Genomic DNA, 72,089 nt, shown 5'->3' with positions numbered 1-72,089 from the left:
CCACCCAGAAGCGTAGTTACAAGATCCCTGCCTGTTTTTTTTAATTTCTTATATCTCCAAGCAGAAAGCAAAATATTGTTCTCTGTCAGCTAAATGGATCTCAGCTCACTGCTAAACAACAGGATTTTGCCATTTCATATCTTTTGCTCTTAGGTAACAGAAAATCCCATTAACTCAGTATGTTATTTCAAATAAGTTCATCATCTCATCTTCCTTCTTCAATGAGGCCGGAATAAAAGCTTCCTGACCAAGCTAGGGGATTGCTTGAGGAAGAATAAGTTGCTTGTTCTGAACTCAAACTCAATATCCTTGACAACAATGCATTTCTCCTGATTCAACAAGCACACAACAGAAGGATGGAATAGAGATCCAGTGCCAAATCCCATTATCCAAGGCTGGAACTCTGTGACCTTGAAGGAGTCAAAGTCTGGAAAATAGGCCTCTTGTCAGTCAACAGGAGTGCTGATTTTCCACCACCTTATCAGGTATTTAGGAGCTGAGGGCACAGGAAACAACAGTCAATAATTTAATAGCCATCAGCACCCTAATTAACTACTAAAAGATATACATAATCAGGCACCATATAAATACAACAAATAGAACAGCCCAGTGCACATATTCTGGAGAGACAGAAGTTCCCTGTTGATGGTTTCCAGCACAAGCCCAAAAGCTTGGGAAAATAAATCTTTGGTCCCAAGTGACCAACTCAGATTGGATCCTGCAACATTATCATGGGACACATATATTTGCCTTCATTCAGGAGACAAATAAACTGTTGTTCCCCAGGACACTTCCTCACAGGCCATATTACTTCAGACTAACATGATAGACCAGACTAAAAAAACAATGCCATATGGGTCAGAACTATTTTCATTCTCTCAAAGGTGCTTTTTTCAAAAGATAACTGGACTTCCTTGGTTTTTGCTTGAAGATGTTTTGCTTCTCATCCAAGAAGCTTCTTCAGTTCTGAATGAATGGTGGAGAATGGAAGGATTTATATTCCTTGCAGTCATCTGGTCATTGGTATTCTTTCTGAGAGTCCCTGAGGCCACTTGGAAGTGTATCTGTGCCCTCAGGGTCACCTGCATAGTGCAAATGGATGTGGAACCTTTTTGGAACTGCTGAAACTATTGTGTTGTACACAGGAGATAAGTGGTGTTGCATCCCTCCCCCACTGTTGAGAAAGGGCTGTTCAGTCTTAATGTAGGTTGCCTTTTTGACCCATCTTTCAAACCAGTGGTCCTCTCAGGGCTTATCTGAGACATTTAAATAATACAGGTTATTTTCTTGGCCAAGGGCCAAGTCCCTCTTATCTAACCATTGCCTTAATAGCAGCTCTTCCTCCTGTCCTTCAAGGCCATTCCCTAAAGCCTCTGCAGTTACAATTAAGCATATGAATCAATGGACACATGAACTGCACTACTTACTGCCTTCATTCTTAGTCTTGTCTGTATAATTTTCTTGACTAGTGACTGGAAGAATATTTTCTTCCTAGAAAGGCAACACATTTTCTTTTCCTTCATTGCTGATAAAGTCTGTCGGCACTCATGTCTTCTCTTTTCACAGCAGGAACCCGTAATGCAAGAAGTTGGAGCCCTGTTCAATTCAGTCTTCCTGCAAGTCTGCATCATGATCTGGAGATTAGCCCTTTAATAAAAGAAAGCTGGGCACCTGCTCCTCCACAGGAGCTACTTAGCTCCCTCTCTAATTTCTCTTAAAATAATTTCTGAAATATAAAGAACTGAACTGAAACATACAGACACACACACACACACACACGGACAGACACACAAACATCTTTTTTCTCTTCAGGTGCTGAAAATGTAGGTAAGTATTTGAAAAGCTTCATATTTCTCTCTGACAGACAAAATTAAGGCAATAAACACAGAATTTGTGGATTTAGTAAACTAAAATGTTCAGTAAAATTAACAGAACCATGGTACTGCAGGACTGTGCATTTCTCTGTAGATCCTGTATATTGAGTTGCATACCTGATTTTCAGGACAGTAGGAAGCACGTAAGGAAGAAACATGTTAGACAAATATTGGGAAAACCAGTCACAAAAGATAGTCAGGTCATAAATTTGTAGCTTCTCCTAAGGAAGGCATGAATATGCCCCACTAACTTTTTTAATGCAATGTATTCATAACACTTCTTTTGTCTCTCCCTCAGTCCAGTAATAAGGCAGATGAAGATCATTTTTTTTACTGATTCAGTATTTAAGTAGAATCTTCCCTCTTCTTATGACACAGTTTTTGCTATGGGTGTAATCTAGCATGCCTCATTGCCAATGTGGTTGCTGACGAGTGGGACTGGAATCTGCCGAGTTGCTATTGGCAACATTAAGATGCCAAGGGCATATTCCCTCCAAATTACTTTTGACTTGAATTGCAGGAGAGATTGGGCATTTGGCTTCTTGAGAGAATGTTAGATCTGTGCTATGAAGAAGGATACCTTAAGCTAGTAAAGAGAGTTGATGGTATTGTCAATTGGGTGCGCTACATGTTTTTTTGCTGTTGTCTCTATCAACAAAGAGTTCCATGTGGCCATAATTCTTTTTTTTTATTTATGGAGGAATAAGTGCCATTCTGTTTACTCCATTCTATATTCTTGTCACCCACAGGTTATTTCTAGGTACTACTACTTATGAGGACACAAGGAGACTCACTGCCAGTTCTGCCATTCCCATGTGGCATTAGTCAAAGATAAATCTTGTTTGTTACCAGTTTCGCCCTCCTCTTTCACGCCATTTTCTTCCTCTGATCCCATGACCAGTCTGACTAAGTTTATCATCCAGGCATTTCCTATATTTAATCACAGCCACCCCACATTATTGTGAGTTGTTGCTATCTACCAACATTTGGTGAGGGTGGAAATCAAGCTGGTGGAGTCCATTCGCTTGTTTGGCTTTAAACACCTAAGGACAGTACCAATCTCTGATTTTGTGTCCATGACAAAATAAGGCTTGGTTCATTCCATTACATAACTTTATAAATTTCTGTCAGTTCAAGAACTAGAGGTAGTCCTCGACTTACAATCACAACTGAGCGCAAAATTTCCATTGCTAAGCAAGACAGTTGTTAAGTGAGTTTTGCCCCATTTTATGACCTTTTTTGCTACCATTGTTAAGTGAATTACTGCAGTTGTTAAGTGAATCTTGCAGCAGATCTGCCTTCCCACATTGACTTTACTTGTTGAAGCGAGCTGAGAAGGTTACAAAGGGTGAATACATAACCCTGGGACAGTGCAACTGTCATAAATACATGCCAGTGGCCAAGTGCCCCAATTTTGATCATGTGACCATGGAGATGCTGCAATGATTTTAAGTGTGAAAACCACTGTGCTCTTTTCAGTGCCGTTGTAACTTCAAACAGCCACTAAATGAATGGTTGTAAGTTGTGGGCTACCTGCAGTGGAAATCACTTTAACCCAGCCTTTTAACACTGGTGGCTCAGTGGGTTAGGATGCTGAGCTTGTCGATCAGAAGGTCGGCAGTTTGGCGGGTCGAATCCCGAGTGACGCGTAACAGAGTGAGCGCCTGTTACTCGTCCCAGCTTCTGCCAACCTAGCAGTTCGAAAGCACGTAAAAATGCAAGTAGAAAAATAGGGACCACTACGGTGGGAAGGTAACAGCGTTCCGTGCGCCTTTGGCGTCTAGTCATGCCGGCCACATGACCACAGAGATGTCCTCGGACAAGCGCTGGCTCTTCGGCTTTGAAACGGAGATGAGCACCGGCCCCTAGAGTCGGAAATGACTAGCACGCATGTGCGGGGGAACCTTTACCTTCACCTTTATAGATCAGTACTCAAACTGGTATGTTATCATATTTGTTAAAAGTAAATGAATTCATACAAAGCATATGAGGAATGTTCCTGCCATACCTTTGAGGTCTGAAGTGGATGTGAAACCTAGAATATTCTCATTTTTGGTGAAAAGGGCTTAAGAGGTTTTTTCATAGGGCAGCAAGTGAAAGGGAAGAAAAAAGAGGTTATGATCTTCATCGTGTTTTGTAGTAAAGACGAATTTCTGGGTTTTAACAGCCACTGAAAAAGTGCTGGGGAGCAGAATGTTCTCTTTTGATCCATTTTTTCAGTCTAACAGAAAACTTTGGACAGATCAGTACATGTCCAGTAATATTGAAAGATTAACCTACTAGAGACTTGACTTAGTCAAGGATATTAATGGATAATGTTCTGATCTCAGTTTGTGAGTCACTGATGTTTCTGCAATCTGAGCTCAGTGTGCTCCAATAAAGCATAACTGTGAAGGGTAAGTTATTTCCAGACCCTCAGATAAGTCATAGTCATATACTCAGTTTATCTATAGATGTGCTCTCTAAAAGGAAACTACTCTGCTTCTTCTGTTTCCTTATAGCATCCCAGTCTCTGTACATATAAATTATAACTTTACTTCGTCATCATTTACTGACAGCTTGATTAAGTATGAATCAAAGTACAAAATATGGTCCTGAGGCTGTCAACAAGAGAGCATGACTGCATCTGACAATTTGCACAAGTCAAAGTTTACTGTACTATGCCAATATCCAAGGTTTAGGTATACTTTATTACTAATCTTGTATAGATATGGTTCTTGAGAACCCCCAAAAAGTTATTAATCTGGATAGTGACAATCAATCAATCAACAGTGCTATGAATTACTGCGCTACCCTTTTAATATATCTAATATAATAGACAGTAAAGGCTACTAAAAGAAAGAGAAGTCTTAAGTACATATACATCAAAGCAAGCTTGTCAGAATAAAAATATCTTGACCCTAGAATATCAATTACGGAGCTTGGTTAAATTCCACTGGGAAACCACAAAACAGGTAACATTCCAATATTTTGCCCTGCCATTAAGCACTTTATTGCTAACAAATGAGGATCTCAAATTGAACCAGAAGAAAACCAATACAAATGAACAGGATCCAAGAACAAACACTGAGAAACATTTTAGCATTTTCATTTTGCAATAACTCCCGTATTTGGACATTGGGCAGTCTTAATAAACAACATATACAGAGATGTAATTTGGAAGTGATCATAGCAGATATAATAATGGCCAAATCTTCCTTCTACAGAAAGACATACGACTAGATTACACTCAAAGCTGCAGAATAGCATTTGTTCACATCTGTGGGGTGACCAAGTAGCAAATAAAATAGAATAGAGCCCTCACAACAGATCAGAACAAAATATGTCATGCTTTTATCTTGGACCAAGGGGAGTAAACTATAGTAATCCCTTTATCATGCAACACAATTTCAATATCAAGGTGATCAAAAAATACATTGTATAGGGGACCCTGAGTGCCTAGGACAGTAGTGTCCCTTTGATTCCAATATTTCCCCCCCCCCAATGAATGGATGTTGTGTACAGAGAAGAAGGAGCCCTCTGCCTAAGGCAGGGGTAGGCAACCTCGGCTCTTTTATGACTCATGGACTTCAACTCCCAGAATTCCTGAGTCAGCTGGAGTTGAAGTCCATGAGTCATAAAAGAGCTGAAGTTGCCTACCCCTGGCCTAAGGAATAAGATTGGGAGGTGGTGGAAAAAGAAGGGGGATTGGGGATCCATAGCCACTACGATAGCCATGGATTTGATCCAGATCATCAAGAGCCTGACATATAATAGTGGTCCACGCTTTGAATCTAGTTTTCTTGCTGAGGCAGTAGAAGAGAAGGAAACTTGTCTAGCTCTGGGTTTCTGTTATATGTATGGCTTGCAAATGAAAAAGAGAATATGTTAAACAGGGATTTAAAAATGTAATGCCTTATTTTATAGGCAGTTAATTTTGATGAATGCTTATGAATTCAATCCATACATGTCTGGCATTGCTCTGCCCTTTTTTAGGACCATGGCTGTAGATTGTAGATTGTCTCCATCCATCTCTAGGTCTATATCTATTCATTTGTCTGAAATGATATAGGGTTTCCTGCCTGAGCAGGGGGTTGGACTAGATGACCTCCAAGGTCCCTTCCAACTTTATTATTATTATTATTATTATTATTATTATTATTATTATTATTATTATTATTATTATTATTATTATTATTATTATCATTATCATTATTATCATTATTATTAATAATAATAATAATTTATTTATTTATTTATTTCATTGCACACCCATACATACAGAAGCACATTTGTGTGCGATTAGTGGGTAATCTTTCAAGTAAATACAACATTGCTTTCACCGATCATGTCTATGATCCATGAAAATATATGCAATTTTAAATTAGTCTTTGAAGTATCACAAGCCTATTTGTTGCTTTTGTTGTGAATGACTAACACATTAACTCTGCTGAAATCTTGTAAAGAGCCATCTGCTACTAGAAGAATAAGTTCTTTGCTCTTCCTATTGTCAAAAGAAGGAGGGAAAATGAGAAAAAAAGCCTTAAGGAACTCTAAGGAAGCCATTCTTTTCAAATTGATCCTCCAAGTTTTACATAGGTTGGGACAGCTTTTGTATTCTATAATGGTTATGATTAACCTATGAAGATCTCAGAGTATGAAGAACTTGATTGAAGATGTTTTTCTTTTTTCACCTCCTAATGTGATCTGCTTATTATAAGCATTCTTCATGACTGGACAAAATAACTTGTGTTTAATGGTTTATGTTGTGTAGTGAGTTCATTGCGCAGGAATGAAGACGAGGCGAGTGAGTTCAGCAATGATCATATTTATTTGCTTGCAGGATCTTCACGATGCATTGTTTTGGTGGGCCGGATCATTCGGACGGCTCCCCCGGCAGCTTCGTCTGCCATGACTTCACTGGGTGAACGACAGGTTTGCTCTAGTGAAAAGTTTTTGCTGCAGCTCTCGATTGCGTAGGCCGCAGGTCTCGAAGTCGCTCTTCAACGTGTGAAAATTGACACAGGCGTGCGGCCTGCCTCAAGGCTGCGATGTACTCCGACGCAGTCTCACCCGGCTACTGTATTCATTGTTCGAAGGTGTAGCACCATGCAATCACCAACATATTCGGTTGGAAGTGTTCTCCGAGCTTCTTCTTTAGCTCAGCATAGGAGAGTGACTCTAGTGGTGTTGGCGTGAACAGGTTTTCAGCCAGATCGAATGTTAATGGGCCACACAACAGAGCAGCATGGCGGCCTTCAGTCCATCCTCTGTAACCTGGTTTGCCCGAAGGTAGTTTTCGACCTGGGACAGGTACGAGGGCCATCCTTCTGGTCGCTTGATGTTGAACACTCCCAGCCTTCCGACCTTGGGCATTCTTCTGGTCTTCGCGGCTGGTTTCTGCGTCTTCTGATCCTGCTCCTCCATTGCCCAGGGACTGATCCACTGAGCGTGTGGTCGCTAGTGTGTCTGGCTAGCTGACCTTAGGGGGGGGAATGCTTTTCCCGCCAGGCATGCGCTGCCTCTCCCCTAGTGACTTCCAGCTCCTTCGGAGAAGAAGGATCCCACCTTCGTCACCAGTGTTGTGTAGTGAGTTCGTTGCACAGGAATGAAGACGAGGCTAGTGAGTTCAGCAATGATCTTATTTATTTGCTTGCAGGATCTGAACTAGAGAACTGGGCTGCAGCTTGCAGCAATTTATAGCCTGGCCCCTAGGCGGCAGCCAATAGGTTTAAAGCAGCCTATTGCCACCTAGGGACAACCTATAGCAGCACTGGAGACAGGGTGTCTGAGATGCTGGGAGCTGTTAGCTAGCTCCAGCTACCATGTGGTGTTACAATTAAGCCCAATACATTACAGTTTAATCTGTGGATAAAACTGCAGATTACTAGGATAATCTGTAAATCATTCATCCAGCATGATAAGAAACAGAAGGCCATGATTTCACTTGGCTGATGTACCGTACCATTTTCTTTGAGAACAGAGTTGAAAACGATTCACTGGAGGGAAACAATAGCATTTTCCTCTTTCTTCATTTGACTACAATTGCTATTCAATATCAGACAATTCATTTCCCTGCTCCCATTTTCCCCTCTGAACTTTCAGTGACAAAGACAGAAAGTACTACAGCATGATGAAGATCTGAACACTTAGCCAATAGCTGTTAAAAATTACCCTGTAAGTGCTATGTTGGTTGATCTCCTGCACATTGATTCAGAAGTAAAAACCATTGTTCAGCTTGTCAGTCTGCAGGATTCTGGCATAGCACAAATTCCAGCATAACAAAGCCCACATTCTGATTCAAGTATGCATCTTTTAGATAATGGAAAAATGGATGCTGGGAATAGATAATGGAAAAATGGATGCTTGGTTACCATTGCTGGGTAACCAAGCTGCATTGGTTACCAGTTGCCTTCCGGGTGAGATTCAAGGTACTAGTAATGGTATTCAAAGCCCTACATGGCAGGGGTCCGGAGTACCTGAGGGAACACCTGCTGCCGGCATCGACTGCCCTCCGCCCTGTGCGTTCCCACAGAGAGGGCCTCCTCAGGGTGCCACCGGTCAGAGAATGTCGATTGGTGGCCCCCAGGGGGAGATCCTTCTCTGTGGGCGCCCCGGAGCTATGGAACCAGCTACCGGTTGAGCTCCGGACGGCGCCCGACCTTTGCTCCTTTCGCCGCGAGCTAAAAACATACTTTTTTGAACAAGCTGGCCTGGCCTGATGAGGGGATTGGGGGGGGGGGTTGCTACTGTTTTTATTAGGTTTTAATGATGTATTTTAGTATGTGGGCATTTATTTAATCTTGTTTTAACTTTTGTAATTTGTATTTTTATTCTTGCCCTGTTCACTGCCCTGAGTTCTTCGGGAGAAGGGCGGTATAGAAATAGTATTAAATAAAATAAATAGATAAATAAATAAATAAATAAATAAATAAATAAATAAATAAATAAATAAATAAACATGAGTCCAATCATTGGAGTTCTTGCAGCCTCTATCCATCTTTCACCTGAAAGGCACAACCAGAAACCCTAAAGTTGTATGCTGTGTGCAGTGCCTTAAAATCTTGAGTGTCATGCCAATACTATCCATTAGGCCAATGTTTCTCAACCCTGGCAATTTAAAGATGTGTGGACTTCATTTCCCAGAATTTCCCAGGTAATGCATTAAATGTATACATCCTAAAATTAAATATATATTTTATTTACTACTGCATTATACAGAGAGAGAGAGAGAGAGAGAGGGAGAGAGAGGGAGAGAGAGGGAGAGAGAGGGAGAGAGGGAGCAGGCCCAGGTAATAAAACCCTAAGCATCCAGATTACTACTGCAATGTAATTTTGTATACAATGTGATTGTATGCAAAAATAAATGTGCCAAGGACCTACAAGGGCCTTTATGGAGCCCTGCTGGATACTAACTTCAGAATTCCTCCAAAAAGTACTGGCAAATTGATGTTTTTAATGTAGTTATAAGAAAGAAATTATTAAACATATAGGAGAGGAATGGATGTGTTCATTGTATTTAATCAATACATAATCAAAGCTAATGTAAATCAATTTGTCTTTCTTTCCTTGAATATTTTCGAGAAGTGACTTCCTCCCCAATCCCAGTATATTATTTTAGACCAAGTTTACTTCATAGTTAAAAGCAGGTAACACACTCTTACTGTATAGCAGGGGAAATATACTGCATTTAATAGGCATTATACTCAGATTTTAGACCAGGAACCCTTGATATAGGATATGATAAGGTGAGAGTATTTGAAATGGCACTGAATATAGGAATGCATTTTGAGTACATCAATGTATTGCATAAACTACCTGCTTGGGATAATGGAGAAACAGATTGGTTCTGGGGAAAATCGAGTAATGTTGCGAAGCAATATGATGCAGCAGGAAATAATTTTGCTAGATAGTATGAATGGCTGGCTAGAAGAAATTAAGAGAGAACAGAAAAAGTGACTGGGCAATTCAGAGATGGAAGAATGAATGAGAACTGTGCCTGTTTGGTGAGTATCTATTTAGAAAAAAAGGTCTGTTCAAATATGTTTATACATTATTCATATGCACATGTGGCAAAGGAATGGATGTAAATCTAAAAGCGCACTTGATTTTCTTTAATGAAAAGTTGAGATAACTGACATAAAGCATGCACGAGATAGAGAGAGGTTTTTAATGTAAGACGAGCCATTATCTGGTAGTATCAAGAGTGGGTCTTGGAAAAAAAAGGACATGAACAAAAGTCTGCTGGGGTGGGGGGAGTGAAAGAAATGAAAGCAGAAAAATTGTAGGAAGAGAGACTATGAGTTAAGTGTGAAAAGTAATAGAAGGAGGACTACTGCCAACAGCATGAGTGGCAAGTAAACATAAAGAAAAGTGCAAACTGCTGGAAATAGTATCTATTAATATTGCAGAATGATAGAGAAGTGTTTGATGGAATGTTGATTGCAAAAGATAAAAGGACAAAATCTGAAGCCACCACTCCCCCCAATCTGAGCTATCATCTATGGAGTGCTCCCGCTCCTGTTTTCCCCAATCCCCATCCATTATTTGGCCAGGGTGTAGCAGTATAGCAGAACAGTTAGTATATTTGTGTGTGTGTGTGTGTGTGTGTGTGTGTGTGTGTGTGTGAGAGAGAGAGAGAGAGAGAGAGAGAGAGAGAGAGAGAGAGAGAAATGCTTAATCAACTATAATTAAGATTTTGTACATTTACAGAGACTCTCTGTGTTCCATGGAGTATTTTATTACTGCATCAGATCCTTGAAATTGTGCAAGTGTATCAACTAATAAGTTCCTTCCCTTCCCACCCTGCAAGCAAGCCTCAACCGTTCTTATCTAACTGGGTTAGGTAGCTTATAAAAGGTGCGACTGCACATATGTCTCAACAAGGTTGAAAGAGAAAAAGAATGTGTGAACTCTAAACAGAGGAATTTGTGAAAATAGTCATTGATCCAAAGTCAACTATTTGGAGTTTCCTTGGCTGAAGATGGACTTCACTCCTAATACTTTTATCTGCTACACCAGGCTGGCTGGTGCTCTACATAAGAAATACTCCGTAGAGTCAAGCTTGAGATTCTGTTTGAGTCTAGTGTGCGTTCGAGGTCTTCCTTGTGCCCTTTCCTCAAACTGGACGCCTTCAGCAGATCATTCACACCCTAGACACTCCACAACGGGGTTGTTGCAACTTATATACTTGATCTTAGACAAAAACAATACCCACTTTACTTAGAGCTGCCTTTGAAGATTGTCCAGAAGTTTTACACCTGGCCCAAAATACAGGGGCAGGGATGGTAATGATCATTTTATTTTCGCTTATGTGTCGCTCTGTGAGTGCATTGGTTACAACTCAGATCTCAGATGCAATTTAAGGTGCTGGTTCTCACCTAAAAAGCAATTTTGAGGTTATAACTCTGGGTATGTCTGAGTATTCATGTTTTGTATTATGTAGTCTTTTAAATTTCTTAAACTCCCTCCCCCCAAATCTTTTTGGAGTCAGACAGCCTCAAAATCTAATAAATAAATAGACCATTATGTTGACATAGCCATATAGACCTACAGTATATCATATGCCAGCAAGGCCACTTCCTCTCTGTTATTTCCTCTCTGGAACTTAAAATTAATATTTCCTAACAATAATACAAGAAAGTGTGTGTGGGGGAAAAAATTGCATCGCATTGTATTTGAGAATCCTGATAATTTGCTTCTTCACAGTTCATATGATTAATCAGAGCTCCCTCCTGGAAGCCTGATTGTTATACTTCAAACTTCTTTGAAAAAAAAAAAGATTCTCAGGAAATAAATGTATAAACAACATTTTCCCCATAGTGTGTATTCAGTCTAATTGTTAAGGATGCTTCACTGGCAATCAGAAAAGACGGACAATAGATTTTCAAAATAACCAGCTCCAGATGATAGAGTAAATACCAAAGGTGGCAAATAGAGGCATTACGTTTATTGAAGGAATTGGATGAAACTTTTGGAAAATGGTATCGCATCAATCTTCTTTTTTCTTCAGTCCCAATTTGCAGTACTTCAAGTTGTATTATTTGTACACAGTTATCAGTTCTGCCCTGGAAAATGCTAATGCTTTACTTAAACCACTAATACATGGAAGCTGATGTTTAAAAAAAATTACATGTGGCTTAATTTGCTTTGTCCAAATATTTAAGAAGATTGTACATGTTGTCTTCCTAGTAGTTAATATGACCTACAAATGGGTCTGTTGTCCAGGATCCCACCCTCCATTCTGAAATCAGTGCTGATATATTAAATCTTGCAACTAACTCTTCAGCTTCCAAATAAATATGTAAATGATTTTAACTCAAATGAAATGAGCTGCCTTCATCATAAGCCATAGTGGATTTATTTTAGATTTCAAGTGTCACACCTTTACCTATATTTAGAACATTACTCTATGGGTTACAACATAGTCATAATCTCACTACATGCTTTAAAATGCAATGTTTTCTCACATACATCTAACGTCTGGTTCTTGAGCCTAGTTGTGAATCCTCTCCTCTACTGTCATCACAAAATGAAGTGAGATCTTCTATCATTCTTATCATTATAATATAGTATATATAATATACTATTTTTTTTAGTAAAATACTAACAATTTTGGCAGGGATGTTCCATTCTCTCTCAGTGCAGAGAAAACAAGGCTGATTGGAATATGTAAATGTGAAGTGAAGATACACAATGAAATGAATCTCTCCCCCCCTCCCCCGCTCAGTCAATTCTTCTCTGTGTAAGCTAGTACATTAGGAAGAAAGTTCTATTAGTAATTCTCACTGCCATTCTGTTGTGCACTTTTTTCCTCATTATAATTGCTTCCTCAAGTGGATTGGCCTGATTTCATGGAGAATCTTCATACCAATAACTCTGAGGGATGCACAATGGAGGCAATCTTCAGGCAAATTGTCTGGGATAATTTCATTATACCATTTAGTCACTGGGTGGCACAGGGCAGTCATGTCTCACTGGAGTCTGAAGTTTCCAGTTACTATTCTACATTTTGGAGAAAATAAAATTCTTGCCTAGCTGATGTCTTCTTTACAGTATAGTTTTTGTCACTGCGATCCATGTGGTATGCAGCTTATAAATGCTTTTGTTTTGACTTGGATTTGTCCCAATGAAAGCTTCTCAGAGGCTGGGAGGGTCTCTGACTTGAACTTAGCCAACGGTACCCAATATTTGACACAGCATAGCCAGATAAGCATCTGAATTGCATTCTAGAATGAAACCACCTAAAGTAATATATTGTTTATAACCATTGTCAACGGGAAAACACAGTCCCTTTTTTGACTACACTTTTAATCTACCCATACACCTCTGTTTCCTGTCTTTCACACAACTTAATTGACACATTGCCTTACATTTGTCAGGCTTGGTGCTCGGTGACTGTTGGCTGTTGAGATACCAATTCCTGCCCTTGGAAACTCCCATGAGGTATGTGTATGAGACACGGAGCACAAGAGCACAGCATTAAGTAAAACCTACATTATAGTAGGTCAAGGAAGAGCCATTTATTTATTTATTTATTTCTATTTATATACCGCCCTTTTCCTGAGGGACTCAGGGCGGTTTACAGGGCAAATTAAAACAGTACAATATATACAGGTTAAAATAAAATTAAATTAAATAGCCCCAAAATAATTAAAATTAAAACCTTAACCCAAAACCCTAAGTCCATGCCAGCAAGCTCAAATAGCCAAGTTTTTAGGTCCCGGCGAAACAAGCGAAGGTTGGGGGCCATCCGGAGTTCCACAGGCAGCTGATTCCAAAGGGCAGGCGTGCCCACTGAGAACGCTCTCCCCCTGGGGGCCGCCAGCTGGCACTCCTTGACTGGCGGCACCCTGAGGAGGCCCTCCCTGTGGGAGCGCACAGGACGATGGGAAGTTGATGCTGGCAGCAGGTGCTCCCGAAGATAGTCTGGACCCATGCCATTTAGGGCTCTATAGGTCATCACCAGCACCTTGAATCTCACCTGGAGGGTAACTGGAAGCCAATGCAGCTCGTGGAGAAGAGGTGTTACATGGGAGTATCGGGAAACCCCCATCACAACTCGCGTGGCCGCATTCTGCACCAGCTGAAGCCTCCGAGTGGTCCTCACGGGCAGCCCCATGTAGAGAGCATTGCAGTAGTCTATCTGGGAGGTCACAAGCGCATGAGTGACTGTACATAGGGCGTCTCAGTCCAGATAGGGCCACAACTGGCGCACCAGGCGAACCTGGGCAAAAGTCCCCCTGGCCATGGCTCCTATATAATCTTCTAAACTGAGCCGTGAGTCCAGGAGGACACCCATGTTGCGGGCCCTATCTACGGGGGGTAACACCTCACCCCCCATAATTAACAATGGAATAGACTGGTTAATCCGAGATGCTGGTATGCACAGCCACTCAGTCTTGGCGGGATTAAGTCGAAGCCTGTTTCTCCCCATCCAGACCCGAACCGCCTCCAGGCAACGGGACATCACGTCGAGGGCATCACTGGGTTGGTTCATAGTGGAGAGAAAAAGCTGGGTATCATCAGCGTACTGATGATACCCCACCCCAAAACCATGAATGATCTCACCCAGCAGCTTTATATAGATGTTGAACAAGAGGGGAGAGAGGACCAACCCCTGAGGAACTCCACAAACGAGAGGCCTCGGGACCGACCTCTGCCCTCCTGCTAACACCGATGGCAAGTGGCCCAGGAGGTAGGAGGAGAACCACTGTAGAACAGTGCCCCCCACTCCCAACCCCCTGAGACGCTGCAGCAAGATACCATGGTTGATGGTATCGAAAGCCGCTGAGAGGTCTAATAGGACTAGGACAGAGGAACAACCCCTGTCACGAGCCAAGCAGAGATCATTCACCAGCATGACCAATGTCGTCTCTGTGCTGTACCCGGGCCTGAAGCCCGATTGGTATGGGTCCAGATAGTCAGTTTCCTCCAGGAACAGAGGGAGCTGAGGTGCCAGCACGCTCTCAACAACCTTCACTACAAAGCGAAGGTTGGAGACAGGACGATAATTGTTCAAAACAGCTGGATCCAGGACAGGCTTCTTGAGGAGGGGCCTCACCACCATCTCCTTCAAGGTGGCAGGGAAGCTACCCTCCCTCAAGGAAGCAGTTATTACTGCATGGATCCAGCCTCGTGTCTCCTCCTGAGCCGCATAAACCAGCCAGGAGGGGCACGGGTCCAACAAACACGTGGTGGAACTCAGCCTTCCCATGATCCTGTCCACCTCTTCTGGAGTCACAGGATTGAATTCATCCCAGATAATATTTCCAAGACCGCTCATCTCCCCCCGTCTGACTCTGCCCAGTTGGAGTCCAGACCGGCCCGAATCTGAGCGATTTTATCCGTCAGATGCTGACTAAACCCCTCGGCCTGCCCCTGCAAGGGCTCCTCCCTCACCTCCTGATTAAGCAGGGAGTGAGTGACCCTAAACAGGGCGGCCGGGCAATTATCTGCGGAAGCGATGAGGGCAGCGAAGTAGTTAGACTTCGCCGCCTCCATCGCGATGAGATAAGACCTCGTTGAGCTTCTTAACCGCAATCGATCAGATTCGGACTGGCTGGATCTCCAACAGCTCTCCAGACCCCGTCTCCGGCGCTTCATCTCCCATAGCTAAAACCATGGAGCCCAACGGGATCTGTGCCAGGTCAGGGGTCACAAGGGTACAACATGGTTGAGCGCCTCGGTGGTCGCCCTTTCCCAGGCATCCACCAAGGCGTTGGCCGGGCTGTGAGTGAGGGAGATAGGTATAGACCCAAGCGCCATCTGGAACCATTCCGGATCCATTAAGCACCTGGGGCGGAACCACCTGGTCAGCTCCGCAGCCCAGCAGCGAGGGGTGGCAAAGCAGAAGACCAACCGCAGGAGATAATGATCAGTCCATGACAGGGGGACAATAGTTGCCGAACCCCCTCCCAGATCATCAAACCACTGTCCAGTTAAGAAGACATGGTCGAGTGTGTGACCCCCTCCATGAGTCGGACCCTGAATTACTTGGGTCAGGTCCATGGCCGTCATGGAGGCCATGAACTCCCGAGCAAACTCTGACAACCCCCCCCAGGGAAGGCAGGTTAAAGTCCCCCAGAACTATAAGTCTGGGAAACTCAACCGCCAACCCTGAGAGGGCATCGAGAAGCTCGGGCAGGGCCGTTGCCACACAGCTGGGAGCCTGGTACATTAGCAACAGGCCCAACTGAGCCCCAGGGCCTCACCTCAGGAGGAGTGACTCACACCCGACTATCTGTACGACAGTGGCCTCCCGCGGACATAAGGTCTCCCGTATGGCTATGGCTCCTGCCCTTTGGATATTGTGCACCCCAAAGTGACTTTTGGCTTTCTGAAAGGGCTTGAAAAATTGGCTTTGCCAACTGGTCAGGAGCCCAAATGGGGGTGCATCATTTTAGAGGTGGTTAACAGACTAGATAAGACCCCCCTCCATGTGCATCTTGCTCCATTCCTCCTCATCTTTGTCAGCTTTAAACTAATGTAAAGTTATTCTTTATTCTTTTAATGTTTTTAATGTTTTTAATGATTATAAGCCACCTAAAGTCACCTCCAGTGTTGAATAAGTTGAATAAATAAATAAAATTATATTTATACCATGTTCCTACCAGAGCACAGCCCAAACGTATCAATTAAAGATTAGCCACGGTTAAAATCCCATCAAAAGAAAAAAAATATAAAACCAATATATACTCTAATATATTCAGAGTCACAAAAATGATAATGCACAATTATAAAGTGAGCCATTTGACTTTCCTAAAAAGTTTTACCACAAAACAATCCTATCATCTAACTTTAATAACTGCCATTTTCAACATCCTCTACAATATAAAATATGCATGATGCCGTAGCTGTAATTTTATTGTATGAAAACAGTGTAAATTAAAACTTGAAATATTAGTAGCAAAACCTCATTTTTCTTCATGAGCAAACTGCAAGCATAAATTATTTTTGTTATGTTCAAACAAGCAGAAGATTACTTTCAGAGGCTTAAAAGGAATTGTGTTCCTTAACTTTGCGTTTCTCTTTAATGTTTAAAATTCTTGCCTCTTTTATAGCCATCCTAATCATCAATGGACTATTAAGATGGATGGCAGTTATGTTTCAAAGTACTTGTGTCGTACATTACTACCTGGGGAAAGATTGGCTTTTGAGACTTTCATTATGCCATTAGGAACCTATTTCCATCAGTGTAAAAAACCTTACAAGGAATCTAGGTTCCATCATCCCTGGAAGCCACTGAAAAAGCTGTTTGCTTGATGAAATATCCAGGCACAGGATGCTTTCCCAGTCAATTATGAGCTATTTGAAGTTTCCTTATTACAGTATATCTTTTTATCAACAAAAGTGCATATAGTCAAGGCTATGGTCTTCCCAGTTGCAATGTATGGCTATGCAAGTTGGACCATAAGAAAGGCTGAGCGCCAAAGAATTGAGGCCTTTGAACTATGGTGCTGGAGAAGACTCCTGCGAGTCCCTTGGACTGCAAGGTGATCAAACCGGTCAGTCCTAGAGGAGATCAACCCTGACTGCTCTTTAGAAGGCCAGATCCTGAAGTTGAAACTCAAATACTTTGGCCACCTAATGAGAAGGAAGGACTCACTGGAGAAGAGTCTAATGCTGGGAAAGGTTGAGGGCAAGAGAAGAGGATGACAGAGAATGAGGTGGCTGGATGGAGTCACTGAAGCAGTAGGCGTGAGCCTAAATAGACTCCAGAAGATGGTAGAGGACAGGAAGGCCTGGAGGAACGTTGTCCATGGGGTTGTTATAGGTCAGACACGACTTCACAAGTAACAACAACAACAATGATCCATATCACTGCCTTTCATGTAATGACTTAAATTTGAACAGGACACCAATAGAAGTTAGGCCCAAGATCTATGCCAGAAGATTGATATGAATGGTCTGCCTCACCTAGATTCATGTATTTAAACTGTAGATGGTGTGCTTAATACCTGTTGAAGTCATCTGATGTAAATCAGGCACGCCCTTGTTGTGACAAATGAAAGTGGCCCACAGATAAAAGTTATGGCACAGATTTCCAATGGTATGTGCAATGCTTCCATATATCTCTGGAACGTTTTAGTGTTGCCTTGTTTTCTGATTGAACTACTTTATGCCTGACCTATTTCTTAAAACAAAAACAAAAACAATCAGGTTTTTCAGAGGAATGTTTGAGACCTATTTCAGAGGTCACTAAGTGATCCTTTGGAACACAACCAGGCCACATTAAGATAATCAGAGCTCATTGCACCAAGTAAGCAAGTCTTGTGTTCACTCAAGCAGTATCTTTGCTCTTTTCAGTCTAAAATCTTTAAATTCTCCATGTCATGTGAAGGAGAAAATTATGGTTATCAGCCAACAACAAATGTGAATATTGTAATCCAGGTTTGGAAGCCAGCTTAATATTGGAGTTTGTCCAGTGCTGTCAGTTCTGCCCTATGCTCTCCCCTATCAAGTTCCAGATTTAATCACAGTTTGAAAAGAAATGAAGGGACTAAATTCACAAGTAAAAGGTTTTATTAAATCAGCTGAACTCAGGATTAAAGCAGCTTAGTTACATGCAGATTTATTTCTTTCATTAAATGTCTCTCCCTGTATCTGGGGAAAAGAGGAGCAATATAATACACAATGGAATAGTGTGATACAACAGTTATATTTTTCTACTTGTTAGCCTACATTTGAAATTCCATTGCAGAATATGGAAGACAATGTGGAATGGAAAGGAATTATGCCTGCCACTTTTTTCCCCCTCTAACTGATGGATGGATTGATTGAATCATTCATCTTTCATTCTGCTTTTATATTAGTGAATCCATAAATATTCAAAGAGATTTACAATATTTGTGATTGTCTTCCACAAAGTCACCTTTCCTACTTGTGAAGGGCCATTGCAGTATAATCACATCATTTGCATCTAGCCACTACCTTGCAACAAAAAGCAGAAAGACATCTATTGGAAGTAAAAGGGAATTCACCTTTGGAGAACAGGTGGCTGTTTTGTCTTTTTAATCTCTCATTTTAAAGAACACTTTAACAGAAGCAAAGGCAAATATCTTGCAGTTTTGCAGGAGAGGAAAAAGCACGGAAGGTTTCCAATGGTAACAGAAAGATACATTATACAGTATTGTAAAGGGGGAAAATGCAAAATGGGAAGAAAGATTTATGGGCACGTGTGGGTGGGTTTTCAAGATAAGGAAACGACCTTTTCAAACTGGGAGTCAGCTATACTTCTGATTGAAGCCTCTACCACACCAGCATCTCTTTATCTGTTCTCAATGCAGCCTCCCCCCTCTAACTATCTGTACTAACTAATTGGAGAGATATGCTTTTAATTCCAGCATAACAAAAACAGTATTTTTTTTAAAAAAAAGCTTTAGAACAATTCCATGAGCCTCGAAATCCCCTCAGCTCCAGACTCAAATGTCAGCAAAAAAGAAAAGAAGGTGAATCATATTGTTGGAAGAAAAGTCTTCATTATGGTTCATCCAAGCTGGAAATAAACATGGCAACTGCTTTGGGAAGAAGGTTGCAGTTTATTGAAGAGGAGAACCAGACAGGAAGATGGCTGGCAAAAAAGAAGGGCTGACCACATGTAAAGAGTAGGTTTTTAATACCCTCTGGATCCTTCTGTTTAGAGTTGCTTCCTGTTCCTATCTGAGACTATTTCCTGTGTCATGAACTTTTGACCTGAGTCTGAGTTGCCCTTCTGGCATTCTGATGGTGATGGGTTAATCCTATTATGTCCAAAGATCATGTCCTGCTTCCCTGGGGCTGGGGTATGTAGATTTTAGGTGTCTTTGTCTTCTTAATGGTCTAGCTCCAACCTTCCTGATGGTTTACATTTCCATATCTATAGAACTGGTTTTTCTGCTTGCAGGGAAGAAACCTGAGACTATTAAGACATCTGGGCATGCTTTCCTGGTTCTTCAATATCTTTTTAGGAAATATATTTTCTGCCCTTTTAATATTTCCTTCTCTGGGGAGCTGACTTCCCACAATCTTATTTATTAGCAACCCAGTGAGACAGAGATTTCTAGATTAGCAGCACAACAAGCAGTTATGTCTAGTTTGCTGGTTGTCCACATTCATTTTAAACTTAGGTTGCTAAATTGTCTAAGACAGGAGTCTTCAAATTTGGCCCTTTTATGACTTGTGGACTTCAACTCCCAGAATTCCTCAGCCAGACGTGATCTAAGAGGAAGGGAATGATCTGGATTGCAAAAAGGGAAAGTCATCTGTTATCCTTCTCAGCATTATATGATTGTCAATAGTAACTGTAACAATCCATGGTTACAGACAATTAACCAGCATACTGCTTGGGAAATGTCTAATATGTCTTTGAAACCATTATTTATGCTGCAGTGATATTTCCCCTTTTAAGTGGCTTTTAATGCCGACTGCACTTATAAGTCTCCTATTCTGTACCTTAATCATTCATGGGGCACAGAAGCCAGGAGAGAGCTAATGGCACCTTTGGCTTAAAGTGTCATCCATTAACAATGCAATCAATTAATGAATTTTATTATTCTAGAATCAGGTCATGAAGAATAGGTATTAATCAAACACTGCAGTAGAGAGATATAATGTCTTTGCATCATAATCAGAGTGGATAAAGAGATATAAAGAGAGCCATCTTTAATTCAAGTCAAATCCACGCCAGGGGAACGCAAGAGTTTTGCCCCCACATTGACCCTTGGCCCAGCTTCCTGATCCATCTACAGAATTTTTATTTTTCTTTCTAGAGTAATGTAATTCAGTAAGAGGGGGAAAAAAGACAGATGTTCCCAGTTTCTAACTTAATTTCTGTTCAAATAATCCAGAATGAATATTTCACATTGCCCCTTTCCCTTTTACTAACAGGACAAAGCCAGTCGCTAAACATTAAATAGAGGGGAGCAGAATTCCATTTAAAAATCCCACCTCCTCCCCATTCTTACTGTTTGCAAGAGAGCTTTTCTCTTCCACTTTCTCCTTCTAGTAGTTACTCAATCATAAACATTGGTCAAATGATCATGCAACATTGTTTGACCTATAATTGGTCAACATTACTCTCGTAACCATGCCTCCTCTCAGAGCAGGCAACAAATACTTGACCATAACCCTTTCTTGCTATCAAGTTAGCTGAACCCCAAGATGCAGCACAATTTGCTAAAGAAAAATGGTCATCTCTCCTGGCCATGTGGTATTATAATCTGAGAGGTTCACCTGCAAATGCCTACAAATGACATTGACCGTCTCAGTCCAAGGATTATTATGAGGGTAAAAAAGAGGGAAACTCAGGTATCATATAATCTACCTTGAGCTCTTTGCAGAAAAGGTGGGATAGAAATGTGATAATGATGATGACAGCGAAGAATGTTCTGCACAAAATATTAGCTATTTCACAGGAAAAAGAGCTGTTTGTACCCTGCGGGGAGACAAAGCTAGAGACTTTTGGCAACTGAGAATCTGAATCTCCTTTTGCCAACTTCCTGCAGGCACCGGCAAAACCGGTTCAAACAATTCTATTACCTGTACAGAGGGTTTTTTGATGACAGAGAAACTCTTCACCTGTAGCCTATCTTCTATGCACCTAAAAAGCATATAAAAAATGCAGCACAGTAACCTTCATTTTGTTGCTTGTTTAAAAAGAAGTCCTACTCCTATATACCTGCTAATGCGCTGCTTTCAAGGCCCTGAAAAGGTATGACACGGCATTTAAATCCTGACTGAAACTTCTTTCACCTTCAAGACTGTTCCTTCTTGAAAAGATGTCTAGCAGCAGCGCTTTGAAGGAGGTTTTCTGTGCTTTCCTTGATAGAGCCTAAATCCAGGAGATAAATGTTTCATTCGGGAGATTGACAGATTTCTTATCAGCCTTTGGCCATGTACTCTCCATTTCCTCCAGTTATGTTCAGTCAAAATGCATTCTGTCTAAGATTAAGGAGTTTCAGTGAAATAGCTGTCCTCCCCTTTTTATACTGAAGAATAAATGTAACAAAATCTGACGGGAATATAAAGGTAAAGTTGGCTTGGGCATTGAAAGGCCAGTTATTTTTTTATTATTATTTCAGAAAAAAATGTATTTCTGAAGTGATTAGAACCCAATACCAATATATTTATTTTTACCTGTAGCACTTCAAAAACAATGGATGAAGACTTTTTTTCCATACTTGATCCATGCTTTTCAAGATTCTGTGGTAGCTGGGGAAAATGCAGTCAACATCTATTGTTCTTGTACTTTCTGGAGCTATTAATTGTCTTTTCATCATATTATAGCTTAGCCTAATTGTGTACACTCAAAAAGAGCTTACAATTATAGGACAAGCTTGAGATCCTTGCTGTGATTAACAGTTTTTCCATTGCCACCCTTCCTCGGTCTCAAATAGCTAATTCTTCAATTCAGAGTTAAGGAATTTCTCTGCTTTTCATGGATATTTGAAATGCTCGACAAGCAGAAAGACTATGCCTTGTACCTTGTTTACCATCTGTGTGAAACTAAACTTTGATACAAATTTTAAAAAATCTGTCAACTATATATGGAAAATTAGGGCTTTTAGTTCTAAAACAGAAGTGGATTACTAGATGGTGTTTAACACAATCACTATATCAATTTATTCTATTTTCACCTCCTCCCCCATGGGCACCTCTATTATTTCATATAATGTTTTCTGAGGTTTTCGCGGGTGTTTGTATGTAGATCTTTGGTCATTCGGGTTTTTCCCCACGTAGAATTGGAGGTATCAGGGCAACGTTTCGAGGAAATCTCATCCGTCATCCTCAGGCTTCAGCTTCGTTCTTCTGGGAGAAGTGTGTGGTAGTGACTGTTTTTTCTATATATATGAAATAGTGGGTGTCAGTTTGCTTATTGTGTGGTTTGGAGGGGTTTAAAGTGGCTAATGTTGCAGCTGTAGTTAGGTTTCTGTTTTGTGGTTGTGTGTCGTTATCGTTGTGGGTTTGGATTTGCTTTTTGAATGGTTGAACATTTTAACAACAGAATAATCAGAGAAGCCATCGAGATAGAAAAACGCCCCCACAGCATGAACAAACGAGATGATACCTCTCACCTACCAGCCATTTGGAAACCCACCTTGATTGACAGACAAGTCCCAACCACCAAGAATGATACCAGACCCAAACTCATGATAACATCACATGACATCACCACCACACAACCATTCAAAAAGCAAATCCGAACCCACAATGATAACGACACACAACCACAAAACAGAAACCTAACTACAGCTGCAACATTAGCCACTTTAAACCCCTCCAAACCACACAATAAGCAAACTGACACCCACTATAAAAACATGGCACCACCACAAACACAGAGCCGAACAAAAGCAGCACAACTCACGAGTTCAGGTCTAAGGCTGGCAGCTGAGACCAGCCCATCCACTCAAAACACATCCCCACCCAAACAGAACACAGCCCCCATTCAAAACACACCACCACCCAATCAGAACACAGCTAAGCCCCCACCCAATCAGAGCACTCCTCCACCCCATCAGAACACAGCCAAGCCTCCACCCCACAGAACACACCCCCTCTGGCAGTTTAAAAAAGAAGAAAAAACAGCCACTATCACACACTTCTCCCAGAAGAATGAAGCTGAAGTCACCAGCCTGAGGATGATGGATGAGATTTCATCGAAACGTTGCCCTGATACCCCGAATGACCAAAGATGAAAATCTCAGAAAACACACACACACACACACATATCTATATCTATATCTATATCTATATCTATATCTATATCTATATCTATATCTAGATCTAGATCTAGATCTAGATCTAGATCTATATCTATATCTAGATCTAGATCTAGATCTAGATCTAGATCTAGATATAGATATAGATATAGATATATATAGATATAGATATATATAAAATGCTTGTTAACTATTTAGATTACCTTGCTAGGCCCCAAACATGGGACAAATCTTTATTTCCTGTTTCGGCCTAACTGAAGGCCATCCACAGGCAGTAGTCACAACAGTGACAGCTCATATTTGTGTAAATTTTAGATTGCTAACAAATATATATATGAACATATATATATGAACTGATGTTTTATGCTTCAAATTTGTTTAGGTAAGAGTTGGTTTCTGTTTTACTGCAAGAACTTACAACATAAAAGCAAGGTCAGAAGGTGGGCAATTTGGACCTTATAACATGGAGCAGAGAGGGTTTAATCCTTTGCTTCATATTATTTTCCCCAATGAAATCTCTTTTGGAAAATAGGCATTAACTATGAAAGGAAGCCTATACTGAAATATTTTATCCCAAGGTGCATATTTAAGGGAAATAATTTTCAAGCAGAGGGCGCCTGCATCATGGAAATTAGGAAGTACTGTATATCCATGTATGACATTATATTGTTCCTTCATGGACAGCATAACAACATTCATGTCATGCAACCACTGTAGCATATTTCCATTATTTAACATGCTACTCATAGGAGAGGCTGTCTACATTCCCTCTTTCGGTTTCCACTGAAGGCTTTATTATCACGGAATTTCTCAGTCCCTCTCCAATTAATCATCTTCTTACCTTGAAAGGTGATTTCAAGCTGTTATTTGCCCTCTCTCAGTTCTCAACATTTTTTGTAGTCCCTTCTTCATCCTTGATCACCTTTTAATTTGAAAATGATACATAAAAAGTACCCTCCTATTTGGTGGAAGTCTGAAAAGAGGAGGAGGATGGGCGGGGGGGAAGAAGGGAGGAGGAAATGCTACTTTAACAAATCCAGTCCTAGAATTATTCTACCCAAAAATAAGACTGGGTCTTGCTCCAAAAGACTCGTTAGGGCTTATTTTCCGGTGAGGTCTTATTTTCAGGAAAATACGATGATAAATGCATCTGTCTGGCTGATGATCTTAACTGGAGCTTATTTTTGGGTAGGGCTTATTTTACAAGCATCCTGAAAAATCATAGTAGGACTTATTTTCCGCTTAGGTCTTATTTTCTGGGAAACAGAGTAGCACTTATTGTAGCAACAATTTTCCTCCAGGCCTGTGAAGAGGCACTGCGCTTTGATGTATGAAAAGTTTGTTTTTTTATTGTTGCCTCAAGGATGGGTTTCTCATATGCAAACATACAAACCAAAGGGTGAAGAGTGATGCTGAGTGACTTAGCATGTTCCACACTTCCAAGGGCATGGGAGGGGGGGGAAGAAATAAAAATTGTTAATACAATCATCACAACCGCATGATCAAAGGCCCATGCGACACAACAGCTGTAAAGAAAAAGAGTTGGCACTTTGGTGATGCAGTCATAGCCACCATTTTGACCTTCCTCCTTCAGATACCCCTGAATACCTGCCTACAAATCATGAAGTTAGTAAAAAGAAAATAAAGGTTTAAGCTCGGTTGTCCCTGGGGACAAGAATAAAAGCTTGAAGGTTATTAAAACAGCGACTTTTGAGACTTGGAGGCTGCCGGCTTGAGTTTTGATTTTATACTTTAATACATTACATGAGACTGGAGAAGTTCTTTCCAGCTGAAGAACTCCGGCAGAAAGAGCAGCAGTGGGTCACTTACTTGGGTATTTCCTCTGGCACACTGCCATTCCACATCATGTCTCTGGGACTATTTATAGAGCCTTCCACATTTATGTCAGAGGAGCTTTTCACAGAAGCAGCTATTGCCAAGTTAAGTGCATTCCAAATTCTAGTCAATAGGCAACTATCTGGCAAAAAGCTGAAGGCAAGAATATTGTGGTGGGAGATCAGGAAGGGGACTTACCTCTGCCCAAAGCACATAACACCACTAGCACATTCCAGCTTTGTTGTCTAGAAAACTCGCACCATGAGAGCGAGAGAATATTTTAAAATGCTCTCAGGCTTCCAAATAAATAAATAAATAGAAAGATTGATCAGTACTGGGGTTGATTTATCACATTTCTGTTCTATCAGTCATCTGCCACCAGCTGGTTTGCAAAATCACACATTTAAAATCAGTTGGAGCAATTGAGAGACATCCATGTTATTATTGCTTTTAATTCAATAAAGGGGGTAATGTTAAAACTTTAGAGGTAGTTACAACAGCTGGTTAAACTGCAATTCCACACACTCCCGCTCAATCTTCCTCTTCTAAATAAACATTTCACATTTCAAATACTATAATATGCATTTTCCTGCATGTTCCTTCAGGGCAATAAAAATATAGTAACTCATGGGGTGGCAAACTCTGGTTCACACAGTGAACAAATTGAGATCTCCTACTGGTGTGCTGATTTTCTTAATATGTAATAAAAAATTTAACAGTTAAAATTCCTATATAATAAATTCTGATTACACAAGCACAGTAATTTCAGATATAAAGTGGAACACGGCAGTCTTTATGCTAACAGAACTAAAAAAATAATTTAAGTGGGGTACAAGGGAAGAGACTCAGTAAACATCGTCTAGTACAGGGGTGTCAAACTTGCAACCTCATGTGATGTGTTGTGATGTATCGCAGTTATTTTTTCCATACCAGCAATGAAGTGGGGGTAGTTTCACCATGACGCATCTGGCCTATGGGCCGGCAGTTTGACACTCCTGGTCTAATAGTTAGAGGAAATGTCACTTTTAAATCAGCAGAAGATAAATGTTGCATTTATTTGGTCACAGTGGAAAACCTCCATTATGCTCAATGAATCCAGAAGACAAATTCATCCTATGATTCTACTTCATAATCTGCCTAAATAATAATAAACCTCTTCACTCTAAACCTCTAAACAATCTTGCTTTTGGTGGCCTGTGATTTTGAGTTCCCAAAATATATACAAACAGAAGAGTTATCATAACAGTAAAATTGCTTCATTTCTAATTACAGGTATTTGAATGGCATGATCATTGGCTATTCCTTTATAAAATTGGCCTCACATACTTGGTGTTGTTTAACTGATCTACACCAAGAAGGGAGAAGAATTAGCTTCAGTTCCTATATGGATTATGATCATAGTGTTTGTAGATTGTTTTAATTAAACATACTGAAGAAATAAGATATACCTTCCTAAAGCCTATTAATCAGAACTGTGGTGGCACAGTAGTTAGAATCAGTGGTGGGATTCAAATAGAATCAGTGGTGGGATTCAAATTCAACTGGTTATCTGTGTGGATGCCGCTTCTGGAAGTCCATTCTGGGCCTGGGCAACAAAAAATTAGCTACTGGTTCTGCCTAAGTGATGTGAACTGGATGAATCCCACCACTGGTTAGAATGCAGTATTGCAGGCTAACTCTGTTCACTGCCAGGAGTTCAATCCTGATCAGCTCAAGCCTGACTCAGCCTTCCTTCCTTCCGAGGTTGGTAAAATGAAGACCCAGATTGCTGAGGGCAATATGTTCTGTAAACCACTTAGAGAGGGATGTAAAGCACTATGAAGCAGTGTGTAAATTCTATTGTTATTTCAGAAATGTTGATAAAGTAAAGCTAATTTGTCCTTATAAGCAAACATCATCTGCTAGGCTGCCAACAGCTGAGATATCTGCATTCTAAAGTACCTAGTGATAAGACAACTGTGAAGTTAGGCAGCAATAAAGATCTCACTGAAACAATAAACTGACCTCAGATGGACTCCAGATTCCCCCAGTGATTCTCCAAGAATGAGACTGTTGTTTGCACAGGCAATGCCTATAGGAAAAGGCTGCCAGTTCTTTCTGATTGGGCTTTTATCCTTTTCACACAAATAGGTAGCTCCATTGAGAGGGGGGAAAAGTGCATAGCTTTCATGTGCATCTGGATGATCAGTTGCAAAAGAAATTAGTTTTTATTCCCCCTTCTGTGCTTATGCATCATGAGTTGCTGCTTTGAAATGGATTAGGTGACCAAGAGTTTGATCCAGATTATCCCCATATTCTTAAAATGAAAGAAATGACTGATATTGCTATCTGTGGTCTTCTAATTTTTTTAAGGAACTTTAAATTAACAAAGATAATTTATTCTCTCAATCCGGCAGAACTTTGCTGTTTTTGATTCAAATATATTGCTGTAACCATAATTCTTATAATTGGGGGAAGCCACTATTGACATTTTATAAAAGAAAAAAAATCTATATTCAAAAACAAGACTTTACCTTAAAATGTAATATTTCGTAGTATTACTGTAGAGATAGGAAGAGCAATAGCACTTAGACTTATATACTGCTTCATAGTGCTTTACAGCCCTCTCTAAGCATTTTACAAAGTCAGTATATTTTCCCAACAATCTGGGTCCTCACGTTAGGATGAGTCAGTGAGTCAGTGAGAACTGAACTCCTGGCAGTTGGCAGAATTAGCCTGCAACAATGCGCCACCACAGCTCCTTGTGAGATCATTGTTAGGAAGCCAAAATGATGGCACTTTTTTAAAAAAAATATGGAGTTTTTCTGAAGTATAGTTCATTATATGCCTGAGATTTTGATTCTTAAATCTGATTCCCATGTTTCTTTGAGAGACATTTATCCCACTCCCATAACTTCTAAATACATATAATATATTTTGGATATTAGACTTTTAGAGGATTTTAAGGAGGGTTTGAACATACAGTTTTCAAAGGCTATCAATGGTCACAATGCTATCTTCTACAATTTATTTTTTTACAAAAGACTCATTTCATTCATTAGTAGCCAATTAAAGTACATGCATGCCAATTTCTGCTTTAATAGACCTCCTGAAATTACCTGACTATTTTTAAAAAATCCTTTAGTCTAAACTGGTTTTACTGTCTCCACACATTACTAGGTTTCAGAAGATACAGGCATAACTCATAATTGGCATTAATGGGGAGGGAGATGGAATTAAGCCAACATAAAAAATAATAGCACTTTTTATGGAAGACAATCTGGATTTGTACAAAACATTTCAGTAAGTTTGCTACACTCTTTAGGATTCAAAATATAGAGATAAACTAAGAATAATTTATTCTTACATTGCCACTATAGAACAGACCAGAATTGTATTTAACATGTTCATAAAAAAGGGGGCAGCCTAAAAGAATATGATTTTGATTCACATAGTTGCGATTTCAGCTTCTCACAATCATTAGCCAGACCTCCTGACTCCATTATGGTTCATTTATAACATACATGTCAAACACAAGGCCCGGGGGCCAGATCCGGCCCGCGAAGTGGTTTTATGCGGCCCACAAAGCCATCCTGGAAACAGTGAGGGAACGGCCCCCACTGCCTTGGCCCTGGCTCAGAGACCCTCCTCCTGCCAGAGACCCTCAGATCTGTCCCACTCCTGCCCAGGCCCCCATAGGCACCCTTGATGCGAACGATGTAGAGCTGGCCACGCCCACCCAGTAGGCCATATGCACTCTAGCCACGCCCACCCAGCAGGCCACGCCCACCCAGGCCACACACCCCTGCCCCCCTGAGGGCAACCGCAATGCTGATGCGGCCCTCAATGAAATTGAGTTTGACACCCCTGATTTATAATATTGTACATTATTCAAATCTCCTGGTATATCCCCTGCACAGTAAGAGCATTTTGACCATTTTTTTTTCCTCAACAAAGAAGGGAGAATCTAAAAGTATAAAATAGGAGTCAAAATGATGCCAATATAATGGATTTATAGGCCTGCTCAGGAGACATCACAAGGATAACTCTAAAGAGAAGAGATGCTAGGGATGCATTGATTTACATAACACTAAAGCTTTTGTTACAATAGAATGTCACGGTCTTCCTGTCCAGATTTATGCTCTGGTTCATGGACGGCATACTATTAAATATCAGAAGGATAAATTTGTGAGGAAATAAGGACCGCAAAGGACCCATTTTGGTCAACATTGAATTTTTAGTAATCTTAATCCACAATATTCAATTATGAATAAATAGAATTGGAGCTATTATTTTGGATATATGCCAATTAGCAGAATCAATCCCTTCATTTTATAGAATAAGACTGATGGGTGGTAAATATCTGGATACTAAAGAGAAAAGCTAATAAATGTTTTGATGTTGAACAAAATTGAAGTTTTGTTTGTTATTTCATCTTAAATTACATTTCTTCTTCCTGTTATTTACTTACCTTGGTAAAATAAACATTGTGTTTTCCAACATATACTCAGAGTCTTCTGAGGATCTTGTGGTATGTGGCATCAAAGGTAATGTTTAAGAATAACCAAACAAATAAACATGAAGAACAAGAGAGTTCAGAAAAGACATTGGTAATATAAACTTATTCTTTGAAATAAGTTTATTTCAGCAAGGCCATGTGCTGGATCACTGCAAGTAAGAAATCCAATTTGCTTTAGGCCACTGAGCTGCAGGATTTATTTTATTTTCCATCTCAGTGAAGTTGAACTGTGGCATCAAAATGGAATGTCTCACAGTCAAGTTTTAGCCCCTTTCAGTGTGTTATTATTAAGGGATTTTTTTTAAAAAAAAGCTCCAATAGCTGCAAATAGAGAAATTGTGATGTATGTATCTTTTTTACAATGGATAGCTCATGAATTAATTAACAATTTTTCATATATTTAATATATATGATTGATTAGCCCAACATTTCCAGACAATCTGTCCCCCTTAGCTAGTCTGATGAGAGCTGCAATACAAAAACATCTGGAAGATACAAGGCAGAGAAAGATAGGTATAGGAGTTGCTAAAACCTAAGATTGTGCAAAATTGCCAGCTTAAAGCACATGAATTGTAGCCCAATTAACTTCATGAAATAAGAGAACAAATGGCCATTCTATCATCACACCCCATTAGGACTGTATATGTACATCATGCTCATGGATTGCCATTGCACTACAGCAGTGATGGCGAAACTTTTAGAGACTGAGTGCCCAAACCGCAACCCAAAACCCACTTATTTATCGCAAAGTGCCAGGGCCACATCAGCATTGTGATGCCCTTTGGGAGGGGGGCAAGGAGGTGCTGCTGAGTGCTGCCTCTGGCATGCAAAAACTAGGGGGCGCAAAAATGGACCACTGTGCTGCAAGGTGCAAAAACGGCCACCGCCGTGCCACAGGGTGCAGATACAAGGTGCTGCACCATGCAAGAATGGAGCGGGGCTAGTGAGTATTATGTAAGCACTAGCCCCACCCCATTTGCAGCATGTGCATGCTCGCGGCCCGGTGCATTGCATGCAGGCATGTAAAATGCTTCCCTCTCCTTTTTCTTCCAGTCCACCAATCGACAATGCTGGGTGACCTCTGCTTTACCACCTCTACTTGAGCTTGCTAATCAGCCACTTTGCCTGCTTTGTGCTGGGCAAGGCTCCTGCTCTGGGCGGTGGTGGCGGCCTGATGGACCTGCTGCTGGCAGCGGTGGCATACATGCCAACAGAGAGGGCTCTGAGTGAGTGCCATAGGTTCGCCACCACTGCACTACAGGATGAAGCGGGGAAGGGGGCCTAACTCCTCCCTCCATGGCATGAACATAATTATAGACATGATATGAATCAGGCAATATGTACAATGCCAAGATGGAGGTAAATGTCACCATGTCCCATGCATTTTAAAAATAAAGAATTGTATGCCAATGTGCACTGTAAGTCAGCCATGAACCTGATGAAAACTGCAACTATGAGTGCTGTGTGGCCCTAACTTTTTTTTTCTGGGTAGAGAGTTTTTAAAAGTTGCCTTCTTTATCCCCTAAATTCTCAGAATCAATCTGTCCAGAAACCACTAAAGCAACATTGTAAGTGAGGAAACAGAAGGAGCTTTCCAATTGCAATCAATGTGCTTTTCCCCCTCAAACTGAATGACAACCTCTGTTGTTATGCCAAAGGTGATTTTTCCAAAAGGAAACTGGATTTTCTTGGGGTTTTTTTCCCTTGAAAACATTTTGCTTCTCATCCAAAAAGCTTCTTCAATTCTGACTGAATGGTGGGAAATAGAAGCATTTATATTCCTTGCATTTATCTGGTTGTAGGCACTCTGAAGGTCGGTCATTGGCTGTCTGAGAGTTGCTGAGGCTACTTGAGGATTTATCTGTATCCTCAGAGTCACCTGAATCAGCATGCAAATAGCCAATAGCAATAGCATTTAGACTTATATACCACTTCACGGTGCTTTACAGCCCTCTCTAAGCAGCTTACAGAGTCCTTCGTGCTCTCTGAGCTTGTTCGTTGTCTTTTTTTATCACAAGCACTGATGATGTTACCTAGCTTGGGTAATGAAAAATCTGCAAGAAAACACACAAGCTCAGTATGCAAGCAACATTCAACTAAAGCATGCAAAGAGAAAGCACAACCTTGATTTCATTGCCTGCAGCTTCCCTTTTCCTTATGGACACCTGCATCGGACAGAGATATTCCTTGTCACATTGTTCTCATTACCTTCATAGCAATGTTTATGCCAACATTTCTTCTGTGATCTTGAATCATCCTGGAACTTGCATCTTTTCAACAGCCCCAGACTGTCTAATTCCATCTTTGTGTTCTGTACCAGCCTGCTACCGGCCCTGCAGAAAAGGCAGGGACAACCCCTTTTACAAGAAGGCAAGAGGCTGGAACTAAGCCTGCCAAATTTATGGATACAAAAGCAAACAGAACAAGACACGAACCATGAAACAGGAGCTATTCAAGCTGTTGCCTTCAGCAAACCAGCCCTCCCATGCATTCCCCTTTTATACAGTTCAGTGCGTGGCTTCTCTCTGCCTCCTTCCGAGGTGCCCCATTGCCTTCCTCTGTTTACTCCCGATTGACTGCCTCCTGGGTCGGGCATCCTTGAACAGGGCCAGCTGTGGGTCATCTTCATCCACGCTGTCAGGCTCACACAGCTGGGTCTGCGTCGTGACCAGGTGGGAGGGGCCTGGCTGAGGGCTCTCATCAGCAAGCTCTCCAACCCCCTCAGCAACCTCTCCAACACCCCCCTCCTCCTCCTCCTCTGAATCGTCCGACCCAACTGCCGAACCCACAGGCTGACCCTGAATCACAACACTTTGATTACTAATTACATCTTTGATTTTCCTTTTCTCCCACTCTCTCCTGGATGTGTTTCTTGTCTGGACTACCTCACAAGGCTGACACCAGTCTTGCAAGTCTAAAGGGGTCCTTCTAAGACTTTTGCCACATACCTGCTAAGTGCTAAGCTACCTCTTATCCAACCTTTGATCTGGTGTGACTCTCCTCCCTGTCTCCCAAGGTCAGTTCCACATACCATTAACTCATACTCTTGAGTTCAATTCCAATAGTTTTAACTATTTGTCATTTCCTTAGTTCATTTCTATTAACCTTCTCTTATGAGAGACTATGAGTGTGTGAAATGCCTTATTTGTTTTCCCCCCTAGTTCTTTCCCAGCTCTAGGTTATCACTCATATATGTAATGCTGGGAAAGATTGAGGGCAATAGAAGAAGGGGACGACAGAGAATGAGGTGGCTGGATGGAGTCACTGAAGCAGTAGGCGTGAGCTTAAATGGACTCCAGAAGATGGTAGAGGACAGGAAAGCCTGGAGGAACATTGTCCATAGGGTCGCGATGGGTCGGACACGACTTCGCAACTAACAACAACAACAACAAGGTTATCACAACAAGTATCATTCATATGTCCGGGAGATCACATGACTGGGCGGCACTGTTTACCTTCTCTATTCTACCACAATCTCCATTTTTGCAAAGGAATGCTGTGAGATAATTAGTTATTTAGTCATGCACATATTTGGGCTGCAATTCATATGCCTGGGAACATAGAAAAAAAAAAGATTAAAGGAGATTATTCATGACTTGTCCACAAAGTCTGTTTCTCCCCCTCGGACAGCAATTAGCAGAAAATTTGGCTTCCTACCAGCTATTTCACAAATTAATTTACTGTGACTGTCTTCCTGACTTTTAATCCCTTTTCTTCCCATCAGCATAATATTGTTTCTCCTGGCTCCTGGATTTCACTTACTCTTAATTTTAAGAGTGCTTTGGTTTTCCTAAGTAATTTTAAATTTTAATGTCTAGGCTTAGTGTTAATAGAGAACAATGTGGCATTTTTATTTTACTTATGGATGTTATACCTTGTGATGAATTTTGTTGCATCTTCTTTCAATTTGAGCAAGCATAGCTGACCCAAGCGATCAAGGTGGCCTGCAGTCAATTGTGCCTTTCTTCTTTCTCTTAATTTTGAGTGAACATCTTCAGTGTTCTGTTTGGTGATGGAGAGGATTTCATAGCAGGGCTTTCAAGCCTTGTTATATCACCAGCATTTCTCCAGTTTCTGTTTTCTACTGCTGTCATTTTCCCAGCCTTATCACATCAGTATCACCCTGAAAAAGTAGCTGATGGTCTACAAGAAAATTAATTTGCCCTGCACATCATATAGCCCATGAGTAAAACCCAGCCAGATGTGACAATACTGGGATAAAATAATTGTTCTTCTCCCCCTCCCTCCCAACTTGCTAATGGCTATGTCTGAATTGTCACAAAATCACATCCTGTCTGCCATTATTTCCCACTTCTTTTATCTGATAAATTCCAGTCCTCTTGGACCTAACCAACTTTAAACTGCAGCTTCCCACTTTATTTCTTGTATCTTAAATTCACTCAGACTAAGAGACTTATAGAGAAAAGCTCTTACATGCTGAATACCAGAATGATAGAAGTCTCATTCCAAAATCTATTTAAGAATGGCTTATCTACTCTAGGTCGGAGCCAATTAATTATATCAATTCATTGATCAGCCCATTTTAACAAAGTTTTTTTCTTCAGAGCTAGATATAAGAGCTTACCTTTACCATTTTTATATGGAAAATGTATTAAAGTTCTCAGCTAGTCGAAGCTTCCTTGTTATGGTTGAGTTGATTCAATCCTCCATATGCTATTAAACTTCTCTTTCTATAATGATATCTGAAGATGACTCATTTTTCCTTTGTTGCTATATGTTCCAGGTCGAAAGAAGAAATCTTACATTAATTTCCTCCTGTTATTTATAATGTAGCAAAGTTTTGCACAGCAGCTATGAATGTGTGCAAACAACTGAATTCTGGTCTGTATGAATAATCAATGTGAATGAATGGTCTACATCAGAGGTCCCCAACCTTTTGGGCACCAGGGACCGGTTACATGGAGAGAGGTTTTTCCGCGGACGGGAGGGGGCATAGTTTTGTGTGCTGCCTGCATCCTGCAGATGGGGCTTTGCTTGTTTGTGCGGCCCGGTTGCTGGCATGCCGCAGCCTGGTAGTGGTCCATGGACTGGGGGTTGGGGACCCCTGGTCTACATGAATGATAACATAACAATACTAATGTTTGCTCCATCACTCCTTGGTTATCTACATACAAACATTGAAAGGTTACCTATTAATATTATGGATTATTCAATTTTACAATGCAATTTATTTCCTAATTGTTAATTTACTGCACTATAGGCTCTGTCTGGTTTTAGATTTCACTTACTCTTAATTTTAAGAGTGCTTTGGTTTTCCTAAGTAATTTTAAATTTTAATGTCTAGGCTTAGTGTTAATAGAGAACAATGTGGCATTTTTATTTTACTTATGGATGTTATACCTTGTGATGAATTTTGTTGCATCTTCTTTCAATTTGAGCAAGCATAGCTGACCCAAGCGATCAAGGTGGCCTGCAGTCAATTGTGCCTTTCTTCTTTCTCTTAATTTTGAGTGAACATCTTCAGTGTTCTGTTTGGTGATGGAGAGGATTTCATAGCAGGGCTTTCAAGCCTTGTTATATCACCAGCATTTCTCCAGTTTCTGTTTTCTACTGCTGTCATTTTCCCAGCCTTATCGCATCAGTATCACCCTGAAAAAGTAGCTGATGGTCTACAAGAAAATTAATTTGCCCTGCACATCATATAGCCCATGAGTAAAACCCAGCCGTCTGCTTTCCTCTCTCTTTAAGAGACAAAATTAAGGTGCCTTTGTTCTTCAAATATTAAGGATTAGTGTGGCTAAGAGGTTAATACATGAACCAAATTAATATATGGAAATTACGGAGGTGTGTGTGTGTGTGTGAGAGAGAGAGAGTATGCACTGAAGAAAGTGCTGAAGACAACTCTCTTATGCAAAATACAGTGATGAACTACTATACTAGAATTCACATTATATCAATGTGTTATACAATTTACTAATATATGTTGTCAACCTATGGATTTCAATGACAAACATCTAAGGACAAACATGTTATTCCAGCAAACCGTGAACTGCCAGCAGAAATAAATGACCACTGAGTTTCCTTCTTCTAGAATTTTGTTGTATGATGCAATTAGTTTATTGTATGAGCAGACATTGAAGCAGAGAACTGATGGACATCTTTCTCTTTCTCTTATTGAATTCATGACCATCTTTTTCTTATTTAGCATTTCTTCTGCTCCACTTCCTCCACTTGGCAATTTTTCCTGATGTTCAGTTTACATTTGGGCATAAATCCCACCTTGGGGATGGGGGATGGATCAGGTGCAAAATGTCATGAGAGAAGTTACTTGTAAAGAAAGTTATGGGGCTAGAGAAAGGTTATGTGTGGCTTCCTGCCAGTGATGTATTAAAGAAGAAGGGAAGAATGTCTCAAAAGACCAAGATGGTGGCTTTGATCACACAATATTTCTTGATTTTTCTGACTCTGTGGGAATGCTTCTACTTCAATCTATCTTCTCTATTGCATGACCCCTATTCTGCATTAATTCTGGGAAGCTATCAAGGATATGAGTGAATAGACACTTAGTAGGTGATTAATAGTTCTGCCATTAGACCTATATACTGCCAGCATATCCAGTAAAAATTGGTTTTATCCCTCCAGAACATTTTTCTTGTAATTGGAAAAATTTAAACATGTCTATGTGCCTGAAAACAATTGGAAACATGTCTATGTGCCTGAAAACAATTGATTTCCCCAGCAAAAGGTTTTGTGGCTTAGATCCCACAAGGCAGACAAAGAAGTTGGAGCAAAATATGTACAGTAGTGATAGATATAAAAATCACTGGAAAGGAAAATCATTCTGTCTGACTGTGATAGGGCCAATTAAATTGGTAAGGCTGTTTTGGACTGCAAAAGTGAATGGCTTCAGGACTTCTACAGCTGCACACATGCAACATTTCCCTTAGTTATCTTCACTAACCTTTTCCAGACTGAATTGTTTATTCAAATAAGAACAATCAGTGGCTTAATTGTTTTATGAAGAAGCATTGCAGTGCCTGCTCTTTTGCTCTTAATCCTCCATTTCTTTCTCTATGACTTATGAAATGCTTAATTAGTCATTATGATTTAGTTTTAAAAAACAATTGCTCATGACAATAAATGGCATGCAGAGGCATAAACAGACTCTTGAAAAGGCTTTCTAAAATTGCAGATAAGGCACAGATCAACAAATATTATTAAGTAAGGAGCATAACAGGCTCCTTAAATATACATAAATATTTATATTTAAGATGCATTTCTATATAGCTTTAATGCAGAGGTCCCTGAACCTTTGGGCACAGGGACCAGTTCCATGGAGAGGGGTTTTTCCATGGACTGAAGAGTGCATGATTTTGCGTGTTGCCTGCATCCCACGGATGGGACTTTGTTTGTTTGTGTGGACTGGTTGCTAGCATGCCACAGCCTGGTACTGGTCCGTGGACCGGGGATTGGGGACCCCTGCTCTAATGCATAGGTTTCAGCTGAAAAGTGGTCATTATCAGACCAAATGATAGATTATACATAATCATGACTACATCTGTCCTTGTTCACTTTCATACCTGTCAGGTGAGAAAGATCAGATCCACACGGTTCAAATAAATTGATTTATTGCTAAAAGCCTATGGACAGGAATCTTTTCAATTAATGGTCAGCACCTGGTTAGACTTAGATTAGAGTCAATGGCACTGAAGGGAGGTTGGACTTAATTTGTTTGTGGCTATGTAGCGATTCTAGGATGGTTCCTTTTTTTTAGTCCTCCCCCAGATTCTGTCATTCCTTCTCCCAATCCTATGAAAGCATTTTGCTGATAATCTTATGTTAGAAAGAAATATTACCACGTTCATTTCAAAACTGGGAGTAAAAAATACAGACAGCTGCTTGAACCATAGGTAAAGTTTATTTCTGAGAGCACAGTATTATCGCCTTTAAAGCCCTTCCTGATTTGGGGCCAAGTTATCATCTTTTCCCAGTCATTTCTACTCATCTAATTAGATAACCAGCAGGCTGGGCATGTTACGGTCCTGTCAGCTAAGGAATGTCAGTTACTGAGGACCAAGAAATGTGTCTTCTCTGCTGTAGTTCTCTGAAACATTCTCCTTTCAGAGATCAGGATGATCCCAAATCTGCTGGCTTTCTTTAAGTCCGTGAAGACTTCGTTGGGTTAAGGGCCCCATTTCTATTACATTTGTAATTACAGTTCCATTTGGTGCTATATATAATTATTTTGCATTGTTTTACTTGTTTTGTTTATTTTTAATTTCTTTTATGTTCTCTGATGCATGCTGCTTAGAATCATTTATTGAGAGAGGTGGCTATAGAAATCAAATACATAAATAACCAAGTTACAATATGAACCCATCCATGGCTTGTCTTTCTGTATCCAATTATTTGTAAAGTCTATTCCCTTTTAAACTGGATCCCTAGTTTGCTCATGGGAAAGATTTGATTGAGTTTGACAAAGTCAGTTCTAGTTTATTTACATCAGCCTAATTTGCCAATCTGCCGATTTTCCATAAGTAGCAAAATTTGGAACAAATATGAGTAAAGCATCTACAAATCAAGATCAGTCAGATTACCAAGGCCTTTTCAGAGCTGGCAAAGGGAAAGAAAAATCAACATTCACATTATCAAAAAAAGGAGTAGTGCTTATATTGGTATATAACATGTGAAATGAACTATCAGATATTTTCTTTGCCTTTTGCATTAACTACATGAGAGACAAAAAAGAAGGTCACTTCCTTTCCCTTTTCTTGTTTAATAATATTTTTGGAGTGCACTTGAAGTGTAACATTTCTGTTTACCCTTCCCTTTTCTTTTCAGTTCTTCTCTGATATGGTTGCTGCTCAGAATGCCATCATGATAGAAAGGAGCCATGAACATTGTCTCTGCTATGTATCCAAAGAGCTGAACTCGTACTCCGGCTGGCGTCTCTTCCTTGCGTCGGACCCACTGTTGTGATTCAGGGTCAGCCTGTGGGTTCGGCAGTTGGGTCGGACGACTCAGAGGAGGAGGGGGGTGTTGAAGACCTTGCTGAGGGGGTTGAAGATCTTGCTGATGAGAGCCCTCAGGCAGGCCCCTCCCACTTGGTCACCATGGAGACCCAGCTGTGTGAGCCTGACAGTGTGGATGAAGATGACCCACAGCTGGCCCTGTTCAAGGACGCCCGACGCAGGAGGCAGTCAAGTAGGAGTAAACAGAGGAAGGCTGTGGGGCTTCTCGGAAGGAGGCAGAGAGAGGCCACGCCCTGAACTCTTTATAAAGGGAATGTGTGGGGAGGGCTGGTTTGCTGAAAGCAACCGCTCAGATAGTGTTTCAAAGCTCCTGTATCTTGGTTCGTGTCTTGTTTGTTTTTTGTAGTAATAAATTTGGCAGACGTAATTCCAGCCTCTTGCCGTTTGTAAAGGGGTTGCCTTTTCTGCAGGGCCGGTAGCAGGCTGGTACAGAACACCCACTACATTACAGTCTCCTGTGCATTTCTACACTGTGGCACTTAATAAGTATAATCTAATATTTCCAAAGGTCAATAACAATCATATTACTCAAGCATCACCTTACTCTACGATGAAAAACCAATTAGAAACAGAACTAACAGGCATTTATTCAACATCCATGCAAAGCATGGTTGGCTGCTCAATTTTTTTTTTAAAGTTGCAAAGACAGGTTGCTGTTTATGTACTTAGCTATGATCTTATGCAAACCTTCCTGGGATTAAGGTTCATTAAAAAGAGTAGGATTTGCTTCTTAACAGATGTGCATTTCCTGAAGAGCAAGATGAGCCCCAGTTTAGCACACAAACTAATAACACTTCATTTGGGGCATAGATCTGGAAAAGTGAATCTTCAGCCACATCAATGTAATGAGTATATAAGTGAATCTGTACTACGCCTTCCAGGCTGATTAACAATAAGGGCAGGGTAGAAGGCACCTTCTAAAATATGCAACTCTTCTCCATTGTTAAAGGTGGAGATGCTCTTCAGTGTTTTGTGATTTGTCCAAATTCTTCAGTGTTTGGAGGGCAAATGGGTACAAAAACAAACCACAGAGGTGTCTTAATCTTCTTAAAATTTCTTAATTTTTATACCCAGTGAAATGGTTGCAATATTCCATTTCAAATGCTTCCACATATTCTTTTGTTTTTCTCCAGACTTCTGAGAACTCACCAGTTCTTCAGAAGTTTTGAAAAATTACAGTCCGTGGTTCCCTTCAATATCCTAGGATATAATTCACCTGGCTCAAAAGGTATCAGTTAACATAACAAACTGTTCTCTTACTAGACCTTTACTCATCCTGTATTGTGTTCCCCTCTTTTCCTCAATCATGTTAGAAAAAGCATTCTCTCTTTTTCTCTTCTGATACCACTATTTCCTCACTGCAGCAGTCTTGATTAGAATCATGGGAGCAGAAAGTAAATTAAAATGATCCCCCCCTCCTAGAAATAGCGAATTGAAGTGGGAATGTTATGATTTGCTAGCAAAAAATTGTCAAGGGAGAAGATTTGTGTCCCCTCTTCCCCCTGCTCTCATTTCTCGATGATGTCTGAAGACAAAAGAATTTGAGGAAGATTGCTGCTTGAAGGAGAACAACTTCACCATCAAAGCAGAAAGAATAGATGTCCATAGATGAGTGAGCACTGGAACCATCTTCAGGAAGAAATCCATCTGCTAATACTAAAAATGCTGTGCATGCTCATCCCTGTTTTACATCATTGCGTCCAGTACAGATTTAAATAAATTTCACCATCATATTTCTTTGGCCTTGAGGTTCTTATATCTTCATTCTACTCTGCTTTAGACACTTCTGCTCTCGGACAGGCTCCTTCAGAAAGAGTCATCTTCAATTAAATTAATAAACTAGAGCAGCATTGCAAATTGTAATGTGAACCAAACTGTTAAAAAGTAACCTTCTTTTTCCTTTACTGCAGACATGTCAAACACAAGGCCTAGGGGGCCAGATCCAGCCCGCGAAGTGGTTTCATGTGGCCCGCAAAGCCATCCTGGAAACAGTGAGGGAACGGTCCCCGCTGCCTTGGTCCTGGCCCAGAGACCCTCCTTCTGCCAGAAACCCTCAGATCTGTCCCACTCCTGCCCAGGCCCCCATAGGCACCCTTGATGCAAATGATGTAGAGCTGGCCACGCCCACCCAGTAGGCCATACACACTCTAGCCACACCCACCCAGTAGGCCACGCCCACCCTGGCCAAACCCACCCAGTCCCCTGAGGTCAACCACAATGCTGATGTGGCCCTCAATGATATTGAGTTTGACACCCCTGCTTTACTGATATACCATGATAGGGAAAGATCACCAGACTGATGCAATTTTTATTTTCTATATGACTATCAATGATCCTAAATGTATTTAAGAGAAAATCATTGACATCAACTGAGTTAGTACTGTAGTAAATTCTTGTAAGATTTCTACTTTCAAGGTTCAGGAACAGGTTTTAATAATGTGATTTGTAGTCATCCTATATCCATTTATCTATTTGTTTCCTGCTAGCTAGTTCCCTAATTTACAATTCTGTTTGGAAGACCGAGATAATCAGGCTGTATTTAATTGTGCTGTGTGCTTTATAGCAATTTTAAGAGCATTTGGGTGTCAATTTTGCTTCTTTTCCTAGAGGACATAACAACATAAACTCCAGATGCTTTCTGTCCATTAATTTCCCAAGAGGAATGAATGGTAGCTATAAAGGAAACAAGAAATGTTAAAATTATGAAAGCTTATCAGAAAAATAACAAGACTGGGAATGTGAAGCTCATAAGAACCTAGAAAGCCATGAATGATAATGAAAATGGCTTCCATCAGTTACTGATGACAATACCCAGAAAAAAACTACAATCTCTCTTGCAGCAAAGAAATCCAAGAAGACAACTTTTCATGAACATAAACATATGGAACTCTGTAATGTGTTACTTTGCTATTATGTCTTAGTCCTTCATTAGCACTGAAGTTAGAGGAAGACCTACCAGCTGTCTTTCCAATCATTATTAAATAATAGTACCAATTTACCATCTAACTTCCCTTTGCTCACACATGTGTGTAACATGTATGCAGGGGAAAGATTTTTGAGAGGGTGAAAATATACACTCAAACACAGATGTCAAATTAAGGGAAATTATTGAGCTTAGGGATGGAGTTACAAGAAGCTAAAGGAAAGGCAGATCTCAAGAAAAGTAAGATGAATCTCCAGTCTAATTATAGAAGTAAGGTTCATTTAGGTTGTTCAGCACATGATGATTTCTTTAAAGGGAATTATAAGGAATGGGACAATGGAGCTCATGAGGGGATCATTGTGGTAATATGGCTATAGTACAATTTCAGGAACAGGGTTTTCACACGTAATATATATAGCACATCCAACAGTTCAAAAGTAGCACAAAGAGAAGGTGGATTATTGCCATCTCTCAATTCCAAGAAAGGTAAAATAAAAAATGCAAAAGATTTCCAATATATTCCTAGTAGATATTTCTCTGTGATAGGAATTGGTACATTGCGAGGACATTTTTTAATTGGATTTGTTAAAAGATAGCTTTTTTGTTCTCAGGCCATTCATTTGAATGCTTACATATTTATGCTGCATTCATCATAAGAGTCCATTATTTTCTCGAGAGATGCCCTAGGAATATTTCATAGGGGGAAAAGAAAACAACAATACAATTTTGTAGATCTGCTAGACTGCAAATTGGTAGGGAAATCGTTAGCATAGGTGCTGTTTCAGTTGTGAGAATAAGTAAAATGCACAATGAGATAAAGCAGGTCGCTCAACTTTCCCAACCCTCTGGTAAGGAACAAGGACTACAGTAATTAAGATTCCAAGTACAGGAGTACTGGTTCTATGACATAGAATATTTCCTGCTGTAGAGTTTCTTTTGAGTATATTCCCACACTTTGAATAGCCACCTGATTCTCTTCCTGCCCCCATCTCCCAGGACACATTACCTATCCTTTTTGATATGCACAATTTGTATGTGTTTTTTTTTTTAAAAAGTCAAATATATTTAAAAGAAAAGAACAAATAGGCATTCATGAATTAAAACATGTAAGGAAAGCCAAACTTTTTCCAAATGAGATTTAATTCTGATACACTAACTATTAGATGGCGAAGATAAGATTTAGAAAAATGTAACTGTAACAGTAGAACAATATTAACTCTGGTGAAACCACCAATTTAATTTATTGTCTAGCTAAGAATAAATAACGTATATTGAAGTATTTTTGTATTGGCAGCTGAGCAGATCTAATAATCTGCAATTTTCACATCATTTTTCTCTTGACAGAACTGAGACTACTTATTAGGACACAATGGTTCATCTCAATGCAGACACATCTTTCAGTTGTACACGAGATTTTTAGGAAATTAAAATAAAGTATAAAGTATAATAAACAGTATCAGTTCAAATGGAGCATTCACACATTATTATGGCCCAATACCTATGGGAACAGCCAGGACTTCAAGGCTCTCTTAAAGGACAGAAATCTCAATGTCTTTGTTTAAAGCCACTGCAAAACATATTTTACCTATGGTATATAATCATCATTCTCCACCTCATAAATAGATAGGCAGGAACCTGCCTGTTTGTTTGCTTGCTTTCATCCCAAAAACCACCAGTTGGACCCATGTTGGGTTGGGGAAAGGACTATCTAGAATTAAAGGGTACTTTTCAGAACATCATCAGCCCAGTAATTCATTTTCAGCATTAAGCTTAGGCCATTATTTGCTCATAGCCTGTCTCACAAAGCTAAAAATAGCTTTGTTTGTTCTAAAAAAATGTCTCTTTCATTTATATCTTTTTTTATATCATGAGCAACCTTATTGATATTTTTCATTTCTGTATTGAATTAGTGCACAGATTAACTGATTTCTTTGGGACAATTTAATTAATTTAGAACTTCTTCATCTTGACAAGTCTCTATCTTCTTTGCAACTTCAAGGGCATGGAAATCTAGATAATACCAAGGTCATGGCTCAGGACAGGTCACTTCTAGTCTGATTTTGAAATAACTTATTTAGATTTGGAAAAAAATAACTTTTAATTTCTTCTACACCAATTATTCACCTTGCAACCCATTCAGCAGTGCTGACAAAACAAGACTTAGAGCAAGGCAACTCTAATCAGCAGAATAAACATAAAGTTCCTTAAAGGCAGCAGGATTTAATATAATTTGAAAGATGTGGTAATTGAACAGCTCATGTGGTAATTGAAAAGCTCTCATATACCTATAAGTATTGAAACTATAGCTCACATCCTGCTCTATTGCATCTTCTATAACAGCGTCCCCAACCTGTGGGCTGTGGCCCACTACCAGTCCGTAGCTGGTAGAGTGCGTGTGCATACTTGAGACCCCACTCGTGAACATCGTGGGCACTCAGGGCCCCACTCACATGAGCAATGGGTACACATGCACGCGCATGGACCTACCCCCCCCAAAAACCATTCCCTTTTCCCTCCTCCCCCCAGGCTGCCAACCCGGAAAGGTTGAGGAACTCTGTTCTGTAAAGACTCACGGATTCAATTTATAACACCTTACCTAATAAAATAGTTGGCAAATACTAGGAATAGAATAGACCTTGGAGGTCTTCTAGTCCAGCCCCCTGCTCAAGCAGGAGAACCTATACCATCTCAGACAAGTGACTGTCTAGCCTCTTCTTAAAAATCTCCAGTGATGGAGCGCCCACGATTTCTGGAGACAGGCTGTTCCACTGGTTAATTGTCTTCACTGTCAGGAAGTTTCTCCGTAATTCCAGGTTGCTCCTCTCTTTGATCTACTGATCTTTTTTATTGCTATCAGATCAGTATAAAGTAGTTTCTTTGAATGTGGCCATATTTTACTGTGTTGTATGTAAAATTAGGCAAACTTTAACTGCCTACTGATAACCCAGAACTAACTGCAATATTTTATTCTGTCTGCCTTTTATTTTTTGTTTTTTTACTACTATTATTGTTTCTAATGCTTTTGTTTGTGGTAGTGGCCCATGACCATAATACAGATTGTTGTTCTTGTACCTATATGTGAAATATAGGATAAGACCCACATAAGATCATTACATTCAGAATCAAGTTATGTAACTGCTCCTCTGTCTATTCCAAATTCAAGGATTTTTAGGATTTAGTTAAGTAGTTGAATTTCTGCACATATGTCCTAATAAAAACTGTGATTAGATATTAATCCCTCTGTGGGTATTTTCCTGTGGTACAAATGTAAAGGTTTTCTGGCAATCAACCATCTTCATTCTATTATCCTGGACAAGACAATAAGAAAATGGAACTTAACCAACTTAACCAAAATAAACCAAAAGTCCACTAGAAAGAGAAGGAACAGAACAAGTGGAGAAGATAAAATTGAAAAGGATAGGAAATATGCTTTAAAATAATCCCAGGATTGGAAGATTCCAATAATAAGGTAGAGCTTGAAAATATGATCTGCGGGTGACCAATTTATCCCTCTAGAGGTTAAAGGAGGTCTGTGATTGGAAAGGAAATGTATAGGAGTTTTATCCACAACTCTAATAAACTATTGACTGAACTGAATAGAATTCTACCTAGGCAATGCTTAGCAAGTGTATCCATGACCTATTGAGTTATAGAACCTAAAAAAATATGGGTATAATTTTGATTTTTATATTCAATACATGATTCTTGCTATCCTTTGTTCAAGTACATTAAATGGAACTGACAGGCCTTGATGTTGTACCTATATTCATTATAATGAATCCCTAAAAAACAAAACAGTAAAAAATATTCAGCACACTTCAAATCAGATTAATAAGTAAATGTTGGAAGAGATGGAGGTGGAGGACAAACAGAGACAGGATCTGCATTTCAAATGGAACCACTAAACATTATCTCTGTTGTTTAATTGCCTCGGAGATCCAGATGGTTCTAACCCTGATGGCCTTTTGCAAGGCAGGAAAAATCTGGATGTTCACACAGCCATTTGGGCCAGGAGCTTAAGTGAACTCCATTGTCTGATTGATTTGTTTAGCGATTGAGGACAAATGGTTTTTCAACGCCTGGCATATGTTATAGAATAGTATTTATGTTGATTTTTTGAACTATGTTATTTGTTGTTCTGGTATAGCACACATGTCCTTTGTGACATGTGTGCTATACTGATAGTCTAATAAATAAACTGAAAATTATATGTTTGGATTATAATGCTAGAAATCAAACATGGGAAGTACAACTGTAGCCATGTATATTGCAATCAATAGTTTGAGTTCTGTTTTCTGAAGAGCAAACAAAACTACACTTCACATAATTGCTTTCTTTTTCTCCATATCCCTTCTTTGTACTGATAGAAAAAAAAGACTAGAAATGATTTCAACTGATCTGAAATATTTTGATAACTAAGACAAAGGACAAGATGGTGATTCCCACCCCACATCTTTCATTCTATGTAGGGGTTTAAATAGCCTGGAGAGCTAACCTGGTTTCCATTCTGGCTATGACTTCATTTCCAAGAACAGCAGAGTGGCATGGAAAGCAATGGCTAGAGCATATAGCAAACATAGCCTAGCCCACCAACACCTTGCTGCCGCTCCCAGTCCACCAACAGTGATGGCAGCTTCAGTCAGCCAAATATTAGGGCTTGACTTGCTAATCTTTTAGATAGATCAGGGCTCTTCAAACTTGGCCCTTTTATGACTTGTGGACGTCAACTCCCAGAATTCCTCAGTCAGGCAAGCTGGCTGAGTAATTCTGGGAGTCGAAGTCCACAAGTTATAAAAGGGCCAAGTCTGAAGACCCCTGAGATAGATATTATGTCTGGGATGTGCCTGAATAGAAGATGGAAGATTTTAGGATCAGTTCTCTCCTTCAGTCTCGCTCCCCGTTCCTCTCCATTCATTAGCCTTGGAAGCTCTACAGAGGAGTCAAACTGGATGAGCAAATTATTGTGTAGTGGGTCCGACGCAAGGAAGAGACGCCAGCCGGTGTGTGAGTTCAGCTCTTTATTGGAGGGGGGTAGCGAACTGGGGAATGAGGGTTACCTGGCCTCCTTAAATACTTAGCCAGGTAAGCTGACAGCCAATGGGGTTGGCCCTAGGTTTCCCGCCGAACCTGGGTTTCCTGCCAAAACCGTTCAGGCCAATGCCCCCTGGTGGCTGTTGCTATGCAGGTGCCTGCATACATAACACAAATAATGCAAAATTTACACATCTATGCCTCAGTTGTTGTTTATATTCTTGTTCATTATGAGTAAAAGTAAATGAATGTTTTCTGCCTTGTTTGACTTTTGACTAAATCCCTAACCTGTTATTATTATTATGGGTGGTTTCTTGTCTCACTAAACAGCTTTTGGGGAAAAATATACTACCTTGTGGTAACTAATTAAGTATTCCTACTTCCCTGAAAAAGGTGACTTTGATTCAGCATTGGTCTCTCCTGTACACAGTCAACAGCAAACTGGTTCAACAAATTCTGACTTGCTTTTCATGAAAGTTACCTATTTTTTTCACTCTGGGCTGATCTTTGATGTGCAAATATGCATAATAATATAAACTCTCACATTAGTGGAGTCACCTCAAGCTATGAGCAAGTGAGGGGGATCACAGAACAATTTATTTTAAAATATTTTTAACCTTACTCTATACCTACAGCCAAGAAACAGATGACAAAAGACCTAACGTTGTCCTGGTTGTCAGTAGGCTTTGGGACCAATTGAATTTTTTTGTTTTGTGTTTTTACTTTTAAAACCTTTTGCAGAACAGCAAAGGGTAGATCAGAAAATGTTTTTAGCCTTCTCTGAGTTTTGACCATTTTTTTCATAACTGAAGGATAATTAATGTTCAATAGTTAGTCATTATGGTATTATTATCACCATCCATTTTCTTAATGGAAGCCTTCAAGAATTCTGTTATACCTTAAAAAAATACATCCTGGAGATATATATTTAACATAATCAAGGACAGTTTCAGCATATCCCAAAGTAGAAAATAATATGATTTTTAGGTGTAAGATTTCCTTATTTAAAGAGAATCAGCATCCAATCAGTACTGGGTATAGTGAAATTCACTTTATCTGAATATACCCTGATGCAATGTTCTATAAACAATACAGCAAATTTGTTAAGACCCTTGTATTTTTAAATATTCAAATAGCAGTTGCAGATATTAATCCTAAACAAATGTAATAGTTCCCATGAAACATCACTATTTTTAGGTAATCATGCTCTGGTAAATATCAGCCTTAAGGCTGGTTAAGATACATTTTACATACTATGTTTATTTCTATGCTGTAGAATAATTGTGCCAGCATATCTGTATATATTTACATATTTCCTGGCACTTTGGGGAGGGGGTACAGTTTTGTTTGTAGCATTTTGCATCATGCCTCTGAAATTGTCCCCATTTTATTATGTGATATTGTGCTATTATTTTATTGTTTTGAATTTCAGGTATATTGCTCCAAGACCTTGGATTGTTAAGCTAAAAGATGGCTGGAATGGCTGAGCTGTGAAATAACCCATGCAATTATCTAGTGCAATGCTCATATCTTGGTACATAGGAGTGGACCTATGTAAATTAAACTGAAACATGAGAATTAGTCAGAACTCAATGGCTCATTAAGCTTTAGCTTACCCCCATCTTTGCTATGGTGAACATTAAATGAGTTTGAAAATAAAGCTAAAATTAACAAGCCTCCCAGGATACAGATCAGATTTAAAATGTAAATTCAAATAATTCAGTGTAACCATGTATTTTTCAGGTTAAACTCAAATGGCGCAAGATATAATGAATTCATACAGATTAATAAGACCAGGAGTGTGAGCCTGAAATAGGTCTGCTATCTTAGAATTTTGCAACAATTCCCCAGCACTAGACATGGCAAACAAGCCAACATACATTTCTCCAGAAATCAGTGTGTCCCAATCCCTATTAGGATGTTTAGTTTTTTACAGAAGTAACAGGTGTGGGATATAGTATTTTATGCTTTGATAGTTCTAAATTTTAACCCAATTACTGTATATGGGACATAAGCAGTTCTGAATCATTTGTGATTGGATTAGCCTATAAGCCCCACTTAGCAACCAAATTGGAACCTGAAATTTCTGTTACTAAGGACCACAGATGCTAAGCAGAAAATCACATGATTTACAATGGGCATACAAACTCACTTCCCTTTCAGTTTTTTAAATAAAGTTTTATTATAATTTTTTAACAGAGTTCAATAATAATTATTCAACAAAAATTTAATTTAATTTAATTTATTATCATTTCTATACCGCCCTTCTCCCGAAGGACTCAGGGCGGTGTACAGGGCAAGAATAAAACACAGAAATTTACAAAAATTAAAAGATAATTAAATGCATGCCCGATTAAAATACAATTGATACATAGTAAAAACCCCAATAAGAATGATAAAAAACCCCACCAATCCCCCCTCAGGCCAGGCCGGCTTGCTCGAACAAGTATGTTTTCAGATCGCGGCGAAAGGAGCGCAGATCGGGCGCCGTCCGGAGCTCAACCGGTAACTGGTTCCATAGCTCCGGGGCGCCCACAGAGAAGGATCTCCCCCTGGGGGCCACCAGACGGCATTCTCTGACCGGTGGCACCCTGAGGAGGCCCTCTCTGTGGGAACGCACAGGGCGCAGGGAGCTTGATGCTGGCAGCAGATGTTCCCTGAGGTACTCCGGCCCCATGCCATGGAGGGCTTTGAACACCATTACTAGCACCTTGAATCTCACCCGGAAGACAACTGGCAACCAATGCAGCTCACGGAGCAGAGGTGTCACGTGGGAGTATCGGGAAACTCCCAACACAACTCTCGCGGCTGCATTCTGTACCAGTTGGAGCCTCCGGGTGGTCCTCAAGGGAAGCCCCATGTAGAGAGCGTTGCAGTAGTCTAGACGAGAGGTCACGAGCGCGTGAGTGACCGTGCATAAATCATCCCGGCTTAGATAGGGCCGCAACTGGCGCACCAGGCGAACCTGGGCGAAAGCCCCCCTAGTCACGGCCACCATGTGATCTTCCAAGGTAAGCCGCGAATCTAGGAGGACTCCCAAGTTGCGAGCCCTATCTACGGGGGGTAATAATTCACCCCCCATAGAAAGAGATGGAATATCCGAATAGACCCGGGATGAAGGTATGCAAAGCCACTCGGTCTTGTCGGGGTTGAGCTGAAGTCTGTTCCTCCCCATCCAGACCCGAACCGCCTCCAGGCAACGGGACATCACGTTGAGGGCATCAATGTGTTGTCTGAGTATTTTATTCACCAATACAAATTAAATTCCTAATCCCTAAATCTTTTCTCTGACCATTGATAAAATAGGTCCCAAGTTTGAAAATATTCTGTTTCTTCTTTTTCTTTCAACCTTAAAGGAAGTCTGTCCATTTCTGCCCAGTCTAATATTTTTTTGATTATTTCTTCTTCTGGTGGTATTTCTTCGTTCTTCCAGTATTGTGCAAATATAATTCTTGCCGCTGTTATCACTTGTAGAATCATTAACTTGGGAAAAAATAAAATGTAAAATGTATTTGAAAATTCCAGGATGGGTTTCAACAATGGAAGCATTCATACATCCAAATCTAGTCAGTCTCGATAAAATATGGAGATACAAAGATATTCTAAATTCTGAAGGGAACTTAAAATCCACGCAAGAGATGGAAAATCAGGGCATCGATTTAACATGGTGGTCACATTTACAAATGCAAGTCAGATATGATAAAGATATTAAACAGTATGGATTTTACAAAGAACAGACTATGTTTGATCAGACATTATTAACTTCTGATGAAAAGTTAATTAAAAATGTACAATTTCTTACTAAATTTCAAAAATTTCTTGCCTAATATTTAAAACTTCCAAAGTTAAGATAAATAGCAATGGGGAAAATGGACATCCTTGTCTTGTGCCTTTTCGTATATCAAAATTCTCTGGGTAATCCACATTTACAATTAGTTTTGCTGATTGTTTTGTTCAGTTGCTAGGCCAATCACATGACCTTGACTTAAGATTTTGCTTCCATTTCGACTACAAACTATGCTTGTTGCAAGCCAGTTGCAAAGTATACAAATAACTGCAAGATGCTGCAAAGGTCATAAATGTAAGGACTGGTCACAAAGCTTTTTTATATCTCATCGTATCTTTGAAGGACTACCTGTAAAATAAAAAAATAAGAACAAAAGCAGAAGGCCTGAAAGCATTCACAAAAGATGATTGTTAAAGTGTTCTTTGCCACTTAACTATCTGCCACCTGAGTCTATTATCATAGAAATTCTGGAAAACCATTCTGTGTACTTTAACATAATTATGATATCTTATACTTAATAAGGTAAATGTGCTGTTGTACTTTTACATGTGATTATGCTCATCTGTCAGATGGCCTTTGGTAAAGCCCCATTGTTTCTTTCAGTGCTTGGCTCCCAAATTCACAATTCTGCAGTAATCAAAAATGTGCTCTTACTGCACTAAGAGTTCTCTCTGATTAGCCTTGATTAGCTCTTAGGTGTCTCACGACTTCAGCAAAGCCTGATTGAGAAACATTATTTCCTTTTTTCTGTTCTTCAGCCTTTTCTTCCTATTATCTGTGCTGAAAACTGAAGCTCATGTCCATTTCACTGATGAAGAATTGAATCACAGCTTAGGTTAAAAAAATACCAAAGGGCCAATGACTATGACAGACTGTGCTACACTGGAATTTTATTAGCTTCTTCTCCAGAACTGCCATCAGTCTGCTTCTGTTGGTCTCTGTGATGGACTCTGTTTACCCATCTGAACATTATAACAGATATAACAGAATAAAGAGTTGAAGGGACCTTGGAGGTCTTTTAGTCAGGCAGGAAACCCTATATCTTTTTAGACAAATGATTGTCCAGTCTCTTCTTAAATATTTCCAGTGTTGGAGCACCCACAATTTCTGGAGGCAGGTTGTTCCACTGATTAGTTGTTCTAACTGTCAAGAGATTTCTCCTTAGTTCTAAGTTGCTTCTCTCTTTGATTATTTTCCATCCGTTGCTTCTTGTCCTGCTTACAGGTGGTTTGGAGATTAGCTTGACTCCCTCTTCTTTGTGGCAGCTCCTTAGATATTGGAAAACTGCTATTATATCACCTCTAGTCCCTCTTTTAATTAAACTAGACACATCCAGTTCCTGTAACCATTCTTCATATGTTTTAGACTTCAGTCCACTAATCATCTTTATTGCTCTTCTTTGTACTCTTTCTAGAGTCTCAACACATCTTTTTTTATATCATGGTGACCAAAACTTTATCATTGTCATTAGTTGATTTGTGGGATCTAGCTTCCTGGATAGATCCAGAGCTATTTATAATAATAATAATAATAATAATAATAATAATAATAATAATAATAATAATAATAATAATAATAATAATAATAATAATAATAATAATAATAATAATAATAATAATAATAATAATAATAATAATAAGGGACGCGGTGGCTCAGTGGGTTAGGACGACGAGCTTGTCGATCGGAAGGTCGGCAGTTTGGCGGGTCGAATCCCGAGTGCCGCGTAACAGAGTGAGCGCCTGTTACTCGTCCCAGCTTCTGCCCACCTAGCAGTTCAAAAGCACGTAAAAATGCAAGTAGAAAAATAGGGACCACTCCGGTGGGAAGGTAACAGCGTTCCGTGCGCCTTTGGCGTCTATTCATGCCGGCCACATGACCACGGAGACGTCCTCGGACAAGCGCTGGCTCTTCGGCTTTGAAACGGAGATGAGCACCGGCCCCTAGAGTCGGAAACGACTAGCACGCATGTGCGGGGGAACCTTTACCTTTACCTTAATAATAATAATAATAATAATAATAATAATAATAATAATAATAATAATAATAATAATAATAATAATAATAATAATAATAATAATAATATGTTTTAGCCTCCAGTTCCCTAATCATTTTTGTTGTTCTTCTCTGTACTCCTTGTAGAGATTCAACATATTTTTTACATTTTGGTGACCAAAACTGGATGCAGTATTCCAAGTGTGGCCTTATCAAGCCGTTATAAAGTGGTATCAACATTTCATGTGATCTTGTTTCTATCCCTCTGTTAATGCAGTCTAGCATTGTGTTGGCTTTTTTGGCAGCTGCAGCACACTGCTGGCTCATATTTAAGTGATTGTACACTAGAACTCCAGGATCTCTCTCACATTTACTATTATTGAGCAAGGTACCACCTATACTGTACCTGTGCATTTGGTTTTTCCTGCCCAAATGTAGAACCTTTTTTTTCCACCATTGAATTTCATTTTGTTAGATAGCACCCAATGTTCAAGTCTGTCAAGATCTTTCTGTATCTTAAACCTATCTTCTGGAGCGTTGGTGTCATCTGCAAATTTGATGAGTTCCCCATCTATCCCCTTATCCAAATCACTGATGAAGATGCTGAAGAGCACTGGCCCAGAGCAGAGCCCTGGGGCACCCCACTACACACTTCCCTTCATGTAGATGCAGTTCCATTGAGGACCACACGCTGAGTATGGCTGTTCAGCCAGCTACGAATCCATCTCATGATGATGCTGTTTACTCCACATTTTTCTATCTTATCAAGTAGTAGCTTATGGTCTACTTTATCAAATGCCTTACTGAAGTCCAAGTAAATTATATCCACAGCATTCCTCTGGTCCACTAATTTTGTCACCTGGTCAAAGAATGCAATAAGATTTATCTGGCATGATCTATTTTTGACAAACCCATGTTGGCTTTTGGTAATGACTTTGTTTGCCTCTATGTGTTCGCTGATTCATTGCTTGATTATATTTTCCAGAATCTCCCTCAGTATTGAGGTCAGGCTGATAGGTCTGCAGTTTCCTGAATCCATTTTTTCCCTTTTTTGAAGATGGGAACTACATTGGCTCTTTTCCAGTCCTCTGATAGTTCCCCAGTACTCCAGGATCTTTGAAAAATATAGTTCAGTGGTTCTGAGATCAGTTCCTTCACTTAGCATTTTTTTGCATATCTTGTCTTTCTAATCTGTTTTTATGGTACTGTTTTTAATAGGTTGGACTGTTTTTTTCTTTTGTGTAAAGACGGAGGCAAAAAATGAGTTAAATAATAATAATAATAATAATAATAATAATAATAATAATAATAATAATAATAATAATAATAATAATAATAATAATATAATAATAATAATAATAATAATAATAATAATAATAATAATAATAATAATAATAATAATAATAATAATAATAATAATAATAATGATGTTGGAAGGGACCTTGGAGGTCATCTAGTCCAACCCCCTGCTCAGGCAGGAAACCTTATACCATTTCAGGCAAATGGCTGTCCAGTCTCTTCTACTTTCTCCCTGTTGCTTGTCACCTTCTTACCACTTTCTCCCACTAATGGACCAAGCATTTTTTCTTGTTTTTTACGTGTTGAAAGAAGTTTTTTTTTGTTATTTTTGACTTTTGTCACAAGCCTTACTTCATTTTGAGCCTTAGCTTGCCTCAGTTCATCTTTGCTGGCTCAGGCTATTTGCTGATATTCTACCTTAGTTATATGCCCTTCTTTCCACTTTTTATACTTGTCCTATTTGTCTTTCAATTTATCAGAGTTCTTTATGCAGCCATGCTGGTTTCTTTTGAGAGCTGTTATTTTTCTTCTTCATTAGTATTTTATAATCTCACTTTTCAAAATTTCCCAAGCTTTTTGAGTTGTTTTCCCCTTGAGGATTCTCATCCTTGGAATCCTTCCCAAGATCTCTCTATGTTTATTGAAATTAGCTCTCTTAAACTCCAAGACTATAGTTTGACTATGTTCTATTGCTTGTGCTTCCATAATGTTGAATTCCAATATTGCATGATGACTGTCCCTCCCCCCCGAAAGGTTTCTGTGGCATCAACACTTTCTATCATTTCATCTCTGTTAGCGAGAATTAAGTCCAATATGGCTAATCCTCTAGTTCCCTTGTCTACCTTTTGGGAGACAAAGTTGTCTGCTAGGTTTGTCAGGAATCTGTTTGATCTTCCACTTGGTGCAGTGTCTCCCAGTTGATGTCAAGGAAATCAAAGTCCCCTGTTACTATTGTGTTGTGTTTCCTACATAGCTTAGTTAACTGACTGGCAAAAAGTTCATCTATTTCCTCTGTTTGGTTGGGTAGTCTATAGGATACATCTATGGCAATGTCATCTTTTTTCTTTCCACCCCGAACCAACCCAGCGATGCCCTCGCCGTGATGTCCCGTTGCCTGGAGGCAGTCCAGGTCTGGATGGGGAGAAACAGGCTTCATCTCAATCCTGCCAAGACTGAGTGGCTGTGCATATTGGCATCTCAGGTTAACCAGACCATTCCACCTTTAACGATGGGGGGTGAGGTGTTACCCCCCATTGATAGGGCTCGCAACTTGGGCATCCTCCTTGACTCCCGGCTCAACTTTGAAGATCATATAGGAGCCGTGACCAGGGGGGCTTTTGCCCAGGTTCGCCTGGTGCGCCAGTTGCGACCCTATCTGGACCAAGATGCCCTACGCACAGTCACTCATGCGCTCGTGACCTCCCGTTTAGACTACTGCAACGCTCTCTACATGGGGCTGCCCTTGAGGACCACTCGGAGGCTTCAGCTGGTGCAGAATGTGGCCGCGCGAGTTGTGATGGGGGTTTCCCGATATTCCCATGTAACACCTCTACTCCGCGAGCTGCATTGGCTCCCGGTTGCCCTCCAGGTGAGATTCAAGGTGCTGGTGATAACCTATAAAGCCCTAAATGGTGAGGGTCCGGGATATCTGAGGGAACACCTGCTGCCGGCATCAAGCTCCCTTCGTCCAGTGCGCTCCCACAGGGAGGGTCTTCTCAGGGTGCCGGCGGTAAAAGATTGCCGGCGGATAACACCCAGGGGGAGGGCCTTCTCAGTGGGTGCACCTGCCCTTTGGAACCAGCTACCCGTGGAGCTTAGGACTGCCCCCGACCTCCGTTCATTCCGCCGGGACCTGAAGACCTGGCTCTTCGAGCTCTCTGGCCCAGGCTGAGAATTTTAATTTTAATTTTAACTGGGGTTTTTATTTGTTCAGGGACTGATATAATTTTTTTTAATTGTTTTTAACTTTTGTATTTTTCGTTTTAATCACCCTGTAAACCACCCTGAGTCCTTTTGGAAAGGGCGGTATATAAATATAATAAATAAATAAATAAATAAATAAATAAATAAATAAATAAATAAATAAATAAATCTTTCCCATTTTATATTGACCTAAATGCATTCAAGACAGTTTTCATCATTGTTGTGCTCTATTTTGGTAGTGATGTAGTTGTTTCTTACATAGAGAGCAACTCTACCTCCTCTTTTATTTGGTCTGTTTCTTTTAAATAATTTAAATCCCTCTAGCTGTGTGTTCCATTTGTGGGTTTCATCCCACCAAGTTTCCATTATTGGCAACAATATCTGCAATTCTTCTTGGACAAAGCATTGATACACCCAATATATATCACAACCCACCAGCATTTGCAGGCTTCGCCATATTTTTCAGTTGCTTGTTTCTTTTAATAATGGTGCAGATGGAAGTGTAAAACTCAATGTTTCTAAATTTTCCTCAAAAATCAGGATGATTTGTAAAGGCTACAAACTGAATAGTGAACAATCTGACAGAAAGAAAAGGAAGCCAAAGGTCATCAAGCAATCTCTCATTTCAGATTCATTTTTTTTTCCAAATGAAAATAATAAACATCTTCAGGGTTTATGGAAATGAACTCATCATGATGCAGACTGTTTCTAATTAACTGGGACACCAAGAAAGCCCAGAGGGGTGCAGTTAATCTTTGCAGTAATGATGTTCTGTTGTATGAATGGTCAAATGCAAAAAATCAGAATTTCTGTATTTTTAAATGTGGGGGGAAAAAGAGAATTTCTACAGGTTCAGTGTCTTTTGGATCAATTCTGCATAAACTGCATAATTCTGAAACTGCATTGACTAAATGCAGTTTCTGGCTGTATTTGAGCCCTGGAATAATTATTCTGATTCAGCTAAACTATCTATTTGTGACCAGATATCAGTTCTTCAAAGTACACCAAACAAGGAAATCAAAGTTATGAATGCTAATACTACCTTTATTATAAGGTTACATCAACTGAATCTTGCATGTCTGAATACACTTTCCCACTTCCTCCCTTTATCTTTGTCTGAGATGCCTTTTCAAATTTCTGTCCAGACTGAGATTCTGTTTTATCTGACTATTGTCATGGTTGAAGATCTTCCTCCTGTTCCTCAGGTTTATTCCTTCTTCCCATTAAATCAGTAAAGTCCTAACATTGGTTATTTCCAATCCCATTTTACCAAGGCTGTTTATATGGTTATAATCATACTGCTCATTAATAGACAGACTAGGTTGATTAATAATATAACTAATCTTTTATTATTGTAGTTCAGCTGATTATTTGTTCAACTTTTTATCATGATCTCCAATTCTATTTGTACATCTCTGCTTTTTTCAACAGAGAATGATGGATATTTCCCCAATTCTGAAGCAGCAATATGTTTTGTTCAAAGTTCTGAGCATGAAGTTACTTTGAAATTCTTACAAAGAAAAAAAGGAAGAAATCATATCCACTTGAAATGACATAACTGTTTTTTTTAAAAAAACCAACATTTAAGTAGGCTTTCATCAACTTCAGCTGATGGAATCAATTGGATTATTGCAATGTACATGAGGCTGTCTTTGAAAATAGTCCATAAGTTACAATTGGTTCAGAATAGAATAGCTATTGCTCATAGGAATCTGCCAGAACAAACAAATTATGTCAGTACTTCACCATCTTCCTGGCTTCCAGTCCACTGCTGAGTCCAGTTTAAAGAGCTGATTTTAAAACATTCAATGTCTTGAAGCTAAGTTATGTGGAAAGGCACTTTCTGCTATACATACAGGTACCTGGCCACATCTCAAGGTCTTCTATTCAGGCCCTCCTTCAAATTCCCTGGTCCAGGGGTCTTCAAACTTGGCCCTTTTATGACTTGTGGACTTCAACTCCCAGAATTGCTCAGCCAGCATCTCTGCCTGAGGAATTCTGGGAGTTGAAGTGCACAAGTCATAAAAGGGTCAGATTTGAAGACCCCTGCCCTAGTCCAAGAACGTGAGGGCCTTTTCTTTGGTGACGCTTTATTTACAGAATGTCTTTTCCGAAGAAGCTCACCTGGTGCCCACAGTAGCATAATTTTGGCACCAGGTGAAGACTTTACTAAGTCTTCTAAATAAGAAGACTTATTTAGATGTTCAATATTTTAATCATATTTGTATTTGGTATCTTTTTACCATCTTGCTGTTGCCTAATTTCTGTGGTGTTTTTATTTTCTATTTTATTTATTTAATTATATTATTAATATGTTCCAAACCTAGAGACTCTTGACAATTTGGGCAGTTTCATTTTTTTTTTAATTGAAAAGTTTTACAATACATTTTATCTTTAACAATCCCTCCCCCCTCCCTCCACCCAACCCTTCCTAACCCTCCCTAACCCTCCCCCCACCCCTTCCCCCCTCCCCCTCCCCGACTTCCCAGAGCTAAATACAAGGTATAAAGTTAAAAACAATCATAAACAACCATATGTTAACAACAATAAACTATTAAGTCTATCGCACTCTAGCTCGTATAAAATGACTACAAGCAATACTAATATCACATAAAAAACTTATACAAATGCTAAATGAAACTTTTTAGTCCCATATTTGTTCTGGATATAATCAATCCACTTTTTCCACTCCATAATATAACGTTGTTACGAATGGTCTTTCAAATAAGCCGAAATCTTTGCCATTTCCACCAGGTCAGAAACTTTTAAAGTCCATTCTTCTATAGTCGGCAGTTCCTCCTTCTTCCAATATTGACCTACTAAAAGTCTTGCTGCCGTAATTAAGTTCAACATCAACTTAGTGTCCACAACAGTAGTATCCGTAGTTATGCCCAATAAAAACAATTGCGGACAAAACTTTATCCTTTGCTTAAATATCTTCTGCATATTCCACCAGATTTTAATCCAAAAAGCTTTAACCTTTTTACAGGTCCACCATATATGAAAATACATTGCGTCTTCGCCACCACATCTCCAACATTTAGGTTGATAGTTCGGATACATACTTGCAAGCTTTTTAGGATCTAAATGCCACCTATAAAACATTTTGTAAAAGTTCTTTCTTAAGTTTTGAGCTTGCGTAAATTTTACGTTCCTCACCCAAATCTTTTCCCAAGTGTCCATTGTGATAACTTCTTGAATATTCTGAGCCCACTTTATCATACAATCTTTAACAAGTTCTGTTTCTGAGTCAATTTCTATCAATGCAAGATATATCCGTTTGATATGTGCTAGACCCTGATTTCTAATTTGCTTTACCAGATTTTCATCAGTCATTGAGAAACCAATTTTCTGGTCTTCTTTCCACCTGGCCTGTAATTGACCATATTGAAACCAGGTTTGAACAATCTTCTCTTCTCATAAAAAATTGTACGGCTTCAAACACCATACGTTCCTCTCCAAACTTAAGATTTCCTTATATGTAGTCACATCATGTTTGAAGCCAACATTTATGTTTTCTATTGCATGTTTCGGTATTGCCCATAAAGGTATCTTGTAGTTTAACTTATGTCTATACTTTTTCCAAACTCTCAGCAATGCCTGTCTTAAAATATGCACTTTAAACACATTATCTACCTTCTTATCATACAATAAATATGCATGCCAGCCAAATAACAAGTCGTGACCTTCAAGATTTAATAATCTCCCTTGTGTTAAATTAATCCAGTCACTTATCGCTGACAACGCAGCAGCTTCATAATATAATTTAAAGTTGGGCGTTTTAAGACCACCTCTTTCACGCGTGTCCTGCATAATCTTAAATTTAACTCGTGGCCTTTTCCCTGTTGGGCAGTTTCATTTTTAAAAAAGCTAAATAAAAATAAATAAATAAGGGTAGAGCAAATCTATGTTTAAAATACTATATGCAATCCTCATTCTTCCATCTAAGAAAGGCTTGTCTTAATATAAAATCTTATTCAAATCTAAAAAGGGTGGGAGTAGTTTAACAGATTTATTTTTTAAAAAAAATCAAAATCAAGGTTAAAGTGCTAATAATAAAAAAGCTTATTTTTCTTGGCATTCTAAATGTACAATTTAATGTTGCTTCATTACTATTTTTTCACATAATTTATAAAGCAAAGATTAAGCTATGACTGTTTCAAATATCCCTCACAATGTTTCCTCAAACATAAACCAAGATGACAGCTTTGTTACAAAATCTAGATTAGTATTCCTGGGGGAAGACTACTGAATCGTACTAGAATGTTCCATACTTCTTTCAAATGTATTATGTCAATTATACAGTTAACATAGTCGTCTTTCTGCTACTGCATTGTAGTTAAGCTATATATCCTTTGATCCTCTGCTGCCTTCACAGAGAGATATGGATAATTGTGTTCAATCCTCTGAAGATAAAAAAAACAAAACCTCATTCTGTGTCACTTCCAGCGAGGAAATTGTTTTGGAACCTATGGTACGGTTTCAACTCAGCAGATAAAAAAATTTTGAATTATATATCTATTTCACACAGAACTCATTCCTTTCAACAACCCTCCTATCTTTTCATAAGGGCCTAAATACGTGACTGTGTCAGTTGGCTTGGTGCTCCAGTGGGGGGATCAGCACAATGGAGGTGATTGATTGAGTAATAACAAACCCCCCCCTGCACCCCTCTGCTCCCACCCTCCCCTTGTGTCTTTGATTGTAAGGTTTGATTTTAACATTTTATGTTTTAATTAAGATGTAAGTGTAAGCCATCCAGAGTCACCCTATGGTAAGACAGGTGATAGATAGATAGATAGATAGATAGATAGATAGATAGATAGATAGATAGATAGATAGAGTACAGTGTAAAAAGCATTACTTTTCTGCACAGCTTTCTGCATCTTACTATTTTGTGCAGCCCTGGATTAGTGTTTCTCAGCCCTGGAGACTTTAAGATGTGTAGATTTGAACTCCCAGACTGTAGTTTGGGGAATTCTGAGAGTTCACACATCTTAAAGCTGCCAAGGTAAAGAAACATGGCCCTAGCTTGAATTCCCCTTTTAAAAGCAGAGCACTTCCATGGCTGAAATAATGAAATCTCAAGGAGGTAGGAGGGAGCACTTATCCTAGACAACAGGAAATTCAAGACAATGTGGGAGTGCAGCAACAGTAAATAAGCAGCAGATGAAGAGATTTATAGCTGGCATCATTCTCCTATGTCTTATACTTTATTTATTTTCCTATAAAGATTTATTCTCCTATAAAGTGCTCAGATACAGATACAGTGTCTTGCAGCAGTGCAATTTTTGATCATCAACTTAGGCTCTTTACTCTCAGAGTAAAGAGGGATGGTAGAAGATTTTTAAGCTGGCATGAGTAACTAGTCATCAGATCCAACACAACTGCAAATTCCTTGAGCAAGGCATCTTAAAGGATGATTATTAGATTATTATCCTATCCTATCTGTGACCCCCAAATGGTTTAGGACCATAAGCATCTTTTCAAAGGAGATGTTTCACCCAGATCTAGTTCTAATGATCCTAATAGGGAAATTATGATGCCTTTTTTTCTAGCCACTGGAAGTAGAAGAATTCAAGCAGATATGAAGTGAAAGAAGGAAGGTGAGATTACAGAAGAAAATCAGACATAATGGGGAACAACTAAAAATATGAAAGAAGAGAATGATGATGAGTGATGAGTATCAAAGATGATTCACAACTATCTGTGGTTAGTGCAGAATTGGATTTTTGAAGATGCATTGTAAACATTTTTACAAAATGGCTGCCACTGGGAACAGCAGTTTCCTATTTGTAAAAGGCTTCATATTACAGATGTGGCAAATCACCTAGCAGCTGTAGTTTGGTTATTATCATTCTGCAAACATTAGGTAGAAGTGAGAAAAAAGAGATCTTTCCTGTATAGATCTTTGTAGGGGCTTTCCTAGTTCATCTGAATGCTTACTACGGCCACCGTCTCCTCTTGTGTGTGTTTTATTTTGCTGATAAGGGAATCCAAATACTTTGATGCTAGTAATCATAGACTAATTCTGCAATTGCTAAAGAAAAACTGGAAGGAGGCTGGGTTAGTCACAGTTTTTGGTTTGGGTTTTTCGTAGTCTTGATAGATTCTTAACTTTTCCCCACCAGAATGCAGGAGTAGCTGTGTGATTTCATTTATAACAAAAGTAAACAAATGAAGTGTTGGGCATGAATTTACGTTACAGTACAATGCATTTGCTACTGATGCATTTAAAATCCACATACCTAATTATTTCCTTTTTCTTATCTTCTTTTATTAATTCTAGTGAGAAGCTGAAATACTGGTGTGTACTCCAGAAGCTACTGTATTTGATGTTTCAAATAAATCCCACTCCACTCATTAACACAGGTGGAGTCTCTGATGAATACAGAGTTGATTAGTATATAATTTATGGCATTCATCAGCATATGATTTTTATTTTTTAACATAAAAGTGAGTCAATTTAGATTGCATATAAGCTATTTCACGTGGAAAGCTGTCTGTGTTATGTTTCTATGTTTCACATTCATAATTGCTCCATAATTTCTATTCTTCTGTCCATAGAGGGAAAGAATACTTCAAGTTAGGTTTTTTTTAAAAAAAATATGCATCAACTAGGATTATAATACTAAATGTTCTGCTAAATGTTTCAGAAATTACTATTAACAGGTGTGAGATAAACACAAATATATGCACTATTACATTGTATAGTTTTTTCCCCACTGAGAGCCTTAAAATACTGATTGAATCAGGCAATGGTACTATTATGAAATCATCCCAATTTTAAATCTAAACTGGTGTCTCTATATTTTTTTAAAAGAAATGTTTACTTTAGCTAGAAGAAATAAATTACTGGAGAGAGAGAGAGAGAGAGAGAGAGAGAGGGAGGGAGGGAGGGAGGGAGGGAGGGAGAGAGAGAGAGAGAGAGAGAGAGAGAGAGAGAGAGAGAGAGAGAGAGAGAGAGAGAGAGAGAGAGAGAGAGAGAGAGAGAGAGAGCTCTGTTAAGTTCTAGGACATCAGACAAAATTTTCTGTACTAAGATTTCCTACCAAGAAGCCCAATGCTTCTTTAAATAACAGGCAGGTTGATTTAAAAAAAAAGATAAACGTTTTAACCAATTCCATAACAGAGCTAATTTATAGGATATTGGGGAGCATCTTACTTGGTGAAAGTCCTCAAGAAGATGTTGTTAAGTCAATTCTATATGGGGACCATGAATTTCATGAACTGAGATGAATTAGTCAATGTCCCTTCAAGCCTTATAAGAAAAGTAATTTGTATCATTGGGCATGGATTTAAATTTTAAAAAGTAAGAATATATAATACCGTAACTCTGAAGCCTATCAATGTGAAGTTGTGCAGTCATCTGTAATTTCTTGATTTTCATCCCAACATTAAAATTATGTCGCTAAGCTAATGGATGTCAGTAGAAAAGAATGTCAAAACTGTCAGAGTGTAGCCTTTTTGGATGTAATGAATGAGCACCGCATAATCTGTGTGATCCTATAGGCAAACGTTTTCTACCTGGCTACTCCTTTCTCCCTTACAGCCCCTTTCCATTCTCTATGGCAGCATCTACAGCATCGTTTGGTGGGGAAGATGCTTGTATAAATGGAGGTCACACCTAAATCTGTCTTGCTTCAGTTGCTCATGCAACTTGCATTCATTCATAGCATTCAGTATTTTTTTAAAGCACCTATTTTTCAGTGCATTATATGTTCCATCTCTAATTCACAGCCAGATATTACAAAAGAACTTGGCCAAATTATTTTGTCTGAACTGGGACATCCTAGAAATGTAATTTTGCTCCCCATCCTTTGGGCCAAAGTGACAACTTCCCACTGTTTCTTGAAATAGGTTTTAGAGTTTATTCCCATCTGATAAGCATTTCCTCATTCCCTTCTTTGAAGGTAATGAAAAATAAATAATAACAAAAAGGAACCCTGTCATTTATTTGCTCTTGTGTATAGAAATAAGAACATTGCAGACCACTACTAATGGGAAAAAGAGATGGGAGAGAATGCATAATTTTTAATGTGGTGCATTTTTCAGGCATTTATTCTAATAAGAAGGATTTCATGCTTCTGTCCTTAAAAACCCCAGCTAATACTGCAGCGTGTGTGACACACCTGCAGTCCTATTTAAAACACCCTGGATAAAGCTTCAGTGCACTCAGTGGAACTTGCAGGAATTATAGTGAAAAGCAGTCACCCCTGGGGGGGAGGGGTTGTAATTCAGTCCTTAACAATGTATTTTTACTGTCAATTCTAAAAAAAGTGCCACTGAAAGAGAAAGGGTCTATAATGAACTATCATCTGACATTTAACATTCTTTCATGCAAAATGTTAAATGTATACAAGTTCATTCTGAAGTGAAGAAAGAGGCTGCTACATATTTTGGGCTCTTATATAAACAACCCCCTTCATGGATTACTGCTTTGTCGTGGCGAAGGGGCTTGCGTAATTCAATGAAGCTATGGAGCTATGCCGTGCAGGGCCACCCAAGACGGACAGGTCATAGCAGAGAGTTCTGACAAAACGTGATCCACTGGAGAAGGAAATGGCAACCCACTCCAGTATCTTTGCCATGAAAACCCTATGGACAGTACCAAAAGGCAAAACCATATGACGCTGGAAGATGAGCCCCTCAGGTCGGAAGGCGTCCAATATGCTACTGGGGAAGAGCAGAGGGCTAGTACTAGTAGCGCCAGAAAGAATGAAGCGACTGGGCCAAAGCCGAAAGAATGCTCAGCTGTGGATGTGTCTGGTGGTGAAAGGAAAGTCCGATGCTGTAAAGATTTTTTCTCCATAGGAACCTGGAATGTAAGATCCATGAATCAAGGAAAGCTGGACGTGGTCAAACAAGAGATGACAAGACTGAACATCGACATCTTAGGTATCAGCGAACTAAAATGGACAGGAATGGGTGAATTTAATTCAGATGACCATGAGGTATACTACTGCGGGCAAGAATCCCTCAGAAGAAATGGAGTAGCCTTCATAGTCAATAAAAGAGTAGGAAAATCAATACTGGGATACAATCCTCAAAATGACAGAATGATCTCAGTTCGAATCCAAGGCAAACCATTCAATATCACAGTAGTCCAAGTCTATGCCCCAACCACCAGTGCTGAAGAGGATGAAATTGACCGGTTCTATGAAGCCCTACAGCACCTTATAGAAGTAACACCAAAAAATGATGTCCTTATCATCATGGGGGATTGGAATGCTAAAGTAGGAAGCCAAAAGATAACTGGAATAACAGGCAAGTTTGGCCTTGGAGTACAAAATGAAGCAGGGCACAGGCTGATAGAATTTTGTCAAGAGAATACGATGGTCATAGCAAACACTCTTTTCCAACAACCCAAGAGACGGCTCTACACATGGACATCACCAGACGGTCAACACAGAAATCAGATTGACTATATGCTCTGCAGCCAAAGATGGAGAAGCTCTATACAGTCGGTAAAAACAAGACCAGGAGCTGACTGTGGCTCAGACCATGAGCTTCTCCTTGCAAAGTTTAGGCTTAAACTGAAGAAAGTAGGGAAAAGCACTAGGCCACTCAGGTATGAATTAAATCATATCCCTGTTGAATATACAGTAGAGGTGACAAATAGATTTAAGGAATTAGATCTGATAGACAGAGTGCCTGAAGAACTATGGACAGAGGTTCGCGACATTGTACAACAGGTAGCAACCAAAACCATCCCAAAGAAAAAGAAATGCAAAAAAGCAAAATGGCTGTCTGAGGAAGCTTTGCAAATAGCTGAGGAAAGGAGGGAAGCGAAAGGCAAGGGAGAAAAACATAGATATGCCCAATTGAATGCAGAATTCCAGAGAATAGCTAGAAGAGATAAGAATGCCTTCTTAAATGAACAGTGCAAAGAAATAGAAGAAAACAATAGAATAGGGAGGACCAGAGATCTTTTCAAGAAAATTGGAGAGATGAAGGGAACGTTTCATGCAAAAATGGGCATGATAAAGGACCAAAATGGCAGGGACCTAACAGAGGCAGAAGAGATTAAGAAGAGGTGGCAAAATTACACAGAAGAACTATACAAGAATGAGCTTAACGTCCCAGATAATCACAATGAGGTGGTCACTGACCTCGAGCCAGACATCCTAGAATGTGAGGTGAAGTGGGCCTTAGAAAAGCTGAGCAACAACAAAGCTAGTGGAGGTGACAGTATTCCAGTTGAGCTATTCAAAATCTTAAAAGACAGTGCAGTAAAAGTGCTACACTCAATTTGCCAGCAAATTTGGAAAACTCAACAGTGGCCACAGGATTGGAAAAGATCAGTTTACATTCCAATTCCAAAGAAAGGCAGTGCCAAAAAATGTTCAAACTATCGCACCATTGCACTCATTTCTCATGCTAGTAAAGTCATGCTTAAAATCCTACAAGCTAGACTTCAGCAGTATGTGGATCGAGAACTACCAGAAGTACAGGCAGGATTTCGAAGAGGCAGAGGAACTAGAGATCAAATTGCCAACATACGCTGGATCATGGAGAAAGCTAGGGAGTTCCAGAAAAACATCTACTTCTGCTTCATTGACTATGCTAAAGCCTTTGATTGTGTGGATCATAACAAACTGTGGCAAGTTCTTAAAGAGATGGGAGTACCAGACCATCTTATTTGTCTCTTGAGAAACCTATATGCGGGTCAAGAAGCAACAGTGAGAACTGGACACGGAACCACTGATTGGTTCAAAATTGGGAAAGGAGTCCGGCAAGGCTGTATACTGTCGCCCTGCCTATTTAACTTATATGCAGAGCACATCATGAGAAAGGCAGGGCTAGATGAATCAAAAGTTGGAATTAAGATTGCCGGAAGAAATATCAACAACCTAAGATACGCAGATGATACCACTCTAATGGCAGAAAGTGAAGAAGAACTAAAGAGCCTCTTGTTGCGGGTGAAGAAGGAGAGTGCAAAACTTGGGTTGAAACTTAACATTAAGAAAACCAAGATCATGGCATCTGGCCCTCTCAATTCCTGGCAAATAGATGGGGAAGAAATGGAGGTAGTGACAGATTTTGTTTTCCTGGGCTCCAAGATCACTGCAGATGGGGACTGTAGCCAAGAAATTAAAAGACGCTTGCTCCTGGGGAGGAAAGCCATGGCAAATCTAGACAGCACACTAAAAAGCAGAGACATCACCCTGTCAACAAAAGTGCGTATAGTCAAGGCTATGGTCTTCCCAGTTGCAATGTATGGCAGTGAAAGTTGGACCATAAGAAAGGCTGAGCGCCAAAGAATTGAGGCCTTTGAACTATGGTGCTGGAGAAGACTCCTGCGAGTCCCTTGGACCGCAAGGCGATCAAACCGGTCAGTCCTAGAGGAGATCAATCCTGAGTGCTCTTTAGAAGGCCAGATCCTGAAGCTAAAACTCAAATACTTTGGCCACCTAATGAGAAGGAAGGACTCACTGGAGAAGAGCCTAATGCTGGGAAAGATCGAGGGCAATAGAAGAAGGGGACGACAGAGAATGAGGTGGCTGGATGGAGTCACTGAAGCAGTAGGCGTGAGCTTAAATGGACTCCAGAAGATGGTAGAAGACAGGAAGGCCTGGAGGAATGTTGTCCATAGGGTCGCGATGGGTCGGACACGACTTCGCAGCTAACAACAACAATATAAACAACTTTTCAAGACTTGTCACTCGGAAGGCTCCCTGATTCATTTCAATGTCTCAGATGAAACAAAGAAAAGTCACAGAACATGAAATCAGCATGAAATCACTGTATATTATTAACTTTTACAAGTGACCTCTTTAGTAGTGAAAGAACTACTCTGTCACTGGATAAATAGTCAAGTGAAGGATGACTATTATTATTTCTACCATGGATCAAGAAGTACTGGTATATTTATAAATGTGTTTAGGTTAGCATTATCGTCATCACCTTTTTCAATTGCTGAAATCAAGAAGCCACAGAGAAACAAGATCGGGATTTCTGTATGGAAAAACTGGGAAACAATTTCCCAGTCTTGTAATGTCTATTTTGTTCTTTGCTAGAACTATGAAATCCATCATCTGTAGTCTAATTCAAAAGCTCTTTACTAAAATTTATTTATTCTGAGACCAGAAATTTGTTCTGGGTAACAACTGCGACAAACTGGTTTTCCCCCTTTCATTAATACATCTCACTATTATGTTGTTGCAACTATTGTTAAACAGTTATTAGTCAGAAAAACATGCCAGGGCATCTTTTAAATATCTGTCACTGGACCAAGTTTTCATCTTCGGCTAATCTTGGCTAAAGATCCTTGATTATGAAAAGAGATTCAAAATCTAAATATCAGTAAGACTTAACCCTCTTTTTACGACATGATTATTATCTACGGATCACTATAATCATTAAAGGGGGTATGTGCTACCTTCTGCTCTTCAAATGTTTTAAACTACAACTTTTATTCACTCCAAACCAGTTCAAAAAGCAGCCAACCTTGCTTATTTAACGTCCTCTAGATCTATTGAGTTTGTAGTCCAGAATTCCATGCTAACACAGTCTTACATGTTCAACTGTACACCTTTTACAAAATGGCAAAGAAGAAAACCACCATAAAAATATAGCAGCCTCCATAACTCTCTCTTCCTTAGCAAACACCTTCCAGTCAACCGTTTGCAATGAAGTCAGCAGCTTTTATGTGTATAGACTTTGCATTGTTCCCAATTTTCTGTCTGAAGCTGCTGCCTTCCACAATTAAAATCAAAGAAACAAGAATAAGATCTCAGGTACCAACTTTGCTTTGGCTTGGTCTAAAGCTTATCACACCCATGCAATGATACGATATAATGGGCAAAGGAGCCCTTTTCTAATATAGGTTGGTTGTCCAGAGAAGATAGCAATGAAATTAAGCAAGCACCAACAGACTGAGATAATGAAAGAATCACATCTGTTGAAGGAACAACTTTTCTCCTGGGTGGGGAAAAAATCACTTCTCAATAAAATTGCAAGACTGAGGAAGGAAAGCAAATGGTGATTGAACCTCAGATTTCTCTTGGCAGTTTTTATTGCAGTGGATGGAAAGACCTGGAAATTAAATATCATGCACCGGATAGCAGAGAGAATTAGCGTGTTGTGCAATAACAGAGCCACATTTCTGATTATGTTAAAATAATCCTTCACAAATCCTTTCACTGATCAGATACTGAGTTGTAAATACATCCTCTTGGTCCTATCTGAATTAATCATTTTCTTCCTCTATTTATCTGTTTTTCCCCCCTCAGGTTTGCACACAAAGCTAACATTGGCTGCACTAACAATGCATATCTCTGAGAAAGACAAATGGATTCCTTCTGCAGGCCCTGATCCAGGAGTTTCTGGTGGGATAAGATAGTATCCCCATAATTCTACTAACATTCAATTACCAGTTTTTAACTTCAAACAACAGAAGAGACTTATGAAAAATAATGGAGGTTGTCCTGCTGCTATCCTACTGCTATTCATACTAGCTCCTCACCTCTCCCCCCCCCCCCCGCTATAAATTGTAGGAATTTTCCTTAGATAAAACAAATGAGGCTTTTTCAGCATCCAAACCATAAAGGTTTCTCAGGGTGATTTGACTACCTTAATGTTAGAAAGGTGGAGCCTGTTCTGTATTGGAGATAAGCTTATTAGTTTTGCTCTGAATCATGTGTTTATGTGTGTGATGGGGGGAGATTGCTAAGCACATTGATTTGTGTTTTAGATTGTAAGCTGCCCTGAGTCTTCGGAGAAGGGCGGGATATAAATGGGATTAAAAAAAAAAGATTGTTTGTTTAACCCTAGGAACCCAACAAAAGTTATCCTTTATGAACTTTTTAATAAAATGGATAAAAATGAATTGATGATTTCTGGATTTATCGTTAAGGGAGCTGTATATGGGGAAAAGGGAACTACATTAAATGCTTTTGAAGGTGGGGGAATGATATCAAGTAACTGCTGTAAATAATATTGGAAGTCACTTCTTTAAGTATTTTTTTTTCTTTTTCTATTGTTTTCAATACCTTTCTGTATAATGGTGGTTCCATCAGCCTGGCTATGTTTCTATTAGCTTTAGAAGCCCCATCCAGGTTATAGAAAGTGAAAACAAATGGAAAATAGAACTCATGGGCTCTTTATACTGTACATTGCATTCACCTTTATTTTCCTGATTACATATGTGTTATTTACCATGTTATGGGATATATTATATTTAATTTTATTTTATTAGATTTATATACCGCCCTTTCCCGAAGGACTCAGGGCGGTTTACAGGGTATTTTAAAATCAAACCAATACAAAATACAAAAGTTAAAGAACAATTAAAGGCTTCCGGATGGCAAGGCGACGCTGGAGGCAGCCATTTCTTGGCTGTCAGCCTCGCGGCTCCGTAGAGCTGCCGAAAACAGCGCCAATCAGCTGTTTGGCGGCTCGGAAGCCCCCACCTTGGGAGAAGAGGAGGGGGTGAGCGTCCAGGTAGGGGTAGAGCTCTCCGGGGCCGCCAGAACTTAGAGTTTTGGCGGCGGAAGGATTGAGCCCCCCCCCGAAGCCTGGGCATGCTCCGGACTGCGAGGCGCCTCTGCTCCGGGTTTTTTGGAGCAGAACAGGGCGTTCGCAACCATCCCTGCTAGCAAGGAAGAGCTTTTGAGAACGAGGACGCAGGCAGAGCGATGCAGGAGATTTTGGTGAAGATGATGTTTTGATCTTTAACTCAATGGACTTTGCTGAATCTGCATGTGAAAGTGCGTAGTTAACAATAGAGGGTGAAAATGGCGGCTATATCTTCTAAAGTTCCTGCCCTGAGGCAGCAGTCTTCGGTGAAAACTTCATTGTCCTCTGCATCTGAATCTGTATCAGCTTTTACAGCAAAAGATTTGCAGAATTTGTTGCAAGAGACTATGGAAAAGCAAATGCAGCAATTTGTTGAGATAATGGAGAAAAAGTTGGAGGAGAAGTTTACAGAGAAATTAAAAGAAATGAGAGCAGACATCACATCTGCAATAGAAAGTGTGGTTAAAAGTATTGAGATTTTGGATGAAAGAGTGGAAGATCTTGCTCAAAATGATATTAGATTGGAAGCCAAAATGACAGAAACTGAAAATGTAATAGAGAAAATGGACTATGACTTGATTTCGACACAGTATTCTCAGATGGAGTTTGCTTTAAGAATCAGAGGCCTAATAGAAAATCCTAAGGAAAATTTGGAGAAAATGGTTTCTGAGGCTTTGGAAGGGGTGTTGAAGCGACCAGCAGATGAAATAATGCAAGATATAGATAAAATCTTCCGTGTTAATTCGTGGATCGCAAGACAAAGGAAACTACCCAGAGATGTGGTGGTTTATTTTACAAAGAGAATGATTAGAAATGAAGTTATCCAGGCCTCCTACAATATTGATTTTGTAATTGCTGAGCAAAAAGTTCTGATTTTAAAAGAGATCCCTGCAAAGATTTTAAGAAAAAGGAAGGAATTTGCTTTTTTGACACAAGAATTGAGACGACGTGATATTAAGTTTAGATGGCAAATACCAGTGGGGATGGTGGTGACCTATGAAGGTACGAGGTACTGTTTTACCACGGAGATTCAGGCACGTGATTTCTACAGTAATGTTTTAAAAGCAGTCCCCATACCATCTTTGGAATCTACCAAGAAAAAAGGTGAGAGAGAGTCTCAACGTTCCAGAGAGAACCCGCAAGTTGCTGAAGGGTTAACGCAGGCAGATGTGAAAGATACAGGAGTGGGTCAAATTTCATTATCACTGGAGAAGGCTAGAAATTGGAAGAGGCGTGCTACTTCTGGACGAATGAATCAAGCCTGAAGATTTAGTCACATAACTGTAAGAGACAATAATGCAATAAGGATTACGGGAATTGGAATTGCTAGAAGGACTTATTTGGGGATATATTTTTTACCCTTATAAAATAATTATGTATTATTTTGTGTTGCTTTAGTTCTAAGATGATTATGAAAAGTTAATTGGGAAGATTTGTAGTAGTGTTTATTGATATTTTGTAGGTTATGATTTGTTATTTGGATGAAAAATTTTAAGCTTTTAGTTGGACAGAAGAATAGTTTTATAAAATTGATATAAATTGTTTTCTTTGTGATTGAAGTTAATTTGTAATATTTTTATGGGTAATATTGCAATAGGTAATAGAATATAAGAATATAAGAATGATGTGATTATATAAAAATTTCTTAAGTTTGGAAAGTAATCTATGGTATTTTAAGTTGTATAACACATTAGGATAATGTGAATTTAAAGCTTAGTTGGAATGAGGAATAG

This window comes from Vipera berus (assembly GCF_964194415.1).
Source record: "Vipera berus genome assembly, chromosome: 3".
NCBI lineage: Eukaryota > Metazoa > Chordata > Lepidosauria > Squamata > Viperidae > Vipera > Vipera berus.
Note: the sequence above shows the minus strand (reverse complement) of the source record.